Source organism: Ambystoma mexicanum, chromosome 11, assembly GCF_040938575.1.
Source record: "Ambystoma mexicanum isolate Mex_15411 chromosome 11, UKY_AmexF1_1, whole genome shotgun sequence".
Taxonomy (NCBI): Eukaryota; Metazoa; Chordata; class Amphibia; order Caudata; family Ambystomatidae; genus Ambystoma; species Ambystoma mexicanum.
Genome location: NC_090934.1, coordinates 1,325,475,768 through 1,325,547,856, shown reverse-complemented (window position 1 = coordinate 1,325,547,856; position 72,089 = coordinate 1,325,475,768).

Genomic DNA, 72,089 nt, shown 5'->3' with positions numbered 1-72,089 from the left:
TCATGTTTATGGTGGGACAGGATTCTCCGGACCCAGACCAGCAGGTCATTCCATCGCTTGTGGCAGTCTTCCCCATCACAGGGGACGCGGCCGGCGGCCGACTGCCGACACCTTCTGGCTCACCGCCTTCCAGATCTGGTTGTTGCGCTGGGAGGAGGTTTTCTTCTGCCTGGCTCCATATAGCTTGGCATGGTGGGCCACAACCTCATCCACCAGTACTCTCAGTTCTGCATCTGTGAATTTGGGTTTTCGCAGATGATCTTTGGCTGCCTTGCCCTTGCCTTCTTCTGAGACATGTTTGATGGTCTACAATTGTGGATGGCTGCCAGGGGCTTTGATTTTGAATGGACTGTGATTTCCCAAATGACCTCCGCAGTGTTTCGCATTCTGGTGGTGATGTATTTCTCGTCGGCACTAATAATGCGTGCTAATAGCACACTCTAATTGTGCCGACGCTTGGCGGTAGCGCTATTAGCACTGGTTTTCATAATGCTGCATTTTTCCTCTCAGGGTGTCAGGTCCAGTTCATATGGTGAGCCTCCCCCTGTGGCCATGCTGTCATGTTGATGGTGGGACTGGATTCTCCGGACAAGACCCGCAGGTCATTCCATCGCTTGCGGCCAGTGGTCGAAGTGTACAAAAAGAAGTAGTGGAACTATGTTCCCTGCTGGCCTGCACCCACTCTCTGTAAACCCCATCGCCACGCCCCCTCCCACACACAATACAAACCCCAAACACTTGCACCTGCTGTTGCACTGAAAGTGCAAGCTGCAACGTCTTCCTACACTTTTATTTTAAAATGAAACCATCCCGGAACGGTTTCGTTTTAAAATAAAAGTATAGGAGCTGTAAAACGTAATTTTAAAAAGTAGAGGAGCACCGCTCCCGACTGCTCCTGCTCACTTTGACCACTGCTTGCAGCAGTCTTCCCCACGTGGCCGACTGCCGACACCTTATGGCTCACCACCTGCCAGATATGGTTGTTGCGCTGGGAGGAGGTCTTCTTCTGCCTGGCTCCATATAGCTTGGCATGGTGGGCCACAACCTCATCCACCAGTACTCTCAGTTCTGCATCTGTGAATTTGGGTTTTCGCAGATGGTCTTCGGCTGCCTTGCCCCTTGCCCTCTTCTGAGACATGTTTGATGGTCTACAATTGTGGATAGCTGCCAGGGGCTTTGATTTTGAATGGACTGTGATTTCCCAAATGACCTCCGCAGTGTTTTGCATTCTGGCGGTGATGTATTTCTCGCCGGCACTAATAGCGCATGCTAATCGCGCACGCTAATTGTGTCGATGCTCAGCAGTAGCGCTATTAGCACTGGTTATCTGGGAAGTAGCCTGCTTTTCCCTTCTGTTTACGATGTGTGTAATTAGCGTTATCGCCGGGGCCATGTGCGCGTGCCCGCATACTTGTGAAACAGCACTATTAGCGCCACAGCTCTGATCGCCTGTTTACCGCGCAACTCGTGATAAGGCCCTAAAACCCTTCTTTGCACTGAGAAATTAATACTGACAGTCCTCCCACATCCTGTCGCATGGCAGAACCAGGGAGGCCGGCTCCTCCTTCACACACAAGGACATTGGCAGCTTCCCTGGCATCTATCCCGCCGTGCCTGGCTTCACACTATGGTTCCCAGTGGTCATCGCGTCTCACATGATGCAGTGTCCGTTCCCTGCACTTCCTGAAGCTATTTAAATACAGTCTACCCATCGAACTGTACTCCTTAACGTGAGCAGCTGTTTCCGTACCTGCTTCTTCAGCCTCTTTGATTGACTTCGTCCTGCTGGATGTGGATTTGAGTTTTGGACCTTCTTTTGGACTTCCCTTTGGATTTGTTATGCCTAGATGAACCAGACCTGGATTGCTTTGGACCTTCTTTTGGATTTGTTGTGCCTGGAGGAACTGGTTTACTAGGATTTGACTTGTGTGTGGGTATTCTTTTGAACCACTCTCTTGGTTTGGTGTGTTGGGTGAATTTGGCTTGGACATTTGGATGTCTCCTCAACATTTCTCTGGTACCTGTGTGATGAATCCAATGGAAGCATCACGGATTCCCCCGGTGGTAGCCTCCGCCCATGTGGCCAGGGGATGGCAACCGCTACCTGATCCTGACCCTGTGGGGAGGCTATATGAGGGAGGATCACATGGGAGGAGATAGCCACAGGAAATAGATCTCATGGCTTAATTGGATGAGGCACAGTATCCCCCACTTTCCCATGAGGAAGAGACCCTTTTGCCCAATACCCTAATGGCCTATTGCCATGCCAGTTTTATTTCATGCAGAACCGATCTTCCATGTGGAATCTTTGAACAAGAATTATGCAACAGAAACCATCATTATACTTCAATTCCCACAACCACCCAAGTACTGAGTCGAGGGAGATGAAGGAATTGATACAAATCAGCAAGAGCATCAAGCGTAATGAGCGTGTTAGTTGTTCGATGAAAACACCTATGCACAAGACCTTTAAACATGGTAACCAAACTAAGAGAGAGAGCTCAGGAGAAGACATGGAATCTACATTGCATGCGGACAGAGGCTGGAAGCACGAGCCGGTATGGCGGAGTGAAAGAGCTCGCCGGCAGAGAAGGAAATAAGCGTGGTGAAAGCAAGGAATGCGGTGGAGATGTCAGGAAGCGCAAGAGTGTCCCTGGGCATTCGGCAGCCAGGAGAAGCAGCGTTGTCCTTACCCCAAGCTGAAGAGAAGCCGCTGTTCAGGAACGGAGCCGCTAGAGAAGCTGGAGAGATCTCAGAGCCACCCAGAGTAGAAATGCAAGCGGCAAAGGTGCGCTGCGTAAGCGCGAGCAAGACCGAAGATGCTACACAGAGCTGGTGAGTTTGCCAGAGCGGAGTGTGGACCCCGGACATTGTGAAGTTATGGAAAGTGAAATGACAAGAGCATTATTTGAAAATCGAAACAGCAGAAGAATTTTAACATTGTGAAATTACAGAAAGTAAAGTAATAAGAAGATTGTTTGTGAATTTAAAGGGCAGAGTGCCAACCCGAACCCCAATAAGAAATGAATGCAAATGTTGTGAAAGCTTAAAAGAACAGTGAAACAAGTAGATATGCCAACGCACAAAGAAAGGTGTATGCTACTTGAATGTAAAGAGGAGCTATAATATATGAGAAGTTCTTGCAAGCATACAACAGGCAATTGTGAATACACGAGAAGTCCTGGCACAGGAGTGCACCAGTTAGTTGCGAATACAAGAGAAGTCCTGGCAAGAGAGTACACCACGCAATTGTGAATGCGAGAGAGGTCCTGGCAGGAAAGTACACCAGGCAGTTGGAAGTGCATAAAAAGTCCTGGCAGGGGTGTATACCAGGAAAATGCAACCATCAAGGAGTGTCAAGTAGAAACAGCGATTTTTCAAACAAAGAAGGAACTTGTTTTAAAAGGAGGCATTTTTTGTTATAGAAGACCTTATAAGGTTGTACAGTTTTCAACCAACAGGAGTGTTGTGGGCCAAGGAGACAGAAAACGGTTAAACCCAGAGACATTTGTGATAGCAGTAAAGAATCAAGGGGATGGGAATTATCCTCTGGAACTACAGTCTTTTCCATTTTGCAGAACACTTACATTGGAGTTATTCTATTTTTATTTAAGAATACTTTTCCAAATACCAGGTTAAAGACATTTCCCTTGTCACTTTATTATTTTGTTTGCAGTGTGAAGGTCAGGATAGAACATTTTAACACAAGGATGGCTTTTGATTTATAACATCCTGACAAAGACAGATCCTTAGTTTTGGTTTTAGGTAGGGGAAAATACTCTTAGGACAGGGCCAGAGAGGCATCTACCCAACCCATTTAAGTTAATAAAAGTCTTTAACCAAAAACATGACAACTTTGTGCCCAGCTTTCATTTCTGACCACTCACATCTGTTAATGGTATCCTGGTTTAGCTTCGCTAGCAGTCCTGAATGCTTCCTGACAAGAGTTGCCTTTTTGATATCCCTCCATCGCCCTTTCGGAGCATCCTACTGTGATCCCAGTGGGTGTATTCCTGGGAGCAATTGGGTGATCAGGAAGGTCTATTTTGATCAATCCAAAGTGCATTTAGCACTATATGTGAGCTCTGGTACTGTGTTTTTCACTGGCCTTGACAGTTTTAGGACCCCGAAATGTATAATTTAGCAATATGGAAGCTTCGGCAGATCTGCGGTCTGCCTTTCTGCAAGTCTTTACGGCCCTCTGGTTGGACATGACTACATTCAGATGCATTGACACCATTCAGAGCGTTCAACACCCATTGTCCCCTGGTGGACAGTTTGGAGATGCTTCCGCATGCAGGACCTTGTTCGCAACCCTCTGGTATTTCACCTCCTGTTGGGAGTCGTCTGCCAACCGAGGCTGCTTCGTTACAGGATTCTCAATTGATTGTAGCACATCCTTTTCTTTTGGCTTCCCGCAAACAGTTTTTAGGGGATCCTACGACTTTCTGCACCTTTTTGAATAAGTGCAAGCTGCACTTCCTTTGTAGAACCACTGCCTTTCTGGATGCCACTTCATGAGCGGCTTTTGTGCTGTTTCATTTTGGAGGAGTGGCGGCCGCTTGGGCAACCCTCTTCTGGAGGAAAATGATCCTGTGTTATATGATTTTGATTTATTGGTTACTCACATGACCAGAGTCTTTGACACAAAATATATCGCTCGGGCCTTAGATCTCGAGTTCCTTGAAATACAACAAGGTCCTTTGACTTTGTTGGAATATGTTGTTACGTTTAATCAGTTGGCTGCAGACACTCAGCGGTTGGAACATAAAAAACTATCCATCTTTTAACATGGTTTGAGTAATCCTCTTAAGGATGCCTTGTCTATGATTCCTGTTGTTCGTAAGACTTACATTGAGCTCTTAGAACACGATTTCCAACTAGATGCACGCCAGTCTGCACACAGGGGGAGGGGTGGATGCTGTTTACCTGTCTTTGAAACAGGGTAATATTCTAGTCATTTGCCTCAGCCCATTCCTGAACTGTGCAGATTGGCAGCATATGCCCACCACTCACTCGTGAAGAACGGGAATGGCCTAGGAACTCAAATCTCTGCTTATATTGTGGGAAGGTTTGTCACTTCATTAGTGAACGCCAGAAGTGTCCAAAGAAGAAGTTGGAAAACTCTTTGGCTTGCTCCTAGAAGGAGCCTCTCAAGTGAGTCCGTAATTTAAGCAGCCTCCCGGGGCTCTCTCTCCGTCTTCTCTGTAGGTTGAGCTTCAAGTAACCCTTACTTTCCCTGGTCAGGATCCCATTCACGCTACTGTTATGGTGGATTCAGGAGTCACCGGAAATTATATGGCTATTTCCTTTGCCCATAGATATCACATTCCTTTCGTAAAGACATCTGTACCTGAACCTGTGGGAGCTGTGGATGGTTCAACCTTGGTTTCGAGATTGGTCAAAGACCAAACTGAGACCTTGCTTTTGACTTGTTTGGATGGTCACACTGAACATATTTCGTTTGAGCTTCTTGCTGCCCCTCATTTTGGTCTTATCCTGGACATTCCTGGCTTCGCATCAACAATCCTCTCATTGACTGGGTTAAGAGGGAGATTACTTTTTCTTCTGATCACTGTTCTATACACTGCTTATTCTCCTTGCCTTTAGAGAAACCCACCAATGCCTTGGCCACTAGTTTACACATGGTAGGGGCCGTAGAGTGCTTCATACCATTTGACTATCAGGAGTATGCAGATGTATTTGATAAAGGGAGAGCGGATATCCTCTGTCCGCATCAACCGTATGAACACCTCTGCAGAAAAAACCCTTGCCCCAAAAACAAAGCAACCTTCCAACAGTCAGCTGACAGATATAAGCAAGCCATCACTGATTGCAAAGCTAACATTGTTAACACTAGAATCTCTAACACAACCTCCAACACCAAAGAAATCTTGAAAATCCTGAGAGAACTCGAATCCCCAGCATCCACCACTGACAACTTCATAAAAGATAAAGCCTGGTGCACCCTCATCCAATCCACCCTGGACACTAAAACTCAGACCCTAAGGGATAAAGCTATCCTTAAAAAGTCCCTCCTCCCTCCCCTACTAGCCTCCACCCAGACTGCTCTCCCACTACTACTTCCCCTCCTCCCCAATTTCAATTCACTGCCGTCTCACCCACCAAAGTCCTCACCACTATGCAGCATTGAAAGCGTCCATCTGTGCTGGTGACTCGTGCCCAGCCCACATTGTCAAAATGTGCACAGAACCCCTGGCCCCTACCATAGCCAGCTTTATCAACGTGTCCTTCAAGTCCAACTCAATTCCTGCTGTCATCAAAGAAGCATGGGTCGTGCCTCGCCTGAAGAAACCCTCACTAGACCCCACCATCCCCACAAACTAACGCCCCATTACCACCGTTCCTTACCTTCTCAAAAACCTGGACTGCACAGCTTACTAACAACTACAACTACATCTGGAAAGACACAACCTCTTAAGGACCCGCCAATCAGGCTTTAGATGTAGACACGGCACTGAATGTGCCCGCCTTGTTTGTTTGTTTATTATTTATAATGCGCCGGAATACCCTAGGGTAACAGGGCGCAGCAGATACAGGAATATGCGAAACTTAGTTGCAGACAATAAAATATATACAAGGCATAAACACAATAATAATGAAGGTAAGCAGGAATATATACATATATACAGTTAACAGTTGTGTGTCCAGTATGTCCAAGTGACGAAAGGGAGAGGCGGGACCTGGCTCAGTATGTTTAGACAACGGCTGTTTTCAGCCAAGACATCATCTTGGAACGGACGTTTTGGTAGGGTAAGTCCGTTCTTGTGGTAGGGAGTTCCACAGTTTAGCCGCTTTCACTGGGAAGCTATTACCTCCTATGGTAGAGCGTTTGTAGTTAGGGACGGAGAGGCAGTCTCTGTATGCTGTCCTTTTCGGTCTCAAGGATGTCAGTCTCTGAAATCTGTTGATCAGATAGATGGGGGCGCGTTATTGAGGGACTTGTGGGTGAGTGAGGCAGTTTTTAGGGTGATTTTGTCTATGATAGGGGTCCAGTTGTTCCGCTGGCTGTGTGCTGTGACGTGGTCTCTTCTTGAGATGCCCAGGGCCGCTCTGAGTGCATTGTTCTGGAGGGTTTGTAACTTGCTAGTAGTGGCTTTGGAGGACCCAAGATAAAGGGCATTACAGTAGTCTAAGCGGGATAGTATGAGGGCTCTGGCCAGGGTCAGGCAGCTGGTGTCGGATAGAAAAGGTTTGGCTGTACGGATCAATTTACACGTGTAAGCCGTGGAGGAGGCTAGTGAGTTCACCTGTCTGTTAAAGGTGAAGTTGGAGTCCAGGTAGAATCCCAATGTTTTGACTTTGTGTCCCACTCTGATAGTGTTGCCATCAATTATGAAGGATGAGTAAGCTGGGCTTAATTTCTTTAGGCTGGCAGTGGTACCCAAGGTGATGAGTTCAGTTTTATCATCATTCAGGCATAGACCGTGAGTGGCCATCCATGCCTGGATGATGATGTAAACCCTATTCACCAAGGCCAAATCCTTTCCATAATCTCCAGAAAGCGGAAGGAGGATGTGGGTATCATCTGCATAGTTAGTGTAGGTGATACCGAGATGATCCAGATCATCGAAAAGGGGCTTGGTAAATATGTTGTACAGTGTGGGGGAGACACAGGAACCCTGAGGTACACCACAGGTGATAGGTATGGGGTCTGCAGCATCTGTAGGCGAAAAAACCCTCATGGTTCTGCCGTCGAGGGAAGATCTAATCCATGTAATGGCCTCGGGGGAGAAGTAGGCGGCCGTGTGTAGGTGAGTGCAGAGGACCGAGTGGTCGACCAGGTCAAATGCTGCAGAGAGGTCGAGGAGGAGGAGTAGTGCTGCTTGGCCATTGTCTTTAAGCAGATCGATCTGTGTTTTAAGGTCGATGAGAGCTGTCTCAGTCCCATGTTGGGGTCGGAAGCCTGATTGTCTGGCTCCTAACAGATGGTGTTCTTCCAAGTGCTTCTGTATTTGAACATAGGCAACCTTGTCCAGGGTTTTCAGGAGGAATGGTACTGTTATGGGTCTGTAATTAGTGGGGGTAGCTGGGTCATGAGTAGGTTTTTTTAGTAGGGGTAATACCCAGGATTGTTTTAGGTTGGTTGGGATGGATCCAGTGGAGAAGGAGGCATTGATAAGCTTTGTGATAAATGGGGAGAGATCGCGGGCAGCGTCTTTTATGAGCTGTGGTGGACATAGGTCTCCCTGGCAGTTAGAGGGCTTCAATGACAAGATGATTTTTTCGACTTCGAGTATGGTCACTTTGGTAAAATTGAAATGTGTATATTCACTTGTAGTCTGCTTCACGGGTGGCTTGGACAAGGCAGGGTTGTTCAAGGATGCTTTTTTTACAAGATATTTTATTTTGTAACATAGCGATTTTGTTGGCTAAGGCCTTTTGGATATCGGTGCACCAATTCTTATCTTTAATGCAGGTGTCAGGTGGTGCTATGGGGGTTTCTACTTCTTTTAAAATAGAGAATAGTTCCTTCATGTTTGAACTGGCTAGGGAGATACGGGAGTCAAAGGAGGTCCGTTTTGCTAGGATGATTTATTTTTTGTACAGGACCGCTAGTTTGGTGAATTTGATTTTATTGGCTACTGATGGGTCTCTTTTCCAGATGGTTTCACAATTTATTTTTTGCTGTCTTATGTTTTTGAGGAATGGTGTATACCAATTGGTCAGGTATGTTTTGGGCTTGCTTGGCCTGAGTTTGAGAGGGGCGATTAAGTCCAGGGAAGTGGACATAGTTTTATTGTATTCCACAACCAAGGTCTCAGGGTCCAAGTTGTCAGGGAGTGAGTTGAGTGTGGGGAGTAGGTTAGGGATAAGTCTCTCTACCGTGATACTCTTTTTGTTTCTCTTGAGTGTGGGTGGGGCCCTACTGGGCTGCATAGGAGGAGGTCTAGTGGTGGACAGCAGGAACAATACCAGGTGGTGGTCAGTCCAGGCTAGTGGTGAGATGTCAGTAATGTTAGCTAGGAAGTTGTAGTCAGCCACCCAGTCAAGTATTCTGCCCTTGTCATGGGTGGGTTTAAGGCTTCTTTGAGAAAATCCTAATTCGGTGAGGGTGTTAAGCGTGGTGATGGCAGTTTGGTCTTCGGGGTCGTTGAAACCCATGTTGAAGTCTCCAAGGGAGAGCACCTGTGTGGCGTTTTTTCAGGTTAGTGGATAGGATAGTGTTAAGATCCTCATCGAATGTGCCTAATGGGCCTGGAGGGCGATAGATCACATGGATGTTAAGGGTTTGGGTTTTGGTAATGGGAACTTTGCCTGAGAGTAGTTCGCAAGAAGGGACACTGATGGTGGTAGCTGCTCTTATAGGAAGGCTACATTTATGAATGATGGCAACACCGCCTCCTATAGAGTTAGGTCGGTCTTGTCTCAGGATGGTGTAATTATCAGGGACTGCTAACATAAGCATGGGGCCTGCTGCCGGATAGAGCCAGGTCTCTTTGATAGCAAGGAGGTCCAGGTCTTCATTGATAATTAGGTCTGCAATTTCAGTTGCGTGAGCTACTAATGATCTAGCGTTGATTAGAGCTCCCTTGATTTGGGGCTCGCTATGCATGTAGTGGTAGTAGAGGCCGACAATTTCTGTGTGGGTTTAGTGCTTCTCTGGTTGGTGGGAAGGGGTGGATATTTAGTATGGTGGTTCAGAGATAATTTAGGTTTGTAATTGTTAGGGCTGGTGGGAGTGGATCTGGGTCTCTTAGTGGTGGGCATGGAACGGGCTAGTGGCTCGTAGATTTTGGCTAATCTAGCTCTGAGTCTTGTGTTCCTGTCTATAGTGGGGCAAGGGATGCTAGTCAGTAGCACTGGAGGTGCCTCAATTATCATTAGTGTTGAGCTGTTGGATGAATTGGAGCTGGGTAAGGTAATGTTGAGCCGGCATGTTGGACAGTATTATGGTGATTAAGAGGAGCAGGGAGCAGGCAAGGCAATTACTGAGCAGGGGAGGCATGCTAGTTAGTTGCAACAATGCAAAATGTATATGCAGATGGGTGCACCTAGATACAGAATTCACACTAGGGCTAAAAATGCATGTGCAGACAGGGTTTACCTAAGTAGAGAGTTCAGATTGGCTGAGAATACACAGAATGGGCAAGTACAATATAGCAGAATATTCATAACAATTTGCAAATTCGGCTTGGCTGAGGGTGCTTAGCTAGGAGTGCACAAAAAGGGCAAATTCGATTTAGCAAAGTGTTCACCAGGGTGGGCAGGTTAAAATTGGCTAAGAATGCGCAAAATAGGTAGGTTCAATATAGCAGAGTATTCATAAAAATGGGCAAATTCGGTTTGGATAAGGGTACTTAGCAAGGCATGCACACAATGGGCAAATTCAGTTTAGCAGAGTGATCACCAGGGTAGGCTGGATTACTGTACTGCAGAGTATACATAGAAGTGGGCAAATTCGAATTGACTAAGAGTACATGGAATATGCAGGGTCAACTATATAATAGGACATGATACATAAGTTAGTCACGTTTAGCGGTCAGAATTAGCAGTGACTTTGGGTATTTGGATTCAGGGGAATACCTACTGTTGTACTTATTTCGCACTGCACGCAATTGTCACTATCTCTTATAGTGCAAAGGATTGGATACTCCTTGGAACGTGAGGCAGACGTATGTAGCTACGGGGGTGAGGTCGCCAAATGATGGACGATGGCCCATTAAGAAGAGTGCACATAGACACTGCACATATAACATATGAGACCGACATTAGGCTAACGATTTCCTATGATGCAGACACAGATACATATAGGGTGTGCATTACATTTGACAACATGCGAGATAGGTTCGACAAACTGTATATTCTGTTGTGAACACGACAGGCAATAGCTAGAGGCAGCGGCATAGCATGTTTCCGAGAGACATTTCTGTTGGGGAGGCAATAGACGCGGGTGGGCCAGCTGGTCTAGGATTAGTACAGCATTGTGACTGCATGGTACATCTGACGCATAATGGATAGTAGAGGTGAAGCACAGGGCGACCGTGCAGGGGTGACCTACATTATATAGTAGTATAATATATAATAGAATTTCGGCTCACACTCTTCCGTGGTTTGCACTCGGGCGATCGGTTGTATTGTACAGTACCTTCAATGTTCGCGTTGTGGAGTGGTCTCAGGGGTTGTGGTTTGCTTTGGTCAGGGTTTCTGGCTGACGGCCTAGCAGGGTGTGGACAGGCTCGGACAGAAGTGGCCTTTGTCTCTGCATTGATCTCAAGATCCAGCTGGACCACATCAGGGACAATGGCGAACTCGCTATCCTCCTACTTCTAGACCTCTCTGCAGTTTTTGACCTCATAGATCACAAAATCCTGTACAAACACCTCACCTCCACATTCCACCTCACCCCAGAGGCCACCTTTTGAATCCAATCCCTTTTATCTGGCCGATCCACAAGGGTCTTTGCGGGCCACACATCCGCTGACCCCATAGCTGTGGCCTACGGTGTCCCTCAGGGTTCCTGCCTCCCTAACACTCTCTACAACATGTATACCAACCCCCTCTTTGACCACCTTGACAGCCTCTACATCCCATACACCAACTTTGCAGATGATACGCATGTCCTCCTCAAAATTACTGGCAACCATGACCTTGCCTCCACCAACATAAATCATGTCTTCAGCATCATACAGGCTTGGATGGCAACCCATCATCTATGCCTGAACGATGGAAAAACGGAGCTCCTCATTGTAGGCTCCCCACACCGTCCTCAAACTCCTCAGCCCTGCCTTCTCTTCCTTTTGCATAGATGGTAACACCATATCCATCTCTTTCCCTGTTAAAAAACTAGGCGTTTACCTGCACGCTGAACTTAACATGCAAAAACATATCAAAGCTATCGCATCCTCGGCAGCCTACTCCACCAAACTTATTAACCTCTCAAGGAAATTCCTCACCTCTAACAACTGTCTCACCCTAGCGAGAGCCATCATAGGTAGCAAACTTGATTATTGCAATGTTATCCTAGCAGGGGGCTCCACCAAAAATATCAATAAACTTCAACTGCTCCGAAATAATGCCCTGACGGCTATCTGGGGCCTAAAGCACTCCAACCACATCTCTCACATCAGACAGGAGGCACATTGACTACCCATCAAAGCCTGCATCGACTTTCAACTCCTTGCTATCACTTACCATTGCCTTCACAACACTGCCCCCCTCACCAGAAAACATAACATTCGCAACCTCCGCTCTTCCACCACCTCTGCCTTGAACATAGCCGGATTCGCCAGAAGGAGAGCTGGGGGCTCTTGCTTCACGACCATCGCTTACACACTCTGGAACGCTCTCCCTCAGCACCTCCAAAACGAACCTGCCTATGCTCTTTTGCGCAAGCAATTAAAAACTGTACTCTTCAACAAATATCTGTAAGTAGATGGTTGCCCTACCTACTCTTAACCTAACTCACTATTTACGATTTAACGATGTAACGCAACTACCATGTCCTGTATGTCTTTCCTTCTAAGATCTATGCATGTACCTTACTGAGACCATTGAGTCCTAACACTGTACCTTAGCACTGTGGTACCTACGGTTCTGGGCGCTACCAACAAATACAATAAATAAATTAAAACAATACATACATTTCCCTAACCACCTGGTGGAGGGTGCAGAACTTCCCAATAATAGAATGTATTTGCTCCCAGCACGGAAAACAAGGTCTTGATGGAATATATTGACTCTGCTTTACGGAAGGGTTGTATCCACCCTCCTAGATCCCCTGCTGCTTTGTCTCTATTCTTTGTGCCAAAGGGAGGGCGATCTGCATCCTTCCATTGACTACTGCATGCTGAACAACAGTACTGTCACAAACCAATATCTGATTCCCCTGTTCTGTCTTATAAGACCAGTTACGCTCAGCAAATATCTTTACCAAACTAGACATACGAGGTGCCTATAACCTTGTAAGGATTAGATAAGGGGACGAATGGAAGACTGCTTTTCGCACCAAATATGGGCTATTCAAATATTTGGTGTTGCCCTTCGGTCTTTGCAATGCACCAGCCACCTTCCAGCACTTTATGAATTACATTTTCATTGATATCCAAGATCAGTACGCCGTCGTGTGTCTGGACGACATTCTGATTTTTTCTCCTTCAGTCTCGGAACACATCACCCGTGTCTGTACAGTATTTCAGGGCCTTTGTGACCATTCACTCTTTGCCAAAGCAGCAAAGCATCTGTTTCATGTCTCTCAAGTAGAGTTCTTGGGATACGTGCATTCATCTAACGGCGTTCACATGAGCTACACTAAGGTTAAGGCAGTATTGCAATGGCCTGTTCCTTCCTCCGTGAAGTCGCTAGTCTTTTCTAGACTTAGCTAATTTCTATAGAAGGTTTATTAGGTGGTTTTCCTTGATATTCTTCACTTTAACCTCACTCACTAGCGCTAATAAACCATTGCGATGGTCCTTGGTGGCACAAAAAGGCTTTGAAGAACTGAAAGAGGCCTTTACGACTGTCCCGGTTTTACAACACCCAAATCCAGAGAGGCTCAGTTTTTGGTTGTAGCTGATGCATCCGCTTTTGCTTTGGGTGCAGTACTATCAGAGACTTGTCCCTCCACTAGTAATCGCCACCCTGTGGCCTTCTTTTCACATACATTGTTACCAGCAGAAAGGGCATATACCATCACAGAGAAAGAATAACTGGTGGTAAAGGTGGCCTTTACGGAATGGTATCACCATTTGTTGAGCGCTGCCTTTCTTGTTTTGGTTTACTCTGATCACCGGAATTTGAAGGCATTGGCTACAATTACCTGCACCATTGCACGTTTGCTTTGTTGGCATCAGTTCTTTGCCGCGTTCAGCTTTGAAATTAAATATCGACTAGGGATTTTGAATGGGAAAGCTGATGCCTTATCGTGTAGTCTTGATCACCAGCCACAGCCGCCTTATACTGTTCCGGTTATGAAACCTGAGGCTTTTGTTTGTCTGTGTACTCCTTCCTTACCCCTTTCGGGAAAGGCAAAGCAATGGATTAGGACTCACGCTTCTGAGATCAGGGACTTGGATTTAAAGATCTCTGAAGAACTTCCCTTCATAAGGGGTCTCTTGTATTTACCCACAACTGGGGTCCTGAACGAAGCCATTAATTTGTGTGATGACTCCCGCTTTTCGGCACACACTGGACAAAATAAAGCACGCTCCCTACTTCGCCGTTGATGTTCATGGCTGGCCTTGCATTGAGACGTCAAACAGTATATCACTGATCGTGCAATTTGTGCGTAAGGAGTAAAGATTCAGGCTCCCTGCAATTGTTCCGGTTCCTACTACCCCATGATCATTGATACCAATGGTGGTGCTACAGATAGGATTTTGGAGTGAGAGTATTTTACTCCCAATTTTTAGAATTAGAGCGTAAATCCACTTTCAAGTGAGTAAACATTATTTTCACCGAAACTGTTATAAAAAATTACTGACAAAACAGCTGAATTTCAAAGTGGTTCTAAATAATTTATTGCACCTGTGGAAAACATTTTCCCCACACAAGAACCTTGTATATGCATACTACCCAGCTTCATCTTCATGATACTTGGGCACAAACTCTTAAGAGTTACATCGGGGGATTCATAAATCAAGTTACTCACTCTAGCAGCATCACTTCTCTGCCTCTCAGACCTACTGTTGCTGCCTGCACTACCTGCTTAACAGCCATTCCATGTTTTTGCTCCATCTCTCCTTCCCTTTGCTACTTTGTTTCCCTTGTGTTTCACTTTCTGACACTCTGCCTCTCACCCTTAAGTGTTGTAGCAGGGAGGCTGTTCCAGAGGGAGGCCCCAGCCCAAGGCAGAGATCTACCCCCAGCTTGTTTTTAAGAAAATGACTGACTTTGAGGGAGTTAGATGTGGAGCAGCGAAGAGCTCAGTAGGGAAGGCATTTACAGAGGGAAAACTGAAGGTATTTTGGACCCAGGCCCCAGAAAGCCACTGGGAGCCAATGGAGAGATTTTAGGGCTGCAGAGATACGATTCTGAGGCTTGACAAGGACAAGTCTCGCAATCCTGTTCTGGATAAGTTGCAAAGGGCAGGGAGTAGAAGCAGGTAGATTTAGAAAAAGGCAGTTAGAATTATCCAGCCTGGAGAGAAGCAGGGCTCGAGAGACAGTGAGCTTCTGGGGGAAGGAGAGGAAAGGCAGAGTACCTCTGAAGAGGTGCAGTAAGAAATTTGACTCTTTAGAGACGTCAGAGATGTGGGCAGAGAAGGAAAGCGTTGAGTCAAAGATGACCCCGAGGTTCTTATCCTTGCAGGTGAGGATAGGAAGAAGGCCACGGGAGGCCGGCCAGAGAGTGACACGAAAGGAGGGTGAAGGTGTGCCGATAAGGAGGATCTCTGTCTTGCTGGTGTTCAGGCAGATATCATTGGCGGCACACCAATCCTGAATGGCGGATAGGCATTCAGAGATGAGAGAAGGAGAGGAGGTGGCTGAGGGAAGCCTGAAAAATAGTTGAGTGTCATCAGCATAGCACTGAAATTTGGATCAGAAAATGGCAATGCAGTGGGCGAGAATTGACAGGTAATGGTTGAAAAGCCAGGGTGAGAGGTTAGACCCCTGGGGAACACTTCAGGTAGAAAGGGAGCTAGATGAAAGGTAGGACCCAAGTTGGACCTGGGAGGGTGAATCATGGAGGAAAGAAGTCAGCCAAGCCAGAGCCTAATCGGTGATACCCAGGTTGTCATGGAGATAGTTGAGCAGGATGGTATGGTTGACTGTGTCGAAGGCAGAATAGAGATCGAGTAGAATGAGGGCAGAGAGGATGGTAGAATGAAGGTTGGAGAGCAGATCTTCACAGATGTTCAGGAGAGCAGTTTCTGTGTTTCTGGCAGCTCTAAAGCCAGACTGATGGTTGTGAAGAAACCAACAGAATCAGAATGAAGGTTAAGCTGCGAGATGGCAAGCTTTTCCAGGAGTTTGCCCAGAAAAGGAGTGATGGAGATTGGGCGATAGTTAGCCGGGCAGGAAGAGTCAGCAGTGGGTTTCTTGAGATGAGGGTGCACAATAGAGTGTTTCAGAGGGGAGGGGAAGGTTACTGAGGAGAGGTTACAGAAGTCAGCCAGGGCAGGAGCAAGGGTGTCAATGTGGTCCTTGATGGTTTTGGAAGAACAGGGAGGAACCTGTTTTGACTAGACTTTCATAGATCAGACTTGTCTAGAGACCTTTTCAGGGGAGAAAAGAGGAAAGGATGAGAAAGAGGGTGGGGGTGGCTGTAAGAGGGCCAGAGTTCACAGAAAGAGAGGGAAGAAGAGGGTGAAGGGAAGAGAGGGTGGACAGGATATCCGGGGTTTTTGAGATGAAGTAGGAGGCAAGGGCTGTGCGAAGGGCCTGGGTGGTGACAGGAGAGGTAGAGACAGGAGTAGGGTTGGTCAGCTCCTTGCAGATTTGAAAAGTTTGGCCAAGTTGTTAGATGCCGCAGAGACACGTGCTTGGATTTTGGCTCTCTTCTTAGTGTGAACACAGAGTCAGTATTGCCTTTGGAGCAGGCGACAGGCCAGTTTGTCAGAGGATGAGCAATATGTCCTCCATCTCCTCTCAGCCACCCTACACTTAGGTTTAAGTGTAGCTAGGTCAGTGTCATACCAAGAATTGCACTTGGCTTTGGGCTTCAAGTGGATCCTCATGACAGGGGCAAGAGCATCAAGAGTATCGGAAATAGAAGAGTAGAGCATAGACAGGGCTGTGTCGGGATGTGAGTCAGCCAGAGGTGGAAGGGGGGTGAGAAGGTAGCGGCGAAAGCCTCAACTGAGACACGCTTCATGGGCTGGATGCCAGAGAAGGTAGGTGGCAGTATTGGTTTAGGCTTGGCCTGGTGGGAAAAGAGGGAGAGATGAGGGGAGGGAGTGATCGCTCCAGGAGAGAGGAGTGGTCAGAGGAATGGAGAGAGGGAGGTCAGAGAAGATCAAGACATCAAGTGTGTGCCCTGCAGAGTGAGTTGGGCCAGAGGGAAGGAAAGAAAGGAAGAGGGAATCACAGAGGTCACACGGGAGTACAGAGGAGGAACAAGGAGAGTCTGGATGGATATTGAGGTCACCAAGAAGGAGGAGTTGAGTGGTTGAGGCCAGGACGGAGGAGGAGAGGTCCGCCCACTCAGAGAGAAATTAGGTGATCTGACCAGGAGGCTGGTAGATAGTAGCCAAGGTAAGAGAGTGGTTAGGAGAGAAAGAGAGCCTGCAGACAAGGCATTCAAAAGAGAAGTATGTCTGCGTGGGAATGATAGAGGCAGGAATCCACTTAGGAATGATCAGGGCTACACCCTCTCCGGATCGGGTGGATCTTGATGCAGAGAGGATCTTGTAACCGCCAGGGAGGAGAGTGTCAATGCTCGTGATAGAGCTGGCCGTGAACCATTTCTTTGTAAGGCTGAGGACATCGAAGTCAAGTTCTTCCAGGAGGTGGCAGATGTCAGAAGAGTGTTTGACAGTGCAACGAGAGTTGAGAGTGGCAAGATGTAGAAGGTTGCCAGCCTTAAAGGCCTTCAGGGGAGGGGTACAAATCAGAGGTACGCCCTGTGGAGGTGAAGAAGTTGCCCGAGGTGGGATAGAAGAGGAGGGAAGAGGGGACAAGGTAGCCAAGGAGGGGAGGGGACAGCAGGAGATGAAAGGAAATTGATGAGGTGAGGGAAACGCCTATCAAAGAGGAGATTGGCCTGAGGGCCTTGGACCATGACGGTTGATATAACTCCTCTTCCTCTCTGATGTCATTACTGTCGCTTATTAAAGATCTAGAGATTAAGTATACAATGATCTACAAATATTTGGACGTGAAATTTGACCCTAAGGGTAACTATCAGAGTTGTATTCAAGCAAGGAAGATAAAAGCTGCTCAACTAACTGCTATGGTCCATCAGTTTACACAAACACACAGTGGTTACTCCATTTGGGGGGCCAAGCAGTTATACATACAGTGCATCATCCCCATAGTTACCTATGGATTGGAAGCCCTCATTAATATAGATCTGAACTGGCTTCAAATAGTCGAGGGCAAGTTCTGGGAAAAAATTCTGGGACTGCCTCAATGTATCCCTATGGGTATCCTACAACTAGAATTAGGCCTTCTGTCTATGAAGGCCTGGGTCTTGAAAAAGCGTGCCAAACTATATATAAGAACTCAGAACTCACTGACAAATGAATTACTTAAATTCCTGGGTGAGGATATATGTAATGATAATAAGATGTCGGCACTCTAAAATCAAATGGAAGCACTGTTTGTTGAAATTTCTTGGACCCCCAGATTTGTTTGTTTGTTTATTTTATTTATATAGCGCGCCTGACCCACAGCTATCTGGGCGCTAGTATAAGGAAGATGGTTACATGGCAAAACATTTTTACAATAATGGTTTACTTGGTATATTTCTGCACGAGCAATATAATTTATACACTTTGTACAGTTTATACAGTTAAAAATAAAGTTTAACATACATACAGCAAGACGAATGCAAAGTAAATCAGAGGTAAAAACTGTGAGAAAGACGGTAGAGGTGAGGTTCGTTTTTGTTAAGTAGCCATGTGATGACGTGACTACGGAATTAATCAAAAGCTTGGATTGTTTTGATGTTCTGCTGGAGTGGGTTCCATAGCTGAGCCGCTATAACTAGGAAGCTGGTACCCCCAACTCTTTTAAGATTGTACCTGGGCGCCATTAGACAGGAAGTATTGGAAGATCTTGTTATCTTAGGTGATGGTTTCCAGGTGAATTTGTCGGTGAGATTTGGTGGGGCTTGGTGGTTGGGCGCTTTGTGAGTGAGGCAGATAGTTTCTAGGTCGATTTTCTCTTTTATGGAAAGCCAGCTATTGTGCTTCCTTGTGACTGAGATATGCTCTCTTCTAGGGATGTTTAATGCTGCTCTAAGCACATTATTTTGTAGGATCTGCAATTTTTTGGTTATAGCTTTGTTAGCGCCTTGGTATAAGCCATTACAATAGTCCAATTTGGATTGGACGAGAGCTCTGGCTATTGCGTGATAGTAATGGTCTGCATGCCCTGATCAGCTTACCGGTATATAGGCGGTGGCGGAGGCTGTCATGTTTACCTGTTTAGTTAGATTGTAGTGGGTGTCGAGATAAAAACATATGGTTTTTACATGTTTGGCAACAAGTGGGCGATACACAGGATCCTTGGGGTACTCTGCAAGTGATAGTGATTGGGTCAGCTGTTGCAGTCGGAGAGAAGACGCGCATTGTTCTATTCGCAAGGAAAGATTGTATTCAAGAGACTGCAGAGACGGAAAAGTGAGCTGCCGATGATAGGTGATTACATAGTATTTTATGGTCTAGCAGATCAAAGGCAGCAGATAAGTCAAGGAGGAGTAGGATAGCAACTTTACCTTTATCTTTTAGTTCGTCGATCTGGCTTTTTAGGCCCACAAGGGCAGTTTCCGTTCCATGCTGAGGTCTGAAGCCACATTGGCAGGCTCCTTGTAGTTGATTAGATTCTAGATAGTCTTGAATTTGCAAGTATGCAACTCTATCCAAGATTTTCAGTAAGAAGGGTACTGTCATGATCGTTCTATAATTGGTAGGTATAGCTGGAGCTAATGTTTTTTTCTTCAGTAGCGGGAGGACCCAGGATTGTTTCAGGTTAGTTGGGACGGTGTTACTGGCGTAGTTGGGACGGTGTTACTGGCGAACAAGGAGTTTATAAGTTTGGTAATAAAAGGGGCTCGATCTCTAGCTGCATCGTTTATAATCTGAGCAGGGCAGCTGTCACCTTTACAGTTAGAAGGTTTTGGAGATGCTATAATCTTTTGGACTTCCGGTATGATGACCTTCCTAAATTTGAATTCTGAATTGAGGAATGCAGTGGAAGGAGGTATAGGTATGGTGGTGTTGCCAGTGGTTAGTTTGGTTCTTTTATCATCTATTTTAGTATGGAGCCCGATGATTTTGTTGGAGAGTGCATTTTGTATGCTGTTGCACCATAGTTTGTCCTTGATGCAAGTGTCTGTCGGTGTGTTAAGGTTTTCTAGTTCTTTTAGAATGTTAAATAATTTTTAGTACTGGAAGCTGCTTGGCTTATTCTGTTATTAAAGGTTTCTTTTTTAGTGCAGATTATCTAATTTTTGTAGTTGGCAGTGATAATGGTTAGGTTAGTTTTGTTTTCTGGGGACGGGGAGGATTTCCAAAGAGTTTCTAATTTTCTCTTTTCTGTACGAAGTACTTTAAGTTCAGAAGTGTTCTGGGTTTGCATTTGCATAGTTTTAGTGGAGCAATTGTGTCTATGGCTTTAGTCACAGATTCATTGTAAATGTCAACTAGTAGGTTGGGGTCATATGGGGAGATGAATTTGTAAACCTGAAATACTGGCTTGGTAAAAGGCTGAATCTTTGGGATTGGCAAAGCAATAGTAAGTATCTTGATTCTCTGAAGAAATATAAATGTGTACACTGTGTGCTTTATACTTTTATGAGACCTCAGAATTATTGAAATTTCTGCCCTTCCGTTAATCTCAGGCGGTTTGTACTGCTACTTAGGATAGACCATCTACCGGTACTTGCCAGTAGAGGAGAAGAAATTCAGATCCCTAAGGAGCAACGTTTCTGCAGAGTGTGTAAGAATAGAAAGAGCAGCGAATCAGCTAAACATTTTCTAACAGAATGCCCGCTACTTGTTGATAACTGCATAAAACATTATGGCATATTTGTCCACAATCTAGATCATATTAAAGATCTGGAGTTTTGGTACAGATGCATAAACACAGCTAGTATGGGCCTACAGTTGGCATTATATAGGGTATGGAAGATTAGTTAAAGGAGATAGATCACCTGAAAATTCATATTGATGATAAAATGATTGCATAATTGTCTGTAAAGAGTGGAAATTTGATCTATGTCCCATCCGAAATTTTAATTTTAATTCTGATTTTAAATATTCATTATCATTGTCACTTGTATGTATGGAATAATATATGTTTGAGTTGTAAAGTTTGTTGTTGATTTGATATGTGGAAAATACGTATGAGATAATATTAGCTAGGTTTGTTTAGATCATTTTTGATTTTTGATTTAATTATGTGAAAAGTGTTTCTTTGTTAAAAACTATAACACAATAAATAAAATAAAATAAATCAACAAATTACTGTGGCTATATCTGTTTTTTCATTTTCTCGGTTGTGGTGGCTACTCCTTTTGATTATCTTTCTTGCACTGTCTCTTATGTAATTGGCCTACCCTTCTCTAGTCTTGTGTTTCTATTTCCATCTCTCCCCGCCTGCTGTTGATCTGTTTTATTTTACGATTTCCAAATGTCTCTTTTGCTCTGCTTCTATCCCTCACTCCTATTGTTTGTTTGTCCTATTATTAACTCTGTTTCCCTTCTCATTTTCTTTGTTACCGTACCATGTAGCTCATTGCTCTCTCTTCCTGTTGCTTGAATTCCTGTTTTGAATTATCTAGTATGTGCTCTGTCCCTTGTCGCCCCTCCCCCGCCCCCGCCACACCGTTGTTCTTCTGTATTGCTTAGGTTCAGAGTTATTCTTCCTCTCCTGTTTTTCTGTTTGTCTTTTACCATAGCACCAATAAATAGCCATAAAGCTGAAAATGCATTTTGTATTTAAAAATCTAGTTCAGCTTTACCATTGGGTGCTCCTTTTTAGATATGTGCAAACCTTATTTTGGCCATTAGGCTGGGAATTGCAGTGTTAAAGGTTTGTCTAACCTAATGCAGCACTTGCTTGAATGCAGATGCTTTACCAACAATGTGTGCCATTACAAGTACAATAGCCCATATGCAATGTGTATTCTGAGCCATCACAGGTATAGCAGCCCTGATGAGGTGTGTGTTCTGAGACATTACAAGTATAGCAGCTCTGTAGGGTTGTGTTCTGAGCCATCACAAGTATAGCACCCCTGATGAGGTGTGTGTTCTGAGCCATTACAAGCATAGCAGCCCTGAAGTGCTGTCTTCTGAGCAGTCACCAGTATATCAGCCCTGATGAGTTGTTTGTTATGAGCCATTACAAGTAGAGCATCCCGGATGAAATGTCTGTGTTCTGAATCACTGAACATTTAGTAGTCCTTTTGATAAGTCAAAAGTCAAGTCAACTGTGTTACAATTGACTGTTACCTGCATCTTAAATGCATATCTCTGATGCAGACTCATTAACTCACCTATTAACAGGATCTGAACTAACAGGTTACACAATAATCTCTGCAGCAGGGTTATTGACCCACTGAGCTGCCTTTCCCAACAGGCTGTTGACACTAAAAGGTAAATAGGGTTAGGGCACTGGCAGCTCCATGTGAGGCTTGCCTGACATAAATGGCTTGTCAAAAGCTCTAAGCCTGTTTGGACTATCCTACATTAGTCAGCAGATTCATAATGAGGCTTTGAAATGTGCTAGATTTTTGGCAGTGGGACTCAGCAATCGGACATGGGAGAAGCAGAAGATTTGAAAAATGCAAGACCCAGTATAAGGGATTGAAGTATATGACAGCAATGCCATCGTCTCACTGTCAGAGGTTGATGGGAAGAGCTCAGAGACTGTTCTTGCTCTGTACCTTAGCTTGCTGCGGAAAATGCCAACACATGTTCATGCTTTCTTAGCAACAGCTCTGTTAAGAAATTCAGTTACTGTCCCAAAACATAGCAGTCCTGCTACGAAATATGGGCATGATGCAATCAGCCCTGCTGTGAATATTTGGCATTGTGCCATGACATGCGTACGGTATAGCAGCTCCGTTGATGAATTAGGCTACTTTGCCTGAATATATAGCACTCCTGTTGAGAGGTACAGGTACAATCTGTGCCACTGATTTTTAATTTTCAAAGGTAGCATACTGGTTATATAATTAACGTTGGGAGCCAAATTCATTTTAAGGGCGGTGACCTTGCTCCACAGCGAAAGGTTAAGGAACAACCACCTTTCTAGATCCATTTTTCAGTCTTTACTGATATCGCACGTGTTTTCCTCAACCATACTAGATACAGATGACGTCAACCAGATGCCCAAATAGTGCAGTCTCACATCACACATCTAAAACCCAATACAGTGACTAGAGTTTTATCACATCTATGAGTAAGCGGTAAGACCTCCAATTTTAGCCAATTAACTTTGTAACCCGACATTTTGTGAAAATTAGACAGAATCTGCATCAAGCATGGGCGAGAAACATTCAAATTTTGGAGAACCAACAAAAGATCATCAGCATAAAACTAGGTTTTCTGTATAACTCCCCAACAGCTGACACCAATGAACCCAGGATAAGTTTTGAGAGCAATAGCCAATGGCTCAATCGCTAATATAAACAAAAGCGTTGAAAAAGGGCACCCCAGTCTGGTGCCATGCTCCAGACAAAAGGGTTCTGACTTAACACCATTCGTTTTAACATCTGGCGTTGGATTGGCATACAACAGCTCAACCCATTAGATGAACTCATTACCAAAATTCATCTCCCTCAAAACTGTGAACAGGTAAACCCAGTTCACTCTATCGAACGCCTTCTCGGTGTCAAGTGAAAAGACAGCAGCATCACAATCACCATCATTCGCCTTTTCCATAGTATGTAATAGTTTCCGAATATTGCTAGAAGTGCGTCTGTTTTTCATAAAGCCTGTTTGCTCCTCACCAATCAATTTAGGAATGAATTTCTGCATTCTTAATGCCAAAAATGTATTGTCTGTGTTAATAAGGATAATAGGGCGATAACTTGATGGAAGATTGCTGTCCTTTCCCTTTTTCAAGAAAACTGAAATTGAAGCATGACAAGTACTCAAGGGCAGCGCCTTATCCGTTTTACTTGCAAGAAACATATCTTTCAAATGTTCAAGGGCCGAATTTGGAAGGACCAGGGGATTTACCAGTATTCAGCCTAGAGATAGCAGTTTTCAGCTTATCAATCGACAGCTCAGCGCTTAGAAGTAATCTCTCAGCATCAGAAATCTTAGGGATCATTAGATTCTCAAAGAATTCCCTCCCCTTTCCTGTAATTCCTGCCTCATTGCAATATAAATCCACATAATATTCACGGAACACCAAATGTATCCGTTTTGGGTCAAAAGTGATCCTACCGTCTGAATCAATGATGAAAGTAATAGCAGTTTCAGAACTTTTCTTTCTCAATATGTACACAAGCCATCTGTCGCATTTTTCACCCCCTTCGAAGTAAGCACACTGAGAATAAAACAGACTACGTTCTGCCTTAAATGATAAGATTTCATCCATCTCTCTTTTTAGTTTCTTTAATATCCCCCTTTTTGTAGAATCAGACGGATCAAGCATAAAATCCCGAGAGATTTCTCTAATTTTCTGTTCAAGTTCCTGTCTAACTTTATCTTCCTTCTTCCGTCTACCACTTGATAATCCAAGACAAATTCCTTGCATAGAACACTTGAAAGCCTCCCATATATTTCTTAAACCAACCTCACCGGTGCGATTCTCCTCAACAAAAAAATTAGCTTCAGAGACTATTCTGTCTAATATTTCATCATCCATCAAAATAGAAGTACTAAGTATTTAATTTCCATGAAAAAGATCTGCAACATTCAAATTTTAGTTTTAGATACATTGTTACTGGAGCATGATCGCTCACCAGAATATTTCCAAGTTCACAAGAAATAAAACTTATCGTCAAAGCTCCACTGGTGAAAAGCATGTCTAGCCTTGAGTACACTCCATGTCCTCGAGAGAAAAAGGATATTCATGCTTGTCGGGGTGCGCAAGGCGCCAATTATCTTTTAAGTTATGCTCCTCTACGAGGGACATGAATGCTTGATGAAGTGGATCACTCCAACCATCCCTTGTAGATAAGCTTCTATCAAGTGCAGGGTCTACAATAGCATTAAAATCAATACTGGAGAGATTTAGACTGCATGATACAGGAATTTATATGGGACAGGAAACCTCTGAGGCTTAAAACTTAGAAATTACAGCTCCCGGTTGATCAAGGCAGACTGGGGGTTCCAAATTTTAAAGCAGATCATTTGGCCTTTTCATCAAAATCGTTCATTCCATTTCTGAGTGAGGTTCCTGACCATTGGGCGTTTGCGGAATCTAATGCCTTTGGCCCGCTTGGTGCGGAGGCTTTGCTAACTACAAATATGAAAGATTGTAGTTGTAGATCAATTGTGACGGGATCTCTGCGCACTATATGGTGTGATTTGTTAGAGCAATTGGGCAAAGATGCTTTTAAGTGTCACCAGGCTTCAATTTGGCTGAACCCGAGGATTAGAAACAACACCAAATCACTTTTTTTGGCCTGATTGGTTTCTTTGCGGTATCAGAAAGATTAGTGATCTTGGTAAGGATGGTCGATGGCTGACAAAGAATGAGGTGAGGGAAAAGTGGGACTTTGATAGCTTGTCGGATTCTGCCTAAAGGTGTTTATGGAAGTCAGTTGGTGATGTTGATTGGACTAATACTCTGGAGTTGGACATCTTTCTTGCTAAACCTAATGAGGGTGAGAGTGGTCTGTCTAGGAGAATATATAAACTGCTTGTGACAAATTTTCAAAGCAATTACAAGCTTCGGGATGAATGGGGTAGGAGGATTGATTTTGATATTTCTCCTGAGAATTGGCATAATATATGCAGAAATGTAGCTTCAAGCCCGGTGAATTTGGGAGAGAGATCTCGACAAATTAAATACTGAATCGAGTTTACTGGTGTCCAGAGAGACTGAAAAAAGAAAACTTTCAGATTGTGGTGAGTGTTGGGACTGTGTGCAAGATATTGGCTCCTTGGAACACATGTTGTGGAGTTGTGTACGGGTCTGTGGGTTTTGGGCAGAGGTATTAAAATTATGGGTGTGAATCTAAATTTAGATTTCAAAACAATGATACTGGGAGATGACTTTGAGTTAATTGAACTCAGTTCTGCTCATAAAAAGTGGCTTTTTTGGGGTGCAATTGTGGGCAAGCGCCTGGTTCTTCGAGGATGGAAATCTAAGATAGCTCCTTCATTTGATGAATGGGTCGAAGAGATGCACAGACTTTCAAAGGTAGAAAAGATGATTTGTAAACTGAAAAACAAACTGACCTTTTATGACAACATCTGGAGAAAATGTAATGATTTCTTATAATCTGTAGGTTTATTTTTGAGGGGGGATTTGCTGATGTATTATATGTTTTTGCTGTTTCCTGCTTTCTTGTACACTGTCTCTTAATTTGATTCTGTTTTCTTGTTATGTATATAAATTGTAAATAAATAAATAATTAAAAAAAATCTGTGCCACTGAAAATATATACAGCACTGCTTTTACCTGCATCCATTATACCTGCTTGAGGTGGATGGTCAGAAAGGGAGTTAAAGTTCAGACCACATGCCTAGCTATGCAACTGTGTGCTTCTGTGAACAAAAGAAAACAACATATGAAATGACCATGCTGCTGCAACTGTGCTGCCTCTATTAAAGCCAATTAAGCAGAAATGCAGCCCTTATTTAAGACAATTTTAATTTTACACAATACTACCTGTGTCCTAAAGCAAAATGAAAAGCACGTTCATGATTTAAGATGCTTTAATAACACTGTAACCTACAAAATGCAGGCAGTTAACAGAGAAGAGTGTTACAAAAATTAAACAAACCGGGACTCATCCCAGTTGCTTCTTTCAAAGAACTGTGTTGATTACTAAAGTAAAGAGTGGATTTGCAAGCTGCTGCTAGCCAGGCTGTCACCAGTGAGCTCCATTATTTATGGGGGTGCTGCCATAAATAGCCTGTCTAAGTGGTACAGAAGGAATAATTAAAAGGGTCGTATTGACAAGATTTCTATGCATAAAAAGGCCTCATACCCACCTTATCTGGAGGGCTGATCAATGGACTCATTGAGAATTTCCCCTAGTTGGGAGTGTTTATGATTTGGGTACTCGTGGATATTTTAACCAAGTTTGCGCATTTCGTACCTTGTGTTGTACTTCCTACTGCTGCTGGCTTGGCCATGTTATTTCTTTATAGCATCTATCGTTCGGATGGTTTACTGGAAGGAATAATTTCTGATAGAGGGTTTCAATTCACCTCCCATTTTTGACAAGAACTTATGTCCCATCTGGGTATTGCGTTTAGGTTGTCGTTCGCATTCCATTTTCAGACAGACAGCCAGACTGAAAGAACTAATGAGTCCTTTGAGCAGTGCTTGCGTTGCCTCTAGTAACAGAAATCTTGGATCTCCTTGCTTCATATGTCAGAGTTTTCCTATAATAATAGTGTGCATTCCGCTATTGACTAATTGCCCTTTTTTGTTCTATACGGAAGACATCCCAGAGCATTTACTATCCTACCTTTGGTTTCTACTTAAATTCCTGCTGTGTTCACATGCTTCAAACACCATGCAGATATTCTTACTGATGTTCGGACTCAGTTGATTTAGGCTCAATTTCATTTGAAGATTGTTGCAGATCGACACCGTAAACCCACGCCCGAATACTGCTTGGATGACTGGTTATCAACCAAACACCTGCCTCTTCCAGGATCCCGCAAACTGTTACCTAGGTTTGTGGAACCCTACAGGATTGACTGGGTTCTTACTCCTGTATCTTTCCACCTCTCTCTGCTTGTCATGTGGAAGATACACCCTGGGCCTCATTATAAGCCTGACGGTACGGAAATAAGGGTGCCGGAAGCAGTGTACCGGCACCCTTTCCGGCCCACCGTACTACAAGTATACCTGCAGGGGCCGTTGCTCCTGGCAGGTCTAGCCACCCGGGTGCACTGGCCCCTGCAGGCATGGTTTTCAAGGAAGCGCTGGCACCGTTAGCAACGGTACCAGTGCTTCCGTGTCCCCATGGGAATGGGGACATACACTTTCCACCGCCTGACAACCCGGGTCGCCGGGTCCTGTAATGTCCTAGTGGCACCGGGATATCAGGCGGCAGAACGGTGTTACATGTTAGGCAGGAACCTGCCGGTAGCACTGGCGGGATACCGCTGAAAACATAATGAGGCCCCCTGTCTTTCATGTTCCCTTGTAAAAGGCTTGCCCTCCGTCTACTCTTCTCACTTCTCGTCCTGCACCAGTGCCGATCTCTGGGGATGATTCGGAATATAACCTTGCTGATATTCTGGACTCAAGGTATCGCAGAGGTTGTCTTCAGTACTTAATTGAATGGAAAGGGTATGGTCCTGAAGACCGATCTTGGAAACCTGCTTTTAAGGTACGTGCTCCATTGTAGGTGAAAGGTTTTCATAGGTGACACCCTTTTTGACCACATAAGGACCCAGCTTTGGGGAAGGGGACTGTCGCACGACGGAACCAGGGAGGCTGGCTCCTGCTTCACAGGAGAGGACATTGGCAGCTTCCCTGGCATCTATTCTGCTGTGATTGGCTGCACACTACAGTTCCCGGCAGGTGCCAGGGCCGTGGTTGCCGCGGTGACGCACGTGACATCGCCACGCAGTACTTGGTGATGTCATTGTGTGTCACCTGATGCAGTCTCCATTCCCTACACTTACTGGAGCTATTTAAACAGTCTGCCTAGCAAACTGGGCTCCTCAACATTCTCTGTGAATAGCTGTTTCCAGACCTGCTTCTTCAGCCTCTTGGATTGACTTCTTCTGGCTGGACGTGGATTTGTGTTTTGGACCTTCTGTTGGATTTCCCTTTGGATTTGTTGTTCCTGAATGAACTGAACCTGAATTGCTTTGGACCTTCTTTTGGATTTTCCTCTGGATTTGTTGTGCCAACTACCCTCTTGGTTTGGTTGTCTTGGTGAATTTGGCTTGGACATATGGATGTTTCCTCGGCGGTTAGTGGTATCCTGGTTGGGCTTCGCTAGTGTTCCTGAATGCTTCCTGTTAGAGATGCATTTTTGGTACCTCTCCATCATCCTTTCGAGGCACCCCATTGTGGGTGTATTCCTGGGAGCAACTGGGTAGTCAGGAAGTTCTATTCTGATCAAGCCGAAGTGTTTTTATCACTACAGGTGGGTTCATGTACTGTGTTTTTCACTGACCTTGACACGTCCAGAGTATGTACAGGAGTAAAGGACACTAGAGCCCTGGATACAACAGTGTTGGAGGCACCATATCCTGAATAAAAAGGATTTCTAAAATAACACTGGATATTAAAATGTTGAGGTGGACGAAGAACTCTGGAGAAGTGTCCACATTCTCCCAACTGCATCACAAGTGTATTCTCAAATACAAAAGTGTATTAAAGGGGCAACGCTCCAATGAGGTGTCTCCCAAAGGCCCAAAGGGAGGGGCCATGCAATGCCCAGAACCAGTGGCAAATCCATGTAGGAAAGGAGGAGAAAGACATTTCAGGTCCCACTACTTTGAAACCCTTTCGCAGACGAGCAGCATAATCTTTCAAGACCAGTAAAGGACCCTCCAGCTACAAGTTGATTACAAAGACATGAAAAGTACTTCTCAAAATCCATGTAAAGAAAATAAAGTCTTTTAAGCAGACAACAATACAGGGAAGGTACAGTTGCTTATGCACAATGTAAGTGTATGCAAACGTTCATATTATTGTACAGCCACAAAGATGGACAATACCTTTAACCATCAACCCCTGTCATTTAATCGCTCAACATCCAAACCAACCTTTGTACTCCTCGTCACTCGCCCCCGACTGCGAAACTCAGTCAATGCAGTATAGAGGGATTACACAGGAGTCTCCATCCTACTTTCAAATTCATTTGGAGAAAAGAAAAGCATTTTTGGAACTACAAATAGATGGTACAGAGGTGAAGAGTCATCCACCCTCCACCCCAAATGCCTGATCATCTTTCACTCTGGACCAATAAAAGTGAAGCACACTGTTTTCCCTGAAGGGGAACAAGTCCAGAGTGGGATTCCCGAACCCGAACAAGGTGCGCCAGCTGCAAGGAGAATTCAACAGAAGACAGAAACGACCTGTTAAGGATGAGCAGTTTGTTTACTGTGCAATTTAGATGGTGTGACTCTGTGACTCTTGTCTGCCGATGTACCAATGTGTCACCAAATTGTCAGTGCGTTTCTGGACCACATTCCTTGTAGCTGAGGTGAGAATACATTGACTTGAGTACCTCTGAAAGCTCATTTCAGTTCAATCACCTCCTTTGACCACAGCTCGCCACAGACTCTGGGTAGAAATGGACACCAATGTCGCTTTACCCACAATCCACCATTTGTATTTATATATATTTGAATGTATACCTCCAGAACAATTACAAGCAGCACATCAAATATGAGCAATGAGGAAAATATGAAATAAACCAGTTAAACAAAGAGAAGATAGAGTTTGAGGTAAAAACAGAAAAAAGGGTAAGAAGAAAGGGAAGGAAGATGAAGTGGAAGCTAGTTCCAAGCAGCAGGGCCAACAAGACAAACAAATCGAAAATGTGATTGAGCACAAGGACGGTGAGAGACAGTAAGAAGAAATTGGGAGTGTGAACGGAGAGGTCAGGAAGAGGGGAATCAAAAGAGACAAGAGAGGACAAATATGGTGGGACAAGTTTGGGGAGAGACTTAAAGACTAGACAGAGGAAGTTGAATTTAAGGTGAGAATGGAAAGGAAGCCAATGGAAAGAGGAAAGAACGAGAGCAATAGAGTTGGGAGAATGCAGAGAAAATAGTAAATGAATAGACAAGGTATGGATAGATTTAAGAGGACTTAGTGCAAGATAGGAAGACCAAAAAGAAAACAAGAGTAATAAAAAAAGATGAGAAAATAACTAAGTGAGGATAGTAGCAGTTTAGAAGCATGAAAAGAAAGAAAGGGATGAGCTTTACAAATGTTATATAGATGTGTACGACAGGAAAGAGATATGGAAGAAATGTGATGTACAAAAAGGGAGTGAAGAGTCCAGATAGACTCCAAGATTTGGAGACATAGGAGATATTGGTAACATAGAGGAAGAAAAGGTGAAAGAAACAGGTGGAAGCGGAGGAGGACACATAGAAGCTGGAAAGAAAAGAACCTCAGTTTTAGAGGAATTTAGGACTAGAAAATGATCAGCCACCCATGATTGGATAGCCAATAGGCAGTAAGTAATTTTTTCGTGGATCAGAGATGTGAAAGATGAGAAGGATAGAAAAGGTTTAGTGTCATCAGCATGGAAGTGGTGAGAAAGACCAAAAGAAGAGATGATAGAAGAAAGAGGACCGGTGTAGAGCGAGAAAAGAAGAGGGCAAAGGATAGATCCTTGAGTGACACCATAGGGAAGAGTTATTACCGGCCCAGGAAACAGAATAAGTGAGGTTAGACAGATAAGATTCAAACCATTTGAGGACAGACACAGAAAAACCACAAGAAAAAATAGAGGAAAGCAGAAAGTGTGAAATGCTGCTGACATGTCAAGAAGTATTAAGAGAGAAGAGTGCTTAGCGGAGCAAGTGTATAGTACAGAGTTACACAGAGAAGAGCAGTTTCTGTAGATTGAAAACAGGGGAGCAGAGAGTTGGAAGTGGAAAAGTAGAGGCTTGAGAATAAGCAGCATGCTCCAAGATTTTTGACAGGTAAGGGATAAGCGATATAGGGTGAAAGTTGGATGGAAGAGAAGGGTTTGAAGAGGGCTTTTTCAGAATATGAAGGATGTTACATGTTTAAAAGATGAAAGAAAGAAAGGGGTGAGGAAGGAATTATTGAACAAGGAAGTAAGAAAAGGAAGGAGAAAAGGGTGGTCTTTCAGAGTAAGAGAAGAGGGAAGAGGATCTAAGGAGCAGGCGTAGGGTGTGCTTTTGTCAGCACAGTTGCGATATCATTGTCCACAAGAAGGGTGAAGCAAGATAAAAATGCAGAAGATGCAGATATATGAAGGGAAGAATGGGAGGAGGGAGAAGTAGTAATGGCAGAATAAAGGAGAGTGACTTTAGAAGAAAAATACAAGGCAAGATCAGTAGCAGAGTGAGAATAGGAGAAGGCAGGGGAATTTGGCAAGAGAATACGTGTTAGAGTTTGGAAAAGATGACGAGGGGGAGAGGAACAGCAGTGCAAGGGATCAGAATAGTAAGAACGTTTAGTGGAGAGAAGAGCAGCATGAAAAGCAACATGAAGAGAAGAAAGGGTAGAGAGATCAGAAAGAGCATGGATCTTGCGCCAGCGGTGCTCAGCCCAACAAAGTATGCGTCTTTAGGACCGAAGCTGCGTAGTAAGCCAGGGTTGAGGGGGTTTGTGGGTGGGCGAGAAATGAAATGCAGGATAGAGAGAATCAAGAGTGGTTAGAAGAGAAGATAAAGGTAGAAGCAGCAGTATCCACAGAAAGTGAAATCAGATAATGATGGAAGAGTAGAGGCACAAGTAGATATAAAAGAAGACTTATCAAATGCGCACAGATTGTGATGGAGAAAAGACTTGACAAGGGGAGAAGCAGGCTGAGTAATAGCAGGAATGACTGTGAAAGAAAGTAGATGGTGATCAGAGGAGTAAATAGGCAGAGCGGACACAGACTTCAATGAGAGAGCAGAGGACAATATTAGGTCAAGAGACGAACCAGAAATATGAGAGGGAGGTGACGGGACAGCAGACAGATGATAAGAATCGGGAATCGAGCTTAAAGGGATAGCAGAGTGGGTAGAAGAAGATGGAGATTAACATTTCCAAGAAGAATAAGAGGGACATATAAAGAAAGAAGCACAGAGGGAAAGGCGTCAAGGTGGCTGCAGAAAGAATTAATAGGATCAGGAGTTCAATAAAGAAGGAAAACTACAGAAAAAGGTCCCATAAAGGAAGAAAACGGATATTCAAAAGATGAAAACAAAGGAAGATCAGCAGAAGGAGGAAAGAGGGAGAAGGAGGAGTGGTAAAGAATAGCAACCCCTCTGCCATGATTTGATGGGCGGGAGTGTAGTGTGTATGAAACCTGTCGAAGTGGAAGAGAGAGCAGCAGGAGTAATGGTGTAGAAGAGATCCAGCGATCTACAGACTAACATCCACTATCATTGGACACACTCGTCTTAGCACAGTCTCTGGCTTCTCTAGCACAAGGGTGCAGTTCATCATTAGTATCATGGCCTTCCGTGCCCAAGTCTCTTTGCCTTTCAAAGTCTCATCTTTCCGAGGGCCTGATGCGACAAACAAACAATGGGCCTCATTCCGAGTATGGCGGTAACCGTGCCGGTGGTACCGGCCGGTTGCCGGTGGATCCGTAAAGATTTACCGGTGCCTGACTTGCCGGTAACACCTGAGGATTGCAACCCCGGTGGCCGGGAAGTCAAGAGCCGGTAAAATGTTGTTCCCCATTCCCATGGAGTCCCATAGGACTCTATGGGAGTGGGGACCACGGAAGCACAGGCACAGTTAATAATGGTGCCGGTGCTTCTGTGATACTCGGCGGCAGTTGCTGTTCTGCCCCGCAAGTCAGACCTGCCAGGCAGGAGGGCACCCGCCCGGTAGACTTGTACTTTGCTGGTCCGGAAACAACGGTGCTGGTAAGCTTACTGGCACCATTGTTTCCGGACCGGCAAGGTTGTAATCAGGCCCAATAAGTTATTTTCCTTTCAGGATTTTACATGCACTCAATTTCTCACATGATTCACTATTCACCTCAGATCTCCCCCCCCCTCAGCCAGGCACAGATCCTCTTTAACACACTGTTTGTAGGATTGTCATGTATCCAATTTATGTATTCAATTTCTCGGGTAATTCATGGTTCAACCCGGATCCCCCTCTGCCGTGCTCAGATCCGTTTCAACACAATGTTCAATCAGTTTCCCTCTCTGCCGGGTCGGACCAGTTTGAATTTTAACTCAAATTTGCTTTACCAAAAAAGCTCTCAGCTGATCTCCCTGGTTTGGGCTTGGACCAACTTTATCTACTTTGTCATCAATTTTCTTTACTCTATTAACATCGAAGACTTTTGAATGTGCACAGGATTTTGCATGACCCGTTGCAGGCCAACTTCGATTCACAATCCTTTGTCACACTTTCGTTTTTGCCACCTCTCTTTTGGATACCTTACAGAGACCTTCGAATGAGAACCCATGCGGTGCCGGACCACTCTGTCTAAGGTATCGTATCTTGGTTTCAAAGTTCAATCACTCATCTGTTGTCCAAGTTTACTCGCGTTGGTTATCACATGTGTTTCATACATTGTTCGCTTCAGCGTTCACCATACAATGTTGCTGCTTGTAACCTTCGCTTCAACACAGAACGGTCAGGTATCGGCCTCCCTCAATCGCCGGCTGTGTTGATTTGACTGGTGCTACTTTGTTGTATGTGCCAAAGACAGTACCACGGCAGCAGGTGATTCTCCCTGCCTTGATTATCGATGCTGGAGAGCGCAGGGTACCTCTGACACACAATGCAGGATTCTTCAGTCTGGTTTCCTGGTCTTACACTTTGTTTTCACAAGGTTTTGTGAAAGTAAAGGTCCCTCTTTGAAAAAGGTAAAGGGCGTTCCCTCCTTGTGATCCCCTTCTGTTTTGCCATATTTTGCCCCGTGTTAAACTGCCATCTTGGAACTGCTGCTTCCTCGTGTGCTTTGCCTTGCTCAGAGTGTGCTCTTGAGCTCCGCCTTATATCCGTGTGGGAAAATGTAATGGAAGTCAGATGTGTGTGATGATCAGTAATTGCTTGACCCTACCTGACTTTCGTATTGGGACATGTCAGGTATACGGCTCGGGTGTTAGTCGGTTTTGTCTCATAGTGAGCTGTCCGTGAGAAAGTGTTTGTGTTGTGAAGAGGGGGGGAGTTGAGTTGCTAAGTATCCTACCTGGTACGATGGGATAAAGGTGTTACAGGGAAGGGGATACCACGTCTCATCATCCGGTGTCCCACTCCCACTCCACAAAGACCCCTCACCCAGTGGATCCTCCCGCACAGGTCCACCCCTAGCAACTCCAAAAGCGATGGCCATGTTCTGGCCACCTGGATGACATATCCCCGCGGACTAGCGGGTGAGACACCTTCAGGTTCCTCACACACCCAAAAACCTACGGGGTGTTCATGTTGATCATCTTAGACTAACTACCAATAGGACCTTGTTAGGGAGAATTCTCAATTCTGTGTTAATACCCTTCTACCTTAGAGACCCCTAGCTCTTTTGCTGGACTTTAGGACTTTTTCATTTTTATCCTGTAGAGAGTGAGACCTTTTTCCCACTCTCTCATGTATTTTTCTTTAATTTGAACCCTGTGTTTCTTTTGGTTTTGGAGTCTGACAAACTCCGTAGGCATCATCTTTTGTATTGTGACACAGACCACCTTCAGTGCAGTGTCACAGAGAGGTCCTTTGGATTTATCAAAGGTTTAAATACCTTCACCTGCCTAAACTACTGTTTCCAAGAGCAGTAAAGTGACATTGGGCCTCATTATGAGTCTGGCGGTAACCAAGCCGGAAATACCAGCAGGTTACCGCCGGACTCGTAGTACCATTCCGCCTCCGTGATTCCCGGAATCACTGGGGCATTACAACCCCGGTGGCCCGGTAATTCCGGAGGCGGAATTCGGTAAATCCCCATTCCCAGTCAGACCTGGTGGGAGTGACACCCCCTGCCTGCAGGACTCTTAATCAGACGGTCTGGAAATAACAGTGGTGGCGGTATTACCACCGCCGTTCTTTCCGGACCGGCTGACTTGTAATGAGACCCATTGACTTTACTTACCTTTTTATCTTTGTATACCCAGCACACACTATCTTACATAGAGAGCTGGAGGGGTTACTAAGTAGCCCCTTTGTCTAACTTCTTATGTAATATTTTTATGTTACCCTTTCTACAATTCATGGCTGGTGACAGTGGTTTATTATTTCCTACCATTGTGCATTTTTACCGCAGGCTGAATCCTCAGCTGCAGTATTTCCCCGATGGGTGCCCATTTTGTCAAAATGGCCCGGTCTTCTTTTTTCGCCATTTCTTGTTGGAAAGGTCCTTCTTGAGATTTACTCTGCGTGCCAAATTAGGTTTGGTCCCTTCGTTCATTTTGTCTTTGGTGGGATTCACTACTGAAGCCCGCCTCTGGCTCCAGCGTGTCTGGCAGGGCAGGAAACGAGGGAGGTTCCCAAAACTCCCTGTGCTTGGTCTCCTTGGTTACAAAAATTCACCCACAGGTGATTGGCCGGCTGGCTGTCCTGCTTTGTGAGTGACAGCTAGGCTGCAAATTAATGGGAGAAACTTGGATTCTGGGCCGCTGCGTGCAAGTCAGATCTCTGTGCATTCCCACGGGTGTCCTCCTTTCGGAAATGCATGGGGTTCCCGGTTTTCCTTGCTGGCTTCGACACCCTAGGCCCAAATCTGTAGGTTGCCCACATAAAGAAAATGTGCTGTGCCGAAAGGCTTGGGGTTGACAGTGGGTTACCCTTTTCCACCCAGGTAGGTGCACCCACATATGTGAGGTACCGTTTTTGTCAGGACACCTGCCCAGACAGCCCATTCCCACCCACACCAGCAACAATCCAACCCCAGTCTCACCCACCCCACTGACAGCTGGCCCTAACCATAGAATAATAGAAAACAGTACTCACATAACATGGCAGCTGCTCGCGTAGAAAAGGCTGTAAACAAAACAAAAAACATGTGTTACCTTCGGTCACACCAGCAAAAACAAATAAATCATTTTCAAACATGCACCCCCCTTGCAAGTCATCCCTGGTGGTCTACTGAACCTCACCCCCCCAGTGAAACCCCATTTGCCCCTTCCTACGGGCAGATATCTGCCTCCAGGGAGGACTGCATGAGGTACCCCTGCCACCTATTTTGGGTGAAGGCCCCCAGAAATTGTGGGACAGGCCCCCCAGTGGGTGGGGCAGTAAGGTTTGGGCACCTCAGGGCCAGATTGGCACACCAATGTGCCCCTCTGCGCCAATGCAAGTTTAGTAAACAAAGAAAATAATTCAAAATGGCAGGCTACCCTTTAGCTTGGGCTGAGGGACACCCTACACTGCTGGGGAATTTATTTTCTAATGTGAAGGGGGGTGCACCTCTCCACCCCCACCCCAATTGGAGGGGCGGCGCATCTCATTTAGCCCTCCCCAGGGGCAAATAAGGGGGGCTGTCCTGCACTCCTCCCTGGGCTCAGGCGTACCTTCCTAGGAGCAGATATCTGGTCCCAGGGAGGGCTGCATGACATGGCACCCACTCCATTGTGGGTGGGGGTCAACGCCTCATCCCATTAGAAAATTCCCCGTCCCTTTGGGGTGCCCCACATCCCCCCTAAAATGCGTTCCACCATTTTCCCTTTTTTCCTTTGGTAACCCAACGCCCCTTGGTGCAGAGGGGCACATTGGTGTGCCAATCTGGGCCCGGGGTGCCCAAACTTTACTGCCCTACCCACTGGGGGGCCTCTCCCACAATTTTTGGGGGGCCTCTCCCCCCTCACCCCAAATTGGTGGCAGGGGCACCTCATGCAGGCCTCCCTGGGCCTCCTACAAACGGCTGTGTGGGGTACACCCCCCCTCCATTTGGTGTGCCAATCTGGCCTGGGGTGCCCAAACCTTACTGCCCCACCCACTGGGGGGGCCTGTCCCACAATTTTTGGGGGCCCTCTCCCCTTCACCCCAAATGGCTGGCGGGGGCACCTCATGCTGGCCTCCCTCTACAAACAAGGTGCCAAAAATGACGAGCTATCTCGTCCTTGGCACTACGGAAGTAATTCCAAGGACGAGATAGCTCGTCCTTGGCACTAAAGAGGTTAACCATATTGCATTGGGGGATTGAACAATGCTTACCTGTTTGAGAAACGTGTTAACCTTTGTTTCCTTCCCTAACCCTTTCCTTTTTCCACAAACCTCAGTATTGCCTTAAATGTACAAGTGATACATTAATGTCCACAGTGTCCTAAAAATTGAAGTCACTTCAAGGTGTAGGAAGTGTGTGTGTGCCATCCCAAAAGGGTATCTACTTATTAACTGAAACTGACAGACTGCATTTTTGAAGTGTATTTAAGTGTTGCTTCCTCCTAAAGAAGGCCTATTTTAAAACTGACTGTTAAATTAATAAATAATTATTTTATCAGGAAACCTTCAGTATAAGTGTTATTTGAATACCTGTCACTGTGAATCTCTATGTTACAACCCTACAGCTCACATTGACCCCTCTTGAGATAAGCCTGGCTGCTAAGTCACTCTACCAACTTGTGTAGTACAGGCCTATACCAAAGGTTGGGTTGCCTTTTGCCAAGATGACAAGGCTGTTGTAGTCTCCCACAGGGTTACTACATACAATCTTGCCTAACAGACCTATATGGGTTAGTAATCCTACTGGTTTTCGGTATCAGGTGGCTCCCCCTGGGACTTCCCCCAATTTGTTACAAACTATACTGTTGTAGGGGCACAGGAAGACCATTGGCCCGTGCAACATTTTACACCACCTCACAAATCGAGCTTCTGGATTGGCTATGGCGGGTCCTCCCAGGACTGGGACCCTTTCAGGGCACAGAGCTTGGGGCACCTTTTTAAGGTGATGGGAAGGGACAGGAGGGGCTGTTTGTTACCTAATGTTGCTACTGGTCTGATCACTTAGCCTGGGAGAGTGCCTGCAGGTTGCAGTTTTGGTGGGCAACACATGTATCATTTCACTCTGTCTCTCTGGGAACAGCTTTGCTTCCCCACCACAAATAAATGGGCTTGTCGTGCTCTGTTGGGTCACGTGTGATTGGACCGCAAAACAAAGCCCTTATGTCTGCCATTATGAGAATTTTATTCTGACTTCTTGCAGGTGGCTTGTTGCCTTGGGAACCAGTAATTTTCCGCCCGCCCTTGTTCTTGGCTGTGAACACCAACTGCGGGCCTCGTGCTGCAGGGATCATCTAACCCTTTTCTATATACTTGAGGCCTAGCTCTTCCTACCTAATTCACTACAGTGACTTTAAGGGTTCCCTATTTGTTTTTATGGCTTCTTGTAGTTAGTTGCAATAAACATTTGTAAGCTTGGCCCATGTTTATTCTGTGACTTGCGTTTTTGCTTTGGCGAAATAAAGAAAGAAGAGGTTCTTAGCATTGTGTACATGTATCCGTCCTCTACCTATCGGAGTTATAAGCATGTTTTTCATGTCAGTCTGGTGTATGTCTGTGTAACTTCATGCACAGGTGCATAGTTGCTTCATGGCTAACATGGCTATGTCGTGATGTCAGTAATAACGTCATTCATACCTGACTTTACAGTCAATCAATCTGATCCATTTATGGGACCTCTGTCTCCTCAAAACCATCAACGGGATATGGCTTTAATGGCTTTCTGTGAGAATATCTCGTCATATCTTTGATACATTGTTGTAGTCGGTGACAGGCCAAACAGCGAGTTACAACTTTAATTCTTTATCCTGTGAGTCGACATTCAAATAGGGGTCATCAGGTCCATTCCAGGGGCCCTCTCTTCAATCCCCCCCTCTGGTCGACTTGTCGACCACAACACCAGCCTTGTTCACTTTCAGCTTTGGGAGCCAGATCTTTGTCATGTTACGCTCACCTGGTATCCACGGGGACGCCACCCAGCCCTGGTTGGATGATTTGCACTCTCGAACCCTCTCCCGGTCCCTTGGTAAGGCCTGTGGTTAAAGATGGGTCTGCAATATAGGAGAGCTGGATTCAATACCAGATTGTATTTATGTTTTCCCACCTCGCTTGGCCTCAACTCCTTCCTCCCCCTTGGGCATTATCCTCACCTTAATATTGTAAAAGGTGGATTCTCTGTCCTGCTCCTCGTGGCAGGGGCACGTAGATGTGGGGGGCGAGCATCAACCAAGTTACTTCACTGGTGCAAGCCCCCCTGTGGGAATCCAGGCCTGCTTCGACTCCGTAGGTTTGCTGCTTTACAGTCTTTATATGCGGGTCTTATGTTCCTCTTAGTTCGAATAATAATGTCTTGCTCCTTTCCTTTTAGGTATGGAAAGGCATTTTGGTGTTGTCATGCAGTTTGCAGATGAGCATGGGCCGGAAGGCAAAAGCGCGGTGTGCGCAATGCTGTCCGGTAAGTAAAGCGCGATGCGCGGCACTGTTTAGCATTTTATATTGCTAACCTGGGTCTTTTCTCTCCTTGCAGGTTGCGATGTTCCTCGATGAGCGCCGTAATGTTCCAGTAATGATACTGACCAGGAGAGGACTACCCAGGTAAGAATTGGGTGTCTTTCTTCATTCGGGAGGAAACATGAGTAAACGCTTACTAATGCTGTCTTTCTTTCTCCTCTTTCCAGGTTATGGTATTCCAGGATGCATGCGGTGCTGAATGATGAGTTCGTACCTTCAGGTGAGTAATACTGAAGTCAGTGATGGATTGAAGACAGGATACTGTTCCAGAAGTTTCGTAGTGTTCTTTCTCTCTCTGCAGGTCCGTGGTTTCAGGTAAACTGGCATAAAAGAACTGGACATGGTGAGCATTATGCTGCCCACAGCAGAATAATGCAAAGCATGTTCTGCTGTTTGGGTCCGGTTTAAATAGTTTCAGGTGAAGTAGTCCAGGTAAAATAGTCCCAGGCCTGCCACATCCAAAGTAGTCCAGGTAATGTAGTCCCAGGCCTGCCACACCCAAAAGACTAGACCACATAGCTTAGTTCCTTGTAACTGAGCTATGTGTGTGCCTCCATGTTGGCTGAACCCTCTCTCCCCCCAAGTTAAATAGTCCCAAGTAAATAGTCCCACTCTAATGTTGCAAACTCAAGATTGTCACCTCTGTGTCGTTGCGCAGCCCAAACGTAGGTAAGCTAATACGCAAGTAAACCAGGTCAATGTCAAACAATAAAGAACAATGTGACAAATTATGTAGTTCAAGAAAATCATCAGCCAGAGGACTATTTGAAAAAGTTTTATGATTCAGTAAGAAACAGAACTGTTACTGAATCGTAAAACTTTTTCAAATAGCCCTCTGGCTGAGGATTTTCTTGAACTACATAATTTGTCACATTGTTCTTTATTGTTGGACATTGATCTGGTTTACTTGCGTATTAGCTTACCTACGTTTGGGCTCCGCAACGACACAGAGGTGACAATCTTGAGTTTGCATTTGTACCAAATTAGCAGTTTTGAGGTAACTGCTAGTCCCTCGTATGTGCAGCAACCCTAGCTTCCTCTATTTCCTAGGTATTGCTTGTTGAATTATATGTTCTTTTCTAACCCACCGTTAGTCCCAGCATCTCGTGCCAACGGCATACCTCAATCCATTCTAATGTTGGTATTCATGATGGTTATGAGCCTGGTGCCAAAGGCACCAGAACTGACTCCAAGAGTCTTGGGTGAGGTTTTAAGGCCTTTGACCTGGCCCTAACTGGAAGGCTGTCTTGCCAGTGAGGGCCAGGAGCAAGGGTCATGACAACCACTCCTCCCAGGTGTCCATACAATCTTGCATGATCATTCAAGCTCCATGTCACATAACTGCAGTTTCCTCCAGGGTTGCACCAAATCCATTTTCCCCAATAGTCTTTGGTGTCTTAAGATCACTCAAACAATACTCCAGCCAGAAACAGAGGACAGTCTGTTATCTCGGCTCTCAGTGTATTGCAAGCTTTTATTATCGTGTCATCTTCTGAGTCTGTGTCTACCAGTACTTTCACCCCTACAGTCTTTTCAGTCGTCTTCCGGGATTGTGTGATGCATATTTGCATAAGGTCAGTAATATCAACACTAGTGCTACTGCTAACACCTTCAATCCATCTGCCATCCATGTTGGAACCCACAAGAAGATATACAATAGCCAACCTTCATCTTTTCCTACAGCATCCGTCTCTGCATCCATTTTGGCATGCATCTCTGATAATCTGGTAACCACCTCAGTGAGTGTGCCGTTGCCTGCGTCATTTGCTGCAGTGAATGTACAGCAAGACCCAATCTTGGCACAAACTCCTCCTTCCATGGCTGTTAGTAAGTCTAGCACATATCTATTCTATAATGCCATAAACCTCACTGCTCGAAGCTCTTCTTTGATTACATTGAACCTCTTAACGGTCGAATTTCCTGTCTGGATCAGCACCCACCTCATGATCTGTAGCCATTTCACGTTTTTGCTGGGCTGCACTGCTGGAACGATGGATGCAATACATATTTTGGTTCTGCTAAACAGTCTATGTTCTGGTGGTATTGCATCCAGGGAGTCTGCCATTGTTGATGATAAATAGTTTCCCCTACATAGTTTCCACTCTTTACTCTGGTCAGCTCTACAGATCACTTCTTCCTCTTGTTAGAGTACATTTTGGGGAATCCATCGCTCCAATAGTGGCCCATCAATACTGCTGTTCCGACCGTCATACCTGGAACTTTCACTGTATGCTTACATTCCTTGTTTTCTCCAACCTTTAATGGACCGTATTCTGGAAGCATAATGCTGCATCTTTGATTGGTACTATGGGCATTGGCCCAGCCTCGTTTTCCAACCATGCTAGCAACTTCGCACTTGATTCCTGTTCTTTCAGGCATTTGTCATTTTCCTCTTGTACTGTTTGAACTGTAACTGTCAGATGCGTGTGTACTTTGCTCCCTACCACTCCTTCTTTCCATCTGTTAGATGTGTACATTTGCCCATACACCAGGATGTATGGTCTTTCCCAGCATCCTGGTCCTCCTCCTATTTCTACTTGTCCCCTTTTGGGACATGGCAACTGCTTTTTGAGTCACCACCTTTGTTTCTCCTTTTTGTGGACCCTCTGTTATGTATTCAATGGCCTGCTCTTTTTTCTAGTAATCATCCATCATCTCTTGAGTCTTTATTTAGTTACCTTCATATGGAAAATTATTTTTGGACATCCATCTCAAGGTAGCTCTCTTGCCTTGAAATCTTCCTCTTGTGGTGCACAACGATAAATGCATAAGGCATTGTGCTCTTGCTGCTGAGATTTCAGTTGCCACAAACATTATGGAGGCAGGGGATGAGAGAGCAGACATAACAGTGCTCTCCAGTGGTTTATTTACCTACTTTGGTCATGTGTTTATACCACATCTTATTAGATTCCCGGCCGAATCAGATATGAATCAACCTGACTTTAATCTAAGTCTGCATTGCACCTACTTCTCCTTACTGATTCGGCAGTGCTCATCGCCTTACTTGATATGGTGGTCATACCTGCTCGGTTTGGGGTTATGTTAGTAGTGGTCACAGCTTGTGCATCTACAAAGAATAATCTTTTTGCGAGGATGAGAATAAAGCAGTAAAGACAACAGAAGGCACAAAATATCACAATCGCACTTTTAATAATGCCACCCATTGCTTACTCCCCAAAAGCCCACCTGAAATTCCTCATAAAAGCGTGATTATGGTGTTAATGTATGCTAGATCAAGCTCTATAGGTGTAGTACTGTGCAAGTGTGATGAAAAACATTCACTCCCATGCAATACAGATTCTAGTGTCACAGCACTTCAATGATGCATGATTTTCTGCGATTAAGTCGTGGATAAGTTTGTGCAAGATAGAGCAGAAAGGTGTGAACAAATAGACCGGGAGGCACCCTTCTCTCAGACTCTGATTGTATAGCGTGCTGAATAAAGTAATCCTGGAAGGTTAGGGGCCTTCGGGAACACATGGAACTCAATAACAACAGTCGCTACTTTCACAATGAATAGCTATGTGTAAGAAAAAGACAGTGTGCCTAATCTGGATGTACGAAACGTCCTTTTTCTAGCTCTCTTGTTCTAGAGCGTTTAAGTCTTTGTTGCAAATCTTCTGCTTGTCTCTCTCTTGGTTTGGTTTTTGTTTCTTCCCCTTGCCTCAAATTGCCCTTGTCTTCTTCGCGGCTGGGAGAGGTCTCTGCCCGACATGATTTCATGTCTCCAATGTAATTCAAGGCCTACTTCCCGCGTATCTTCACGGCCCAATCTGTTGCTTCCTCCACGGTATAGGGGCCCTCAAACCTGGGCTTATACCAGTTGTGGATGGAGTTCCGGAGAAGCACTGTATCCCCTGGGTAGAGCTGTGGTTGTGATAAGCAATTTTCATTCATTTCTGGAATGTTGTCCTCTTCGGTCGTCTTCAACCACTCCCGCCGTGCCTGCAGTTGGCAAGAAATAAAAGATGCACTAGCCATCAAAGAAGCTACATTATCATGCATTTCAGTACCGAACACACTTGACAAAGAGTTGGCATCGGTCAATGCCCTAGTGGGAGGAGCCAGGGAGAGTCGTGTGCACCGTCCGTTTACCACCTCATGTGGCGTTAAATGGTGGTCAGACCCAGGCTTGTTGCGCAATGCGAACAGGGCTAATCGCACACTGTGCAGCCAACTCCTATTTAGAGTGGCCTTTATCTTGCTTATCTTTTCCTTTAGTAGGCTGTTAAGGCATTCACACACCCCATTCCATTGCGGGTGATAAGCACAGGAAAACGTGTGCTGTATCCCCAGTAAAGTCGCTATGTGCTGAAAAACTTAATTAGCAAAGTGAGGGCCGTTGTCAGACCGCAGGACCTCACACAAGCCCCAGCATGGGAAAACTTCTCTAACTAGGAACCTTGACGCGCAAAGGGCACCAGGGTGTGAACAGGGACCGACCTCAAACTATCCAGAAAAGGGTGTGAGAAACCAAAGGGTGTCTCACTTGCAAGTCCCCGGGGATATCTCTCTCAGGTGGCTACAGCACAGCCATCTCCTTTGGATCCAGATCCTGGGGGTGGACCAGTGCGGGAGGATCACCTGGGTGGGGGATCATCGGGGAGTGGGGGTGAGTGTAACCGATGGTGAGATGTGGTATCCCCCCTTTCCCGTGCCTATACCCAATCCTATTTTATAGGATTTGCCAATGTCCCAACTCCCCCCCCCCTTTCTACACAAACACTGGGTCGAGGAAGAGGACAACTGAGAGTAAAGAGGCTGACACTTACATATCTCATTGAATATGTACTGTTAATTAGGTCAAGCTAAGTCAGGCGCTTGACCTTAATCACATGCATTTGATACCCATTAACTCCCTCGACATGGATAAAAGGTGGAACATAGACACACACTCTGAGCAAGGTAAGACACGAGAAGGAGCAGATCTTCTGAGGCGAAGGCAAACCCACTGGTGCTGGACGACCGATCAAGGGACCACAGCGAAGGGTAGGGAAACCCTGAAGTTACCTGCAGGAGGTTGTTGCCTCTGGGAAACTGTGAAGGAGGCACACAGAAAGCCAAATCCCAGACAGGAAGAAGCCTGCATTGTGTTTCAAAGACACCAGTGACCCTCCCGGGTGAACAACAGAGTTGGGGAGGCAAGGCCAACCCTGTGGTATCAACCTTGACTCATGAAGCAAAGCCGCAGAGACAAGAAAGGAATGCACACAACCAGTGAGTTAGCAAAAGACATGAAAGGCCGGTTTGTGTCAAGGAAAGATTGAAGCTGCAACAGTCCATCTCACAGTTGAAGGTTACATGCATGCTGATCAGACACGAAAGAAAGCAAACCAGCAATTAACTTTTAAGTTACTGATAACTGTGAAGCCAGTGATACAGAGTAGCGGAGTTGTCTGGCGAAAGGAAATAGTCTACTCGAAAGTCTCCACGAAATATTTGATGTCTTGTTATAAAGCAGCAAAGTGAACGAACTTTGAAATGCGCAATGGCCAAGATTAACCCAGACGAAAGGGGAATTTAAAAGGTGATTGCTTTAAGAGGAAGAATTCTTTGAACTTTTCTGATTGTGGTATGGAACTACCAATACTAAGAGACATTGGGGAAATAACATTAAGGGAGAGCTGAAGTGAAAGTTTAAGTGGTCCTGCAGAGGTCCTTGGTAAAAGCCTCACACATTCAAAAGTCTTCGACATTAGTGAAAAATCAGATCCCAACTAAGGGAGACCGGAAACATGAAATAAGTTAGGGGAAGGGAACTCCTAAAGAATGCGAATCAAGCTTGGGGAAGGGAACCCCTGCAAGTGCTGTGATTACGAGGTCCGAGTCTGGCTGAGGGAGATCTACGTTGAATCAGGTACCTTTTGTTTGAAAGGTCCAAGCCCGACTGAGGAAGGCCTACGTGAACTATTGATGCCTTGAGAGATCCGAGCCAGACAGAGGGAAATCGACGTGAACTTTTGTTGAACTGTGAAAGAACTTTTGGGAAGCTGGAATAAGTGACTTTAACGTGGAAAGCCAAGCGGCCTCGAACCCACGTTTTGAACTGCTTATTTTTGATACCCTGAGCCAGAGTACATCATCCTGATTATGGGGGCCGCCTTACTTCATGCTGTCCAACGTGGGAAGGAGAGCTGACTCAGCCACCTTGATCCTTTATGTTATAACACTGACTTTCCTTTGTATACACATTACCCTTTACACACTTTTTGTATAAGAGATAGGACAGGATTTAGGTTTTGATAGTATAGGACGTTTTGATTTGACATAGACTGACTAGGACTGTGTTTTCTTTATTATTTGATGGTAGAGACTACTCCCATCATAGCTATAGGGCAATGTAGGAGTTTTTCCAAACCCCAAGAATATAATAAAGATTTTGAAACTTGTAACTTTTATGTCAGTGTCATGCTTGAGATACCCTGCCTCCCTTACAATGGGCACACAACTACTATCATATAGCAGTAGCCCTGAGATACTTGGAGCATATCTATATAATCTACGTGAAGATGGTGAAAAGGACCTAGAGGACGAGGTATGGCTACTCTCACTACTCTCGAGGTATGCCCTACAGTGAGCTTTTTGCAGGTAACACAATTATTTACAAATGCAATAACAGGTCCTGCTGAAAAGGGACGAAACCCCAATCTGATCCAATGGCTAAAAGATCATGATGCTTAACTTCGCTCTATTGTCATTTGGGATCTCATGTTTATTTTGTATATTTGCTCTGCTCTATTTATCTGTCACATCTGCATTTTTGGAAACCTACTGTACATATTTCTATGATTTTTTGATACTACATGTCTACAGCATTGTAACCGTAGCTGTACTCCCTATTTATTTGTAACATGTAACCTAAGTTGAACAACCCTCTTTTCACACCCCTGGGTATGGTGCGCAATATAAGTAAATAAACAAACAAACAATCAAACCCCTCTTCTCCAATGTGAGCAGCAAGTACATCCTTCCCCACGTCGGTCTGATGGTGTATTTGTGTGAGTGCAGTCTGTAATAGCACCAATGGCATCACCAGCTTGCAGGTGCTTTCCTGTCACCATAGGGCGTCCCATGGAGATATAGAGCATCCCCTTTTTACCCATAATTCTTTTTCTACCTTTGGTGCACTTCCCTGTAATTCCATTATCTGGGTCACTGGTAATGCACTATACCCTTCATGTAACACCACTGCACGTACACGAATACGCATGTGAGATGGAGTATCAAAATCTGAAATGTCAATGAAATATGCTGCGCGCTTTGCTTCTGCATCGGGTGTTTCGTTGCCCGTGGAGACGGGATCCTCCCCCCTTGTGTGGGCTTGCCACTTCACGACCAATATGCCTGCTCGGAGTTGAAGCGCCCCTAAGAGTCTGCCCAATAGGGGCACGTGCTGTATTTGCGTGCCGTCAGCACATCAGAAGCCCCTGCTCTGCCATTGTGACATCCCAGAATGCACTGTAGATGTCAAGTAGGCGGTCTCTGAATAAACTGTCAATGCCAATATAAGAGCCACTTATTCTGCTACCTGTCCTGAAAGATGTGACAGTAATCGTGCACTTGCTACTATTTCAGCTGCCCTGTCTGTCTTTATTTTCACTACCGCCATCCCAGTGTGTCTCTTCTCCCCATAGTCTGGTCTATAGTTGAAGAACCGTCAATGTAAAGCACTTTGCTTTTCTTGTACTTTTGGAAGATCGTCATACTGTTCCATGTATGTGGTACAGTCGTGTATGTAGTCCCACTTCTCTATTGGTTCTGCTAAAAATGTTGCCGGATTTACACTCCTGCATCTTACTGCCTTAATAGCTGGATTCGATAATATTACCTCGTACTCTGAAGCCCTCTGCGTGGTCAAAGTACTCTTGGGTCGTTCAAGTATTGCAAAGAGAGCATGCTCCACGAATAGGGTGGTACTGCACCCTATTGTAATACTTGCGGACATCTCTACTGCACACGCTTGACCAGCCAGTGCTTGCTCACAAGGGTAATGTCCTCTCATTACTGGGTCTAATTTTCCACTATAGTATGACAATGGTTTGTGTCCTAACATAATCTTCTGTGTCAATACTGCAGTCATCATTACTCCATTGAAGTGTGAGAACAAATAACATGTTAACAATAACAATAACAGATTATGCTAATCTAGGATCCCTAACATGGAAGCTGTGCATATTGCTTTCTTCAGCTCCTCAAAGGCATCTGTCATTTCTTCTGGCCATTGCAGTGTGCCCCCCCTTGTACTTCCTTGAGTGCACTTAACAGAGGTCTGTGTACGTGCTGTAGTCAAATACCTAGGCTCTGTTATAGTTGCAAAGACCTAAAAACTGCTGCATCTGTCTCAGTGGCATAGGTTTTGGTGTCCTATGGATTGCCTGCACCCTTTCTAGTTTCACTCTTTGCCCCTCCTGTGATATTAGAGGTCTAATGTACAGCATCTCCTTCTGTCAATACTGTCATTTCGCCCTTGTCTACCTTGTACCCTTTTTCTGCCAATACTGTCAACATGTGTACTGAGTCATTTCTGAACTGTATTTCTGACTTGCTGCATATCAAAATGTCATCAACGTACTGTATGATGGTGCTCTCCAATTGTACGTTGCCTAGATCCATCTGGAGGACCCTATTGAATATTGAAGGTGACTCGCAGTACCCTTGTGGGAGCTGAGTGTGCTTCCACTTCCAATTTCTATATAGAAGGGAAGTCAGGTCCTGTGACTCTATGTAAAGTGGTATAGAGAAGAAGGCATTATTCAAATCTATTACCGTGAAGTGGGTAGCTTCAGTGGGAATTCTATACAACATTTTTGCTGGGTTTGGAACTAAAGGGAATTCTGCCTCTACAATCTGTTTCAAAGGGCACAACTGCTGTATAAAACGCCATGACCAACCTGTTGCCTTTTTCACAGGGTGCACTGCAGTATTGCACTGTGATTCTGATGTACCAGCATGCCCTGTTTCACTAATGCTACAATTGTCTCATAGATGCCCTCATCTGCCTCTCTTTACAAGGGATACTATTTAGCCCTTGGTAGAATTTCTCTTGGTTTACTGCTCATATCCCTTTCAGTAGCCCCACTGTTAGGCAGAAACATGTGCAGTTCCCTTAGAGACCACTGCAAAATGTTTAAGACTACAGGTGTTGGCAGTAAACCGAATTGGTAGCAGTCTGTACCACCCAGATTTACCTGGTAGCTCTGGCTGAGCAGTCAGACTTCTCTCAAGAAGAGTTAGGCAGTATATAGAGTATACACATTAGGTACAAAAATACAGTAGGACAAGCAAACACTGACCAGAGCTTTGGTATAAAAGTATATAATTTATTTAAAAACACACTTGTAAAAATACACTGGCACTAATATGTCAAGCAATTTCAAACACAGTCACTAGAAATATATACACCTCCCTGATTAATTATTCGACAGGTCTTAGGAAAAGAACACCACTTATTATCGACAAAGAGGTGAGCGCTTAACCAAGATGGCACTCCAATAATTATTTAAAAGGGAGGGAAAAGGCAGAATTAGGAAAGCACACAATACCAACACTTTTAAAAGAACCACAGCAAGTCAAGAAAGGCAGAGTCTACTGTAGAGCAAAAAGTTCATAGGCCAGGCCCACTCTTGTAGAGAGCGAGGCGGAATGTGCCCAAGATCACACAGTTGAAGTACACTTTAAAAGTCTTTGCAGATAGTTCAAAAAGGAGTTGGATCAGTTCAGAAAAGTTAGTTAACAGGTCCCAGGTCACCCCAGGATAGAGAGTCAAGGATTTACGGGACACCTTGAACAGTCTGTTGCAAGGGAGACCAGGCGGGACACAGTACCTGAAATGGTGAGAAGGCTCCAGCGGGGGCAGTTGTTCCTGGCAGCGGGTGCAAGCCGGTCCTTCGTCCAGGGGAAGAGAAGATCTCAACGTGGAGGAAAGTTGGAGGTCGTTGCACTGCCAGGGAAGAAACCAGCAGCGGAGTTTCCCGGTTAAAAGGTACTACCCTTTTATTCGCGGTAGTGGTGAAGCGTGGCTATCCGGCCGCTGGGGTGCTTGGCACGGGCGATTCGACCACAAGACGATCCAGGAAGGCGAAAAGAGGGCGAACTGGTTAACCCCACCAGTTCAAAGGAAGAAGACTCTCCAGGAAGAAGATCTTCTCTGTCGTTGGGAAGTGGTGAGTCGGTTCAGCAGGGCTCCACCGGTGATGTCGTTGTTGCAGGTGGGCTCAGCTTCTCCCTCTTGGGATTCTTTAGGTCCTGTGGCGGCTTCAAAGGTTCCAGTCCCCAAAGCCCTGCTTTTATGCAGAAAACTCCCATTCATCAGTCCTAGCTGTCACTCAAACATGCTAAGTGGTGAGCCGGGCGGCTCACCACTGTGCCCATCACACAAGATTGCGACTTGAGTTGCCGAGGCAACTCAGTCCAGGGTGCCTATTCCCCCCTCCCACACATCCTGTAGACCCAGACAGAGTGGCACCACTTTTGGAGGCTTCTGTGCAGAAGCCCACCAAAAGTGGAACAAAGGGCTCGACTTGGGTTGGAGTTACAGAGGCGAACACAAACGCCATTTTAAAACCGAGTCCTGGCAAAAAGACCCAACCGGGGAATAAATATTAAATAAATAACCCAGCGGTATCTTTAACATTGCACCAAAAAAAGTGGTGCATTTAAAATGAATGGGAAAATCCCATAGGAAATATTCTGGTGGAATATTTTGCGTGGTAACCACTGCCACCAGTCAGAAACTCGACGAGGGGGGACTGCACAGTGCCCCCTCGAAAAACGGACCCAGGGGCAATCTAATTACCCCTACCAGTACTTCCACAATATGATGGTTTGTACTGGTTCTGTACACAATTTAAGACTAGTAAAGACAATGGTGACTTTACATGCCCTGGGAGACAGTAGTCAGTCCCAGGGTATGGTGTCTATGTTTGGGGGTCACTTTGACACCCCTGTGTTACTGCACTGAGGGTGCTGTGTAACACACTTACCAAAAACACATGAAGCCCTATGGGGTAAAAGACCCCATAGCCCATAAAACACATTACAAAGTCAAAGGACATTCTCAAATCATGCCTAAGAGTGGGAGAAAAAGAGTCTCACTCTTGCAGGAGAAAAAAAATAAACCCCGAAAATCCAGCAAAGCTGCTGGGGGGGACTCACTAGGTTTGGGAAATTAGCCTATACAGAGAATTCTCTCTAACACTCGTCCCCCCCCAGACTAAGGGTCAGGAGGATTTTATCCACTCCTGGATGAATCTCATAACTCTAGTCGATGACATACATCCTAGAGAGACCATCAGCATTTTGGTGGTGACACCCTGACCTGTGCTCAATGGTGAAATCAAACCCTTGAAGGCAGATTGACCATCTCAATAGTTTTGGGGTTTCCCCCCCATTTGCATCAACCATCTCAAGAGTTGATGGTCAGTCTGAATGACAAAAGTAGAACCATACAAGTATGGCCTAAACTTCTTCAGTGCCCACACAATAGCAAAACATTCTCTTTCAATTGTTGCCCACCTTGTCTCAGGATCCTTCAGCTTTCTGCTGATGAAGCAAACGGGGTGCTCCCTACCTTTCTCACCCAGTTGGCTAAGGACTGCACCTATACCTACATTAGAAGCATCTGTCTGTACAATGAAAGTTTGGTGGTAGTCAGGAGCTCTCAGTACTGGTGCTTGGCAAATAGCTTTCTTCAGGTTTTCAAAGGCCCGATTGCACTCCTCATTCCATCTGACCTTTTTAGGGAATTTTGGAGAGGAGATTACATTCAGTGGAGAAGCTATGGTCCCATAGTTCTCAATGAAATTCCTGTAATACCCAGTGAGGCCTATAAAGGCTCTCACCTGGGTTTGAGTAGTAGGTGTTGTCCAATTTTGCACAGCTTCAATCTTACTGAGCAAAGGCCTTATTTCTCCACCTCATACCTCATGCCCAAGGTAGACCACCTGACTCTGTCCAATCTGGCATTTGCTTGCCTTTATGGTCAAGTTGGCCTTCCCGAGAGCCTGCAAAACATGTCCTAGGTGGTTAACATGCTCTTCCCAGGATTGGATGAACACTGCAATGTCATCCAAGTATGCCATGCAGAAGTCCTCCATCCTAGCCAGAACCTGATTTACCAATCTTTGGAATGTTGCAGGTGCATTTTTCAGTCCAAAAGGCATAACCTTAAATTGGTATAAGCCATCTTGGGTAGAAAATGCAGTTTTGCTCCTTGGCATGGTCTGTCAGGGCTATTTGCCAATAGCCTGACGTTAGATAAAATGTGCTGAGGAACTTGGCTGCACCAAGTCTATCCACCAACTCATCTGTTCTAGGCAAAGGGTGGGCATCAGTCTTGGTGACTGCATTAAGAGCTCTATAATCCGCAAAGAATCTCAATTCTTTGGATCCTGCCTTTGGTACTAACACAACTGGGCTAGACCATGGACTAGTAGAGGGCTCTATTACCCCGAGGTCAAGCATCTTCCTGACCTCCCCTTTGATGTGGGATCTCACATTTTCTGACATTCTGTATCCTCTGCTTTTGACTGGCAGACAGTCACCAGTGAGTATATCATGCTGGCCCCAAGGGGTCAAGCCTGGTGAAAGTGAGAACAGGGAGGCAAACTGATTTAACATAGATGTGCACTCCTCTTGTTGCTCAGGTGTCAGATTTGAAGAGAGATTTACTCCTTCAATCTTTTTCATCCAAGGGTAAGCCTCTGAGGAGATCAGGGAGAGCTTCACGCTCTTCTTCCTCTTCTGTTGAAGCTAGGAGCAGGCTCCTACTTCCGACCTGGAGACATACGCCTTTAGTCTGTTGGTGTGGAAGACTCTGGGAGTCTCCTTGGGATTGCCCAAGTCCACCAAATAGTCCACCTCTCCAAGTTTACCCACCCCAGCCTTGAAGGGTCCCATCCATTTATCTTGCAAGACTCTCTGCCTTGTTGGGATCATAACTAGAACTAGCTGGTCTTGAGTGAACTCAACCCTGTTAGACTTTTGGTCATGCCAATGCTTGACCAAAGCTTGTCCAGCTTTCAGGTTATCACTAGCGTCTGCCATCATGTGTGACATTCTCCTCCGGAGACCTATCACATAGTCAGTCACTCTGACTGGCTTGGGGGAAGGAGCACTCTCCAGCCCCTCCTTAATCAGGGTCAATGGACCTCTGACTGGATGGCCATAAAGAAGTTCAAAGGGAGAATAACCTACTCCCTCCTGATTGATTTCTCTACAAGCAAAGAGAAGGCATGGCAGTAGAAGGTCCCACTTTCTTTTAAGGGGATCTTTCGAAGCACCCATCATGCTCTTCATGGTTCTGTTGAACCTTTCTACCAATCCGTTTGTCTGATGGTGGAATGCGGTTGAGAACTTGTAAGTAACTCCACAGGTTTTCCACATGGCTTTCATGTAGTGGGACATAAAATGTGACCCCCTGTCAGAGATTACTTCCTTAGGAAACCCAACCCTGGTAAAAATACCATGGAGGGCCTTAGCTACAGCCTGAGCTGTAACAGTCCTCATATGAATTGCCATGGGGTATCTAGTAGCATGGTCTACTACAACAAGGATAAACCTGTTGCCTGAGGAGGTTGGAGGATCAGGGGGACCAACAATGTCAATCCCTACCCTCTCAAATGGGACTCCCACTACTGGGAGAGGCACTAAAGGTGCCACATTCTTGGAACCAACCTTACCAGAAGTGTGGCAGGTGTGGCAGCTCTTGCAAAACGTATCTACCTCAGCCCCGATCTTTGGCCAATAAAAGTAGAGTGAGAGCCTTTCTTTGGTCTTCTTGAAACTCAAGTGACCAGCCAAAGGAATCTCATGGGCTAGTTGTAAGAACTGTTGTATATTTTCTTGAGGTACTACAAGCCGCTTGTAGTCTGCAGGTGCAGACTCAGTTGGTTCACTGTAGAAGAGGCCATCTTCCCAGTGCAACCTATACTTCCCAGGCTCTTGCCCATCATCCTGAGAAGCTGCCTGATGGTGAAGACCTTCCAGAGTTGGACATTCTGTCTGTCCCTTACTGAAGTCTGCCCTGTTGGGTCCACCTTCTGCCAGTAAAGACTGCATCTCAGGATGGTCAACAGGATCCAGATCTCCAATGAGTTCTTGGCCTTCCACTAGCTCATCTTCAGAGTCTAGCTCAACCACACAGGGTTGTACCTCCCTCTCAGCCTCAGCTGGATGTGGAGTTACAGATGTAACTTTAGACAACCCAGGGGACGTCCTTGTTGGAAGCACTGGAGTGCTTGCTGTTGGCTGTTTCTTGGAAGTCTTGGGTTTCCCCTTTGCTTCTTGGTGTTCAGAGATAGCAAGTTGTAACTCCAGTGGAGTAGGAGTGATATCCTTCTTCATCATCTCCTTGGGAGTACCTCTCGTGGTTCTCTCCCTTGCAGGTCTGGTGAGCTCATGTAACCTTTTACTAGGAGGTCTGGGGGTATGTGACACTACTCCAAGAGTCTTCAGGTCATTTCCCAACAGAACCCTTCCTGGTACCTCACTTTGTATGCTGACAGGTATCTTCACAGTCATGTCATTACACTGGATGAGAACTGGTAATTGGGGAAGCATCTGCACAGGCCCTTCAGCTAACTTGGTGAGGCGTTTGGGTGCCTTAGCAACATCCTCTGCCTGAAAAAATGATTTATCCACCACAGTTATGCTGGCCTCAGTGTCCCTAATGGCAGGAGTCTCCTGACCATTCACCTGGACACTGTCCATATAATACTCTTTAGTATTATCTGGGATATAATTATATACATCTAAATTCTGTTGTTCCCACAACCCCAGAGACACTAAAGAAACACTGGCTGAGACTCCAATGGGTCATCAGCCAGTAGTAGAAAGTTTCCACTGGCCATCTGTACTTCCTCCTCTGGAGCGAAGGCTAAGGAGACAGTGTGGACCCCTGAAGGTTTACCCTTACATCTGGGATCCCCTTTCACATGGTCAGGCGAGCTACAAACATAACATTTACCAAAAGCTTTTTTGGAATGGTGGCTTGCTCTGACCTCCTTCTGGTTTGGCACCAGAAGGTACACTAGCCTGATTCGGTTTCCCTTGTGGCTTACCCTTATTGTTTTGTTTGGGGCCCTCTTTAGGATTGGAATTATTAGAATTCTCTTTGGAGTCCTTTTTAGGCTGTTTCCCCTCATCCTTTTTCTGAGTTGCCCCAGAGTCCTTGTGAGTAGCTCTGTTGGCAACCCACAAGTCAGCAGCCTTAGCTAGTCTTCTGGAATCTAATTCCTTTGAATCAGCCAAGTGCTGTCTGAGCTCAGGAGAGCAGGCATCATAAATTGACTCCAACATCACAAGATTCTTCATTCCCTCATAAGTGTTCACCTTGTAACCCTTAATCCATCCCTCTATGTTCTTCAAACTTTCACTCACCCAGGTAGCCCAAGGGGTACCATCATGTTTTTGAGGGTCCTATACCTCTTAAGGTACTGGGAAGGGGTCTTCCCAAATCTATCTATCAAAGCTAACTTCACACATTCATAATCCTTCTTATCCACCTCCCCCAACTCCATTACCACATCAGATGCAACAGGGGGGGAGCCTAGAGAACAACCAGGGAAGTAACTCATTCCCTGAGATGTCCTGGAGCCCATGATTTTACTCAAATATAGCCAACCAATCCAACACATCCAACTTAGGCTCATACATACCCACAATCTCTTTAGGCATCCGGGGTCTTTTGGGACTGGAACGCCTAGAGGATCCGGAGAGAGAAGCATTTTCAACAGACAATTTCTTCATCTCTAGCTCATGCTTGAGCTGCATTTCTCTGAGCCTTAGTTCCTGATTCAGTTCTTGGTGTCTTTGTTCTGCTTGAGCATTACGTTTTTTAAACTTCAATTCAAGTTCCATTTTCTCTAGTTCAAGACATTGAGGACTAAGTGTGGGACCTGGTAAAGGTCCAGTAGGTACAGCTGGTAGAGCAGACAGAGGCCTAGGGGGGACAGTCACAGCAGCCTCACCCTCCACTTCTGACTCTTCCTCAGGATTATCAATACTTTGATCAATATCAATATCATTACTGTTATCTACATTCTCTGGAAGAGTGGGTTCCTCTGAACCATCACCCAGACTTTGGTTTGCTAACAATCTTTCTATTAGCTCCATGTTCTTGCCTTTAGTCAGGAGATTCTTATGCTTACAGAGAACTCTTAAACAATCAGCGGTTTTTGTAGCAAGGGACTCTTGACTATAACTTTCCATAGTTGACAGGTTAGAAAATAAACGTTTTAGTGCTAAGCTTTGTGGTTAGTTACACTAGGTATCTATAAGCACACTAAAATGTATACTCAATACAAATCCCACCGCTGTACACCAGTGTTAGGCAGAAACCTGTGCAGTTCCCTTAGGGACCACTGCAAAAAGTTTAAGACTACAGGTGTTGGCAGTAAACCCAATTGGTAGCAGTCTGTACCACCCAGATTTACCTGGTAGCTGTGGCTGAGCAGTCAGACTTCTCTCAAGAAGAGTTAGGCAGTATATAGAGTATACACATTAGGTACAAAAATACAGTAGCACAAGCAAACACTGACCAGAGCTTTGGTATAAAAGTATATAATTATTCATTTAAATACACACTAATATGTCAAGCAAGTTCAAACACAGTCACTAGAAATATATACACCTCCCCGATTAATTATTCGACAAGTCTTAGGAAAAGAACACCACTTATTATCAACACAGAGCTGAGCGCTTAACCAAGATGGCACTCCAAAAATTATTTAAAAGGGGAGGGGAAAAGGCAGAATTAGGAAAGCACACAATACCAACACTTTTAAAAGAACCACAGCAAATCAAGAAAGGCAGAGTCTACTGATAGAGCAAAAAGTTCATAGGCCAGGCCCACTCTTAGGGAGCAAGGCGGAATGTGCCCAAGATCACACAGTTGAAGTACACTTTAAAAGTCTTTGCAGATAGTTCAAAAAGGAGTTGGATCAGTTCAGAAAAGTTAGTTAACAGGTCCCAGGTCACCCCAGGATAGAGAGTCAAGGATTTACGGGACTCCTTGAACAGTCTGTTGCAAGGGAGACCAGGCGAGACACAGTACCTGAAATGGTGAGAAGGCTCCAGCGGGGGCAGGTGTTCCTGGCAGCGGGTGCAAGTCGGTGCTTTGTCCAGGGGAAGAGAAGATCTCGACGTGGAGGAAAGGTGGAGGTCGTTGCACTGCCAGTGAAGAAACCAGCCGCAGAGTTTCCCGGGTTAAAAGGTACTACCCTTTTATTCGCGGTAGTGGTGAAGCGTGGCTATCCGGCCGCCGGGGTGCTTGGCACGGGCGATTCGACCACGAGACAATCCAGGAAGGCGAAAAGAGGGCAAACTGGTTAACCCCACCAGTTCAAAGGAAGAAGACTCTCCAGGAAGAAGATCTTCTCTGTCGTTGGGAAGTGGTGAGTCGGTTCAGCAGGGCTCCACCGGTGATGTCGTTGTTGCAGGTCGGCTCAGCTTCTCCCTCTTGGGATTCTTTAGGTCCTGTGGCGGCTTCAAAGGCTCCAGTCCCCAAAGCCCTGCTTTTATGCAGAAAACTCCCATTCATCAGTCCTAGCTGTCACTCAAACATGCTAAGTGGTGAGCCGGGCGGCTCACCACTGTGCCCATCACACAAGATTGCGACTTGAGTTGCCGAGGCAACTCAGTCCAGGGTGCCTATTCCCCCCTCCCACACATCCTGTAGACCCAGACAGAGTGGCACCACTTTTGGAGGCTTCTGTGCAGAAGCCCACCAAAAGTGGAACAAAGGGCTCGACTTGGGTTGGAGTTACAGAGGCGAACACAAACGCCATTTTAAAACCGAGTCATGGCAAAAAGACCCAACCGGGGAATAAATATTAAATAAATAACCCAGCGGTATCTTTAACATTGCACCAAAAAAAGTGGTGCATTTAAAATGAATGGGAAAATCCCATAGGAAATATTCTGGTGGAATATTTTGCGTGGTAACCACTGCCACCAGTCAGAAACTCGACGAGGGGGGACTGCACAGTGCCCCCTCGAAAAACGGACCCAGGGGCAATCTAATTACCCCTACCAGTACTTCCACAATATGATGGTTTGTACTGGTTCTGTACACAATTTAAGACTAGTAAAGACAATGGTGACTTTACATGCCCTGGGAGACAGTAGTCAGTCCCAGGGTATGGTGTCTATGTTTGGGGGTCACTTTGACACCCCTGTGTTACTGCACTGAGGGTGCTGTGTAACACACTTACCAAAAACACATGAAGCCCTATGGGGTAAAAGACCCCATAGCCCATAAAACACATTACAAAGTCAAAGGACATTCTCAAATCATGCCTAAGAGTGGGAGAAAAAGAGTCTCACTCTTGCAGGAGAAAAAAAATAAACCCCGAAAATCCAGCAAAGCTGCTGGGGGGGACTCACTAGGTTTGGGAAATTAGCCTATACAGAGAATTCTCTCTAACACTCGTCCCCCCCCAGACTAAGGGTCAGGAGGATTTTATCCACTCCTGGATGAATCTCATAACTCTAGTCGATGACATACATCCTAGAGAGACCATCAGCATTTTGGTGGTGACACCCTGACCTGTGCTCAATGGTGAAATCAAACCCTTGAAGGCAGATTGACCATCTCAATAGTTTTGGGGTTTCCCCCCCATTTGCATCAACCATCTCAAGAGTTGATGGTCAGTCTGAATGACAAAAGTAGAACCATACAAGTATGGCCTAAACTTCTTCAGTGCCCACACAATAGCAAAACATTCTCTTTCAATTGTTGCCCACCTTGTCTCAGGATCCTTCAGCTTTCTGCTGATGAAGCAAACGGGGTGCTCCCTACCTTTCTCACCCAGTTGGCTAAGGACTGCACCTATACCTACATTAGAAGCATCTGTCTGTACAATGAAAGTTTGGTGGTAGTCAGGAGCTCTCAGTACTGGTGCTTGGCAAATAGCTTTCTTCAGGTTTTCAAAGGCCCGATTGCACTCCTCATTCCATCTGACCTTTTTAGGGAATTTTGGAGAGGAGATTACATTCAGTGGAGAAGCTATGGTCCCATAGTTCTCAATGAAATTCCTGTAATACCCAGTGAGGCCTATAAAGGCTCTCACCTGGGTTTGAGTAGTAGGTGTTGTCCAATTTTGCACAGCTTCAATCTTACTGAGCAAAGGCCTTATTTCTCCACCTCATACCTCATGCCCAAGGTAGACCACCTGACTCTGTCCAATCTGGCATTTGCTTGCCTTTATGGTCAAGTTGGCCTTCCCGAGAGCCTGCAAAACATGTCCTAGGTGGTTAACATGCTCTTCCCAGGATTGGATGAACACTGCAATGTCATCCAAGTATGCCATGCAGAAGTCCTCCATCCTAGCCAGAACCTGATTTACCAATCTTTGGAATGTTGCAGGTGCATTTTTCAGTCCAAAAGGCATAACCTTAAATTGGTATAAGCCATCTTGGGTAGAAAATGCAGTTTTTCTCCTTGGCATGGTCTGTCAGGGCTATTTGCCAATAGCCTGACGTTAGATAAAATGTGCTGAGGAACTTGGCTGCACCAAGTCTATCCACCAACTCATCTGTTCTAGGCAAAGGGTGGGCATCAGTCTTGGTGACTGCATTAAGAGCTCTATAATCCGCAAAGAATCTCAATTCTTTGGATCCTGCCTTTGGTACTAACACAACTGGGCTAGACCATGGACTAGTAGAGGGCTCTATTACCCCGAGGTCAAGCATCTTCCTGACCTCCCCTTTGATGTGGGATCTCACATTTTCTGACATTCTGTATCCTCTGCTTTTGACTGGCAGACAGTCACCAGTGAGTATATCATGCTGGCCCCAAGGGGTCAAGCCTGGTGAAAGTGAGAACAGGGAGGCAAACTGATTTAACATAGATGTGCACTCCTCTTGTTGCTCAGGTGTCAGATTTGAAGAGAGATTTACTCCTTCAATCTTTTTCATCCAAGGGTAAGCCTCTGAGGAGATCAGGGAGAGCTTCACGCTCTTCTTCCTCTTCTGTTGAAGCTAGGAGCAGGCTCCTACTTCCGACCTGGAGACATACGCCTTTAGTCTGTTGGTGTGGAAGACTCTGGGAGTCTCCTTGGGATTGCCCAAGTCCACCAAATAGTCCACCTCTCCAAGTTTACCCACCCCAGCCTTGAAGGGTCCCATCCATTTATCTTGCAAGACTCTCTGCCTTGTTGGGATCATAACTAGAACTAGCTGGTCTTGAGTGAACTCAACCCTGTTAGACTTTTGGTCATGCCAATGCTTGACCAAAGCTTGTCCAGCTTTCAGGTTATCACTAGCGTCTGCCATCATGTGTGACATTCTCCTCCGGAGACCTATCACATAGTCAGTCACTCTGACTGGCTTGGGGGAAGGAGCACTCTCCAGCCCCTCCTTAATCAGGGTCAATGGACCTCTGACTGGATGGCCATAAAGAAGTTCAAAGGGAGAATAACCTACTCCCTCCTGATGGATTTCTCTACAAGCAAAGAGAAGGCATGGCAGTAGAAGGTCCCACTTTCTTTTAAGGGGATCTTTCGAAGCACCCATCATGCTCTTCATGGTTCTGTTGAACCTTTCTACCAATCCGTTTGTCTGATGGTGGAATGCGGTTGAGAACTTGTAAGTAACTCCACAGGTTTTCCACATGGCTTTCATGTAGTGGGACATAAAATGTGACCCCCTGTCAGAGATTACTTCCTTAGGAAACCCAACCCTGGTAAAAATACCATGGAGGGCCTTAGCTACAGCCTGAGCTGTAACAGTCCTCATATGAATTGCCATGGGGTATCTAGTAGCATGGTCTACTACAACAAGGATAAACCTGTTGCCTGAGGAGGTTGGAGGATCAGGGGGACCAACAATGTCAATCCCTACCCTCTCAAATGGGACTCCCACTACTGGGAGAGGCACTAAAGGTGCCACATTCTTGGAACCAACCTTACCAGAAGTGTGGCAGGTGTGGCAGCTCTTGCAAAACGTATCTACCTCAGCCCCGATCTTTGGCCAATAAAAGTAGAGTGAGCGCCTTTCTTTGGTCTTCTTGAAACTCAAGTGACCAGCCAAAGGAATCTCATGGGCTAGTTGCAAGAACTGTTGTATATTTTCTTGAGGTACTACAAGCCGCTTGTAGTCTGCAGGTGCAGACTCAGTTGGTTCACTGTAGAAGAGACCATCTTCCCAGTGCAACCTATACTTCCCAGGCTCTTGCCCATCAGCCTGAGAAGCTGCCTGATGGTGAAGACCTTCCAGAGTTGGACATTCTGTCTGTCCCTTACTGAAGTCTGCCCTGTTGGGTCCACCTTCTGCCAGTAAAGACTGCATCTCAGGATGGTCAACAGGATCCAGATCTCCAATGAGTTCTTGGCCTTCCACTAGCTCATCTTCAGAGTCTAGCTCAACCACACAGGGTTGTACCTCCCTCTCAGCCTCAGCTGGATGTGGAGTTACAGATGTAACTTTAGACAACCCAGGGGACGTCCTTGTTGGAAGCACTGGAGTGCTTGCTGTTGGCTGTTTCTTGGAAGTCTTGGGTTTCCCCTTTGCTTCTTGGTGTTCAGAGATAGCAAGTTGTAACTCCAGTGGAGTAGGAGTGATATCCTTCTTCATCATCTCCTTGGGAGTACCTCTCGTGGTTCTCTCCCTTGCAGGTCTGGTGAGCTCATGTAACCTTTTACTAGGAGGTCTGGGGGTATGTGACACTACTCCAAGAGTCTTCAGGTCATTTCCCAACAGAACCCTTCCTGGTACCTCACTTTGTATGCTGACAGGTATCTTCACAGTCATGTCATTACACTGGATGAGAACTGGTAATTGGGGAAGCATCTGCACAGGCCCTTCAGCTAACTTGGTGAGGCGTTTGGGTGCCTTAGCAACATCCTCTGCCTGAAAAAATGATTTATCCACCACAGTTATGCTGGCCTCAGTGTCCCTAATGGCAGGAGTCTCCTGACCATTCACCTGGACACTGTCCATATAATACTCTTTAGTATTATCTGGGATATAATTATATACATCTAAATTCTGTTGTTCCCACAACCCCAGAGACACTAAAGAAACACTGGCTGAGACTCCAATGGGTCATCAGCCAGTAGTAGAAAGTTTCCACTGGCCATCTGTACTTCCTCCTCTGGAGCGAAGGCTAAGGAGACAGTGTGGACCCCTGAAGGTTTACCCTTACATCTGGGATCCCCTTTCACATGGTCAGGCGAGCTACAAACATAACATTTACCAAAAGCTTTTTTGGAATGGTGGCTTGCTCTGACCTCCTTCTGGTTTGGCACCAGAAGGTACACTAGCCTGATTCGGTTTCCCTTGTGGCTTACCCTTATTGTTTTGTTTGGGGCCCTCTTTAGGATTGGAATTATTAGAATTCTCTTTGGAGTCCTTTTTAGGCTGTTTCCCCTCATCCTTTTTCTGAGTTGCCCCAGAGTCCTTGTGAGTAGCTCTGTTGGCAACCCACAAGTCAGCAGCCTTAGCTAGTCTTCTGGAATCTAATTCCTTTGAATCAGCCAAGTGCTGTCTGAGCTCAGGAGAGCAGGCATCATAAATTGACTCCAACATCACAAGATTCTTCATTCCCTCATAAGTGTTCACCTTGTAACCCTTAATCCATCCCTCTATGTTCTTCAAACTTTCACTCACCCAGGTAGCCCAAGGGGTACCATCATGTTTTTGAGGGTCCTATACCTCTTAAGGTACTGGGAAGGGGTCTTCCCAAATCTATCTATCAAAGCTAACTTCACACATTCATAATCCTTCTTATCCACCTCCCCCAACTCCATTACCACATCAGATGCAACAGGGGGGGAGCCTAGAGAACAACCAGGGAAGTAACTCATTCCCTGAGATGTCCTGGAGCCCATGATTTTACTCAAATATAGCCAACCAATCCAACACATCCAACTTAGGCTCATACATACCCACAATCTCTTTAGGCATCCGGGGTCTTTTGGGACTGGAACGCCTAGAGGATCCGGAGAGAGAAGCATTTTCAACAGACAATTTCTTCATCTCTAGCTCATGCTTGAGCTGCATTTCTCTGAGCCTTAGTTCCTGATTCAGTTCTTGGTGTCTTTGTTCTGCTTGAGCATTACGTTTTTTAAACTTCAATTCAAGTTCCATTTTCTCTAGTTCAAGACATTGAGGACTAAGTGTGGGACCTGGTAAAGGTCCAGTAGGTACAGCTGGTAGAGCAGACAGAGGCCTAGGGAGGACAGTCACAGCAGCCTCACCCTCCACTTCTGACTCTTCCTCAGGATTATCAATACTTTGATCAATATCAATATCATTACTGTTATCTACATTCTCTGGAAGAGTGGGTTCCTCTGAACCATCACCCAGACTTTGGTTTGCTAACAATCTTTCTATTAGCTCCATGTTCTTGCCTTTAGTCAGGAGATTCTTATGCTTACAGAGAACTCTTAAACAATCAGCGGTTTTTGTAGCAAGGGACTCTTGACTATAACTTTCCATAGTTGACAGGTTAGAAAATAAACGTTTTAGTGCTAAGCTTTGTGGTTAGTTACACTAGGTATCTATAAGCACACTAAAATGTATACTCAATACAAATCCCACCGCTGTACACCAGTGTTAGGCAGAAACCTGTGCAGTTCCCTTAGGGACCACTGCAAAAAGTTTAAGACTACAGGTGTTGGCAGTAAACCCAATTGGTAGCAGTCTGTACCACCCAGATTTACCTGGTAGCTGTGGCTGAGCAGTCAGACTTCTCTCAAGAAGAGTTAGGCAGTATATAGAGTATACACATTAGGTACAAAAATACAGTAGCACAAGCAAACACTGACCAGAGCTTTGGTATAAAAGTATATAATTATTCATTTAAATACACACTAATATGTCAAGCAAGTTCAAACACAGTCACTAGAAATATATACACCTCCCCGATTAATTATTCGACAAGTCTTAGGAAAAGAACACCACTTATTATCAACACAGAGCTGAGCGCTTAACCAAGATGGCACTCCAAAAATTATTTAAAAGGGGAGGGGAAAAGGCAGAATTAGGAAAGCACACAATACCAACACTTTTAAAAGAACCACAGCAAATCAAGAAAGGCAGAGTCTACTGATAGAGCAAAAAGTTCATAGGCCAGGCCCACTCTTAGGGAGCAAGGCGGAATGTGCCCAAGATCACACAGTTGAAGTACACTTTAAAAGTCTTTGCAGATAGTTCAAAAAGGAGTTGGATCAGTTCAGAAAAGTTAGTTAACAGGTCCCAGGTCACCCCAGGATAGAGAGTCAAGGATTTACGGGACTCCTTGAACAGTCTGTTGCAAGGGAGACCAGGCGAGACACAGTACCTGAAATGGTGAGAAGGCTCCAGCGGGGGCAGGTGTTCCTGGCAGCGGGTGCAAGTCGGTGCTTTGTCCAGGGGAAGAGAAGATCTCGACGTGGAGGAAAGGTGGAGGTCGTTGCACTGCCAGTGAAGAAACCAGCCGCGGAGTTTCCCGGGTTAAAAGGTACTACCCTTTTATTCGCGGTAGTGGTGAAGCGTGGCTATCCGGCCGCCGGGGTGCTTGGCACGGGCGATTCGACCACGAGACAATCCAGGAAGGCGAAAAGAGGGCAAACTGGTTAACCCCACCAGTTCAAAGGAAGAAGACTCTCCAGGAAGAAGATCTTCTCTGTCGTTGGGAAGTGGTGAGTCGGTTCAGCAGGGCTCCACCGGTGATGTCGTTGTTGCAGGTCGGCTCAGCTTCTCCCTCTTGGGATTCTTTAGGTCCTGTGGCGGCTTCAAAGGCTCCAGTCCCCAAAGCCCTGCTTTTATGCAGAAAACTCCCATTCATCAGTCCTAGCTGTCACTCAAACATGCTAAGTGGTGAGCCGGGCGGCTCACCACTGTGCCCATCACACAAGATTGCGACTTGAGTTGCCGAGGCAACTCAGTCCAGGGTGCCTATTCCCCCCTCCCACACATCCTGTAGACCCAGACAGAGTGGCACCACTTTTGGAGGCTTCTGTGCAGAAGCCCACCAAAAGTGGAACAAAGGGCTCGACTTGGGTTGGAGTTACAGAGGCGAACACAAACGCCATTTTAAAACCGAGTCATGGCAAAAAGACCCAACCGGGGAATAAATATTAAATAAATAACCCAGCGGTATCTTTAACATTGCACCAAAAAAAGTGGTGCATTTAAAATGAATGGGAAAATCCCATAGGAAATATTCTGGTGGAATATTTTGCGTGGTAACCACTGCCACCAGTCAGAAACTCGACGAGGGGGGACTGCACAGTGCCCCCTCGAAAAACGGACCCAGGGGCAATCTAATTACCCCTACCAGTACTTCCACAATATGATGGTTTGTACTGGTTCTGTACACAATTTAAGACTAGTAAAGACAATGGTGACTTTACATGCCCTGGGAGACAGTAGTCAGTCCCAGGGTATGGTGTCTATGTTTGGGGGTCACTTTGACACCCCTGTGTTACTGCACTGAGGGTGCTGTGTAACACACTTACCAAAAACACATGAAGCCCTATGGGGTAAAAGACCCCATAGCCCATAAAACACATTACAAAGTCAAAGGACATTCTCAAATCATGCCTAAGAGTGGGAGAAAAAGAGTCTCACTCTTGCAGGAGAAAAAAAATAAACCCCGAAAATCCAGCAAAGCTGCTGGGGGGGACTCACTAGGTTTGGGAAATTAGCCTATACAGAGAATTCTCTCTAACACTCGTCCCCCCCCAGACTAAGGGTCAGGAGGATTTTATCCACTCCTGGATGAATCTCATAACTCTAGTCGATGACATACATCCTAGAGAGACCATCAGCATTTTGGTGGTGACACCCTGACCTGTGCTCAATGGTGAAATCAAACCCTTGAAGGCAGATTGACCATCTCAATAGTTTTGGGGTTTCCCCCCCATTTGCATCAACCATCTCAAGAGTTGATGGTCAGTCTGAATGACAAAAGTAGAACCATACAAGTATGGCCTAAACTTCTTCAGTGCCCACACAATAGCAAAACATTCTCTTTCAATTGTTGCCCACCTTGTCTCAGGATCCTTCAGCTTTCTGCTGATGAAGCAAACGGGGTGCTCCCTACCTTTCTCACCCAGTTGGCTAAGGACTGCACCTATACCTACATTAGAAGCATCTGTCTGTACAATGAAAGTTTGGTGGTAGTCAGGAGCTCTCAGTACTGGTGCTTGGCAAATAGCTTTCTTCAGGTTTTCAAAGGCCCGATTGCACTCCTCATTCCATCTGACCTTTTTAGGGAATTTTGGAGAGGAGATTACATTCAGTGGAGAAGCTATGGTCCCATAGTTCTCAATGAAATTCCTGTAATACCCAGTGAGGCCTATAAAGGCTCTCACCTGGGTTTGAGTAGTAGGTGTTGTCCAATTTTGCACAGCTTCAATCTTACTGAGCAAAGGCCTTATTTCTCCACCTCATACCTCATGCCCAAGGTAGACCACCTGACTCTGTCCAATCTGGCATTTGCTTGCCTTTATGGTCAAGTTGGCCTGCCCGAGAGCCTGCAAAACATGTCCTAGGTGGTTAACATGCTCTTCCCAGGATTGGATGAACACTGCAATGTCATCCAAGTATGCCATGCAGAAGTCCTCCATCCTAGCCAGAACCTGATTTACCAATCTTTGGAATGTTGCAGGTGCATTTTTCAGTCCAAAAGGCATAACCTTAAATTGGTATAAGCCATCTTGGGTAGAAAATGCAGTTTTTCTCCTTGGCATGGTCTGTCAGGGCTATTTGCCAATAGCCTGACGTTAGATAAAATGTGCTGAGGAACTTGGCTGCACCAAGTCTATCCACCAACTCATCTGTTCTAGGCAAAGGGTGGGCATCAGTCTTGGTGACTGCATTAAGAGCTCTATAATCCGCAAAGAATCTCAATTCTTTGGATCCTGCCTTTGGTACTAACACAACTGGGCTAGACCATGGACTAGTAGAGGGCTCTATTACCCCGAGGTCAAGCATCTTCCTGACCTCCCCTTTGATGTGGGATCTCACATTTTCTGACATTCTGTATCCTCTGCTTTTGACTGGCAGACAGTCACCAGTGAGTATATCATGCTGGCCCCAAGGGGTCAAGCCTGGTGAAAGTGAGAACAGGGAGGCAAACTGATTTAACATAGATGTGCACTCCTCTTGTTGCTCAGGTGTCAGATTTGAAGAGAGATTTACTCCTTCAATCTTTTTCATCCAAGGGTAAGCCTCTGAGGAGATCAGGGAGAGCTTCACGCTCTTCTTCCTCTTCTGTTGAAGCTAGGAGCAGGCTCCTACTTCCGACCTGGAGACATACGCCTTTAGTCTGTTGGTGTGGAAGACTCTGGGAGTCTCCTTGGGATTGCCCAAGTCCACCAAATAGTCCACCTCTCCAAGTTTACCCACCCCAGCCTTGAAGGGTCCCATCCATTTATCTTGCAAGACTCTCTGCCTTGTTGGGATCATAACTAGAACTAGCTGGTCTTGAGTGAACTCAACCCTGTTAGACTTTTGGTCATGCCAATGCTTGACCAAAGCTTGTCCAGCTTTCAGGTTATCACTAGCGTCTGCCATCATGTGTGACATTCTCCTCCGGAGACCTATCACATAGTCAGTCACTCTGACTGGCTTGGGGGAAGGAGCACTCTCCAGCCCCTCCTTAATCAGGGTCAATGGACCTCTGACTGGATGGCCATAAAGAAGTTCAAAGGGAGAATAACCTACTCCCTCCTGATGGATTTCTCTACAAGCAAAGAGAAGGCATGGCAGTAGAAGGTCCCACTTTCTTTTAAGGGGATCTTTCGAAGCACCCATCATGCTCTTCATGGTTCTGTTGAACCTTTCTACCAATCCGTTTGTCTGATGGTGGAATGCGGTTGAGAACTTGTAAGTAACTCCACAGGTTTTCCACATGGCTTTCATGTAGTGGGACATAAAATGTGACCCCCTGTCAGAGATTACTTCCTTAGGAAACCCAACCCTGGTAAAAATACCATGGAGGGCCTTAGCTACAGCCTGAGCTGTAACAGTCCTCATATGAATTGCCATGGGGTATCTAGTAGCATGGTCTACTACAACAAGGATAAACCTGTTGCCTGAGGAGGTTGGAGGATCAGGGGGACCAACAATGTCAATCCCTACCCTCTCAAATGGGACTCCCACTACTGGGAGAGGCACTAAAGGTGCCACATTCTTGGAACCAACCTTACCAGAAGTGTGGCAGGTGTGGCAGCTCTTGCAAAACGTATCTACCTCAGCCCCGATCTTTGGCCAATAAAAGTAGAGTGAGCGCCTTTCTTTGGTCTTCTTGAAACTCAAGTGACCAGCCAAAGGAATCTCATGGGCTAGTTGCAAGAACTGTTGTATATTTTCTTGAGGTACTACAAGCCGCTTGTAGTCTGCAGGTGCAGACTCAGTTGGTTCACTGTAGAAGAGACCATCTTCCCAGTGCAACCTATACTTCCCAGGCTCTTGCCCATCAGCCTGAGAAGCTGCCTGATGGTGAAGACCTTCCAGAGTTGGACATTCTGTCTGTCCCTTACTGAAGTCTGCCCTGTTGGGTCCACCTTCTGCCAGTAAAGACTGCATCTCAGGATGGTCAACAGGATCCAGATCTCCAATGAGTTCTTGGCCTTCCACTAGCTCATCTTCAGAGTCTAGCTCAACCACACAGGGTTGTACCTCCCTCTCAGCCTCAGCTGGATGTGGAGTTACAGATGTAACTTTAGACAACCCAGGGGACGTCCTTGTTGGAAGCACTGGAGTGCTTGCTGTTGGCTGTTTCTTGGAAGTCTTGGGTTTCCCCTTTGCTTCTTGGTGTTCAGAGATAGCAAGTTGTAACTCCAGTGGAGTAGGGGTGATATCCTTCTTCATCATCTCCTTGGGAGTACCTCTCGTGGTTCTCTCCCTTGCAGGTCTGGTGAGCTCATGTAACCTTTTACTAGGAGGTCTGGGGGTATGTGACACTACTCCAAGAGTCTTCAGGTCATTTCCCAACAGAACCCTTCCTGGTACCTCACTTTGTATGCTGACAGGTATCTTCACAGTCATGTCATTACACTGGATGAGAACTGGTAATTGGGGAAGCATCTGCACAGGCCCTTCAGCTAACTTGGTGAGGCGTTTGGGTGCCTTAGCAACATCCTCTGCCTGAAAAAATGATTTATCCACCACAGTTATGCTGGCCTCAGTGTCCCTAATGGCAGGAGTCTCCTGACCATTCACCTGGACACTGTCCATATAATACTCTTTAGTATTATCTGGGATATAATTATATACATCTAAATTCTGTTGTTCCCACAACCCCAGAGACACTAAAGAAACACTGGCTGAGACTCCAATGGGTCATCAGCCAGTAGTAGAAAGTTTCCACTGGCCATCTGTACTTCCTCCTCTGGAGCGAAGGCTAAGGAGACAGTGTGGACCCCTGAAGGTTTACCCTTACATCTGGGATCCCCTTTCACATGGTCAGGCGAGCTACAAACATAACATTTACCAAAAGCTTTTTTGGAATGGTGGCTTGCTCTGACCTCCTTCTGGTTTGGCACCAGAAGGTACACTAGCCTGATTCGGTTTCCCTTGTGGCTTACCCTTATTGTTTTGTTTGGGGCCCTCTTTAGGATTGGAATTATTAGAATTCTCTTTGGAGTCCTTTTTAGGCTGTTTCCCCTCATCCTTTTTCTGAGTTGCCCCAGAGTCCTTGTGAGTAGCTCTGTTGGCAACCCACAAGTCAGCAGCCTTAGCTAGTCTTCTGGAATCTAATTCCTTTGAATCAGCCAAGTGCTGTCTGAGCTCAGGAGAGCAGGCATCATAAATTGACTCCAACATCACAAGATTCTTCATTCCCTCATAAGTGTTCACCTTGTAACCCTTAATCCATCCCTCTATGTTCTTCAAACTTTCACTCACCCAGGTAGCCCAAGGGGTACCATCATGTTTTTGAGGGTCCTATACCTCTTAAGGTACTGGGAAGGGGTCTTCCCAAATCTATCTATCAAAGCTAACTTCACACATTCATAATCCTTCTTATCCACCTCCCCCAACTCCATTACCACATCAGATGCAACAGGGGGGGAGCCTAGAGAACAACCAGGGAAGTAACTCATTCCCTGAGATGTCCTGGAGCCCATGATTTTACTCAAATATAGCCAACCAATCCAACACATCCAACTTAGGCTCATACATACCCACAATCTCTTTAGGCATCCGGGGTCTTTTGGGACTGGAACGCCTAGAGGATCCGGAGAGAGAAGCATTTTCAACAGACAATTTCTTCATCTCTAGCTCATGCTTGAGCTGCATTTCTCTGAGCCTTAGTTCCTGATTCAGTTCTTGGTGTCTTTGTTCTGCTTGAGCATTACGTTTTTTAAACTTCAATTCAAGTTCCATTTTCTCTAGTTCAAGACATTGAGGACTAAGTGTGGGACCTGGTAAAGGTCCAGTAGGTACAGCTGGTAGAGCAGACAGAGGCCTAGGGGGGACAGTCACAGCAGCCTCACCCTCCACTTCTGACTCTTCCTCAGGATTATCAATACTTTGATCAATATCAATATCATTACTGTTATCTACATTCTCTGGAAGAGTGGGTTCCTCTGAACCATCACCCAGACTTTGGTTTGCTAACAATCTTTCTATTAGCTCCATTTTCTTGCCTTTAGTCAGGAGATTCTTATGCTTACAGAGAACTCTTAAACAATCAGCGGTTTTTGTAGCAAGGGACTCTTGACTATAACTTTCCATAGTTGACAGGTTAGAAAATAAACGTTTTAGTGCTAAGCTTTGTGGTTAGTTACACTAGGTATCTATAAGCACACTAAAATGTATACTCAATACAAATCCCACCGCTGTACACCAGTGTTAGGCAGAAACCTGTGCAGTTCCCTTAGGGACCACTGCAAAAAGTTTAAGACTACAGGTGTTGGCAGTAAACCCAATTGGTAGCAGTCTGTACCACCCAGATTTACCTGGTAGCTGTGGCTGAGCAGTCAGACTTCTCTCAAGAAGAGTTAGGCAGTATATAGAGTATACACATTAGGTACAAAAATACAGTAGCACAAGCAAACACTGACCAGAGCTTTGGTATAAAAGTATATAATTATTCATTTAAATACACACTAATATGTCAAGCAAGTTCAAACACAGTCACTAGAAATATATACACCTCCCCGATTAATTATTCGACAAGTCTTAGGAAAAGAACACCACTTATTATCAACACAGAGCTGAGCGCTTAACCAAGATGGCACTCCAAAAATTATTTAAAAGGGGAGGGGAAAAGGCAGAATTAGGAAAGCACACAATACCAACACTTTTAAAAGAACCACAGCAAATCAAGAAAGGCAGAGTCTACTGATAGAGCAAAAAGTTCATAGGCCAGGCCCACTCTTAGGGAGCAAGGCGGAATGTGCCCAAGATCACACAGTTGAAGTACACTTTAAAAGTCTTTGCAGATAGTTCAAAAAGGAGTTGGATCAGTTCAGAAAAGTTAGTTAACAGGTCCCAGGTCACCCCAGGATAGAGAGTCAAGGATTTACGGGACTCCTTGAACAGTCTGTTGCAAGGGAGACCAGGCGAGACACAGTACCTGAAATGGTGAGAAGGCTCCAGCGGGGGCAGGTGTTCCTGGCAGCGGGTGCAAGTCGGTGCTTTGGCCAGGGGAAGGGAAGATCTCGACGTGGAGGAAAGGTGGAGGTCGTTGCACTGCCAGTGAAGAAACCAGCCGCGGAGTTTCCCGGGTTAAAAGGTACTACCCTTTTATTCGCGGTAGTGGTGAAGCGTGGCTATCCGGCCGCCGGGGTGCTTGGCACGGGCGATTCGACCACGAGACAATCCAGGAAGGCGAAAAGAGGGCAAACTGGTTAACCCCACCAGTTCAAAGGAAGAAGACTCTCCAGGAAGAAGATCTTCTCTGTCGTTGGGAAGTGGTGAGTCGGTTCAGCAGGGCTCCACCGGTGATGTCGTTGTTGCAGGTCGGCTCAGCTTCTCCCTCTTGGGATTCTTTAGGTCCTGTGGCGGCTTCAAAGGTTCCAGTCCCCAAAGCCCTGCTTTTATGCAGAAAACTCCCATTCATCAGTCCTAGCTGTCACTCAAACATGCTAAGTGGTGAGCCGGGCGGCTCACCACTGTGCCCATCACACAAGATTGCGACTTGAGTTGCCGAGGCAACTCAGTCCAGGGTGCCTATTCCCCCCTCCCACACATCCTGTAGACCCAGACAGAGTGGCACCACTTTTGGAGGCTTCTGTGCAGAAGCCCACCAAAAGTGGAACAAAGGGCTCGACTTGGGTTGGAGTTACAGAGGCGAACACAAACGCCATTTTAAAACCGAGT